Source organism: Heterocephalus glaber, unplaced genomic scaffold (assembly GCF_053883595.1).
Source record: "Heterocephalus glaber isolate CG9 unplaced genomic scaffold, H.glaber_assembly_v1.0 deba00000546, whole genome shotgun sequence".
Lineage (NCBI taxonomy): Eukaryota > Metazoa > Chordata > Mammalia > Rodentia > Bathyergidae > Heterocephalus > Heterocephalus glaber.
The window spans coordinates 11,831,913-11,904,001 of record NW_028258147.1 but is presented as its reverse complement, the minus strand read 5'-3'; the positions used below and the strand labels follow the sequence as shown (position 1 = coordinate 11,904,001).

At 35.4% G+C, this 72,089-nt stretch overlaps 2 protein-coding genes and 1 pseudogene across 2 annotated transcripts; 2 read left to right on the top strand and 1 right to left on the bottom strand.

Moving 5' to 3' along the window:
* The first annotated feature begins 4,397 nt into the window (after window positions 1-4,397).
* Window positions 4,398-16,858, top strand: Hyal4 (hyaluronidase 4). The gene is made up of 3 exons (XM_004856471.2): window positions 4,398-5,351; window positions 14,830-14,919; window positions 16,448-16,858. Exons 1-3 carry the CDS (start codon window positions 4,398-4,400, stop codon window positions 16,856-16,858), a joined length of 1,455 nt encoding a protein of 484 aa, XP_004856528.2.
* Window positions 16,859-38,886: 22,028 nt separating this feature from the next.
* Window positions 38,887-65,335, top strand: LOC101700218 (hyaluronidase PH-20). The gene is made up of 6 exons (XM_004856420.4): window positions 38,887-39,115; window positions 56,338-56,471; window positions 58,019-58,070; window positions 59,100-60,260; window positions 60,724-60,813; window positions 64,456-65,335. Exons 4-6 carry the CDS (start codon window positions 59,304-59,306, stop codon window positions 64,984-64,986), a joined length of 1,578 nt encoding a protein of 525 aa, XP_004856477.2. The 5' UTR covers window positions 38,887-39,115; window positions 56,338-56,471; window positions 58,019-58,070; window positions 59,100-59,303; the 3' UTR covers window positions 64,987-65,335.
* On the bottom strand, window positions 54,934-56,880 carry LOC101722933 (CMP-sialic acid transporter pseudogene; annotated as a pseudogene).
* Window positions 65,336-72,089: the final 6,754 nt, after the last annotated feature.

Genomic DNA, 72,089 nt, shown 5'->3' with positions numbered 1-72,089 from the left:
AGATTTTGTAATGTAGAAGACACATGTACAGAGTTGTTAGGAATGTATACACAATATTTTGTTTTGATAATGATATGTTTTACCTTGTGTCATTGTATCTAGGGTCATTTGGTTCTGTAGAATGGTTTTTAAAGTCATTTTTGTTTATTTATTTTTTGTCTCGTTTTGTTTTGGTACCAGAGATCAAACTCAGGACCTTGAGCTTGTGAGGCAGGCACAGTGCCACTGAGTTAAATCCCCAGCCCTATTTTTGAATTTAGTAATGAAATGTCTTTTGTAGTATCACTTAGAGCTTTCTGTATATAGTTAGTAAAAGTTTTAATATGTTCCATTTTAGTGTATTTTTTTGTTTTATTTTTGGAATAAAGATAGATAATCATACCAGTGAAAAACCGATTATGTCATTTTGATTTTGCAAGACTGAGAAGTTAGCTGGTTGATCTATGGTTTTAACTCAGCACAGTTGAATGTATGGATATCCTAATGTGTATTGTTTTATTTACCCAGGAGGTAACCAAGTCCATAAGTTTGTGCCAGATCCACTGTGTACCATGGGACTGGCCATTTTATTTTAGCTTTTGCCCTCTGGTTGGTAGCAACCAAGATAGTATTTTTTAACACAATAGTGTGATTATAGCCTTGAATATGAGTTTATCCCATATTTTGGGTGGCATTGTTTTATTTATTATGAGTAGGGTTTTTTTTCTTCAAAAAATGGGTGCTACTTGGCTGAGTTGCCCCATGGTAGATGTCGGCCAAATATGTTTATCTCAGATTTGAAAATACTTACCTGGTTATCTCTTATCATGTGAGTTTTAGGAGTTTAGGAGTTTTTAGAAGTTTTAGGAGTTCAGGATCTCAATATTTTTATATTTGAGTATTTTTGTGACTACAGAAAAAAAAATTTTTTTGGCTTTCATTTATTGACCATTGAGAGACATTAGACCTGGTAGCAAAGTTTAAGATAGATACCACACTTTGAGCTGTTTTATAAAATTTTGAATCTTTATTTAATCTCTCCCTATAGGAAGAAATTTTACCATGGTAGCCTAGATGTATTAGCATTGGGCAATTGTCTACAAACCTATCATGTATCCTTGTTAATGTTTTTGGCATATTGTTGGGCCTAGTTAAAGAAAACATTAGTTTTCTCATTGGAGAATAGTATAAGGGTTAAGAAAAAAATGAATTGTTTGACTTTGATTTTAGATTATTAGGGCTATAAGTTACAGGTGCAGCTGGGGATGATGCAGCATTTGAACCCCCTTTGATATATTTAGCATATTATATATATATATATATATATATATATGATTTGGGGTATTTAAAATAAGTTAAAGTGAGATTTGTGTTAATGAAAACTATATATCAAAGTTAGTTTAGGCTCTTTAGACATGGTGTTATTTTTGGCACCATGGACAGAGACTTTTTTTTAACCAGTTGTGTTATTTGGCAGAATGGGTCATGGTTTTTGTCTGACCACATGACTTTCCTTGAAAATATGGGGACATTTATGTATTTATATATTTATGTATTTATTTATTTTAGTGACCTAATTTTAAGCACAATGTACACTGGTTGACTCTCATCTTTTGGGGTTCAACAATCTTCCTGTACCGCAAGTTGGATGACTCGCTGGAGACATAGGATCCTTTAAAAAAGTCTTGAGTCTTTGTTGAGTTTGGAAGGGTAGGGCCAAAATATTGGCTGTCTTCTTAACCTGGTTACTGTTTTTTAGATTTGGTCTCTGAGCCTTAGTTGTTGAACTCCCAGGAGGTCATTTACAGTAGTATTGAACTCAGAGCAGTAGGTTTAACTATCATAATCTTATTTGGTTATTGAATGCTTTGAAATATATAGTATGGCCAGAGAAATGTTATTATTTTATCAATCATGATTATCTTAGAAATTAAATTTTCATACAATGTTCATAGATAACAAGACGTCTTACAAAGAAAATTTAAAATCAAGAGCAAACATAGCATCTTAGCTTAACTATTATGATGACATTATTATACTAGAACTGTTAGGTTATTATCTTTGAAATATACTTAAATTTTTATATTAGTGTAAAATACTCCTTTAATTGGTTATATTTATCTAATTATAAAATGTTAAATGACCCAAAGAAATTTTTACCTAAATTTGTTACTTTTTTTTAACAAGGTGCCTTTTTAAGTGGAATGTACTCATTTATGGAAGTACTTGATAGTTTACTAATGTCTAATCTTTAATCATTTTAATGAAACTATATCAAATCTATAATATTTAGGCACATCTAATTATCATAATACAATTATATAACAATAATATAAATATAAACCTGAAAAAGTTTATCATCATAAACAACTCTCATTTAGAGGTCATCAGTAGGATAAGATTTTTTGGAGGGAGTACAGGAGATTGAACTCAGGACCTTGCACTTGTAAGACAGGTGTGGTAGCACTTAGCTAAATCCCCAGGCTCCAGATAAGATGTTTTTAGAATTTTTACATCTAAGAAGGCTTGCACGCTTAGAAAATGCAAATGCATTTAATATACCATGAGTAGATTTTTTATGCCCAGAATTTCCCTCACTGTCTAGGTGTCTTAAATTACTTTTCTCGTTGCTGAGACAAAAACCGCAACAATCAAAGTTAAAGGGGAAAAGGTTTACTTAGCTCACAGTTTGTAGAGGTTTCAGTCCATAATCAGCTGGCTCCAAAGCAAGGTGGCACAAGAGAGGGGCAATAGTTTGTGGAAGCAGAAGACAGCAAAAGCAACAAGGGAAACTTAACAGCATCTTTCTGCCCCTTTTATTTTATCCATACAACTGGGATTAGGGTAGTGTCAAACCAATCAGTGTACTGGTTTAGTAATCACACACCCTTAGCCCCAGCATCACACACTTTAGACTCAGCCACCTCTGAAAAGGCCCCTATGATCACATGAGGCTTTACGGGGGACATCTAGACAAAAATGAAAATTACATACAACAAGCAATACAGATGATGGGGGTTTGCTAGAGGAAATACTCATCAGCCACAAATTCCATGGAAATATCCTCCATCAAATGGAGTACCCAGTTGTAAGCAACCAAAATAGAACTTAGCTTACGTGACCTGAAAATCTCTGTCCCACAAGGTCAATGTTGCTACTTAACGGTAGCACCATGGACATCAGGTTCTGATAGTCCTAGGGCCAGTTGCCCCTGGACAATGAAATTTCTGTCACTACTAGCAACACCACTTCTCAGCTTCTTCGAATCCCAAGATCCTCTTTCAAAGTTTATAGTAGAATGCATCTAATTGGGTTGGCCAAAGTCCATACTAGCACCCAATCTGCAAGAAAGTCTGGGAAAGCATTTGGACATGTTGGCTTATTTAGTGAATTATAGGCACTGCCTCCTAAATAGACACTTATAGTACAGAATTCACTACATAGGAAGCAAGTCAGTACCCTGGGCACTAGTAAAAGGACAAATGCCTATTGTAGATCGTACTATCACTGTGCTAGGGATAACCATTGTACATTTTCATTTTAATTTTGCAGAAGAGTGCAAATGTTGTTTGCCATTGAATGCTTTGATGAGATTGTTAAAAAATGATTAGTTTGTAGTTGTTTTTACAAACAGATGAATAAAAAAGAAACTAGACAAAATACTTGTTATCTTCTCCCTCTCTCATCATCTAAACTCCAACTAATAAACTCAGCTCACCTTGACTGTCATATCTTCTCTACAGTATTTTTTGCCACTCAGCATGTTCTCTTCCTAGTTACTTCCTACCTCTGGAAGAAATAATTGCTTTAATAAATTATTCTGTACTTCTTGTAATTATTAAAAGTTTACATTGCCTTATGTTTCAAGTAATGGGAAACCACCCTAGCCTCTTCTTCTCCTTAAGACACTGTATCTTTATTTGTAAAACACAAATGTAATTATAAGCCTCACACAGTTATTAGATTAAATGAGATACTATTTACAAAGCACATATGCATAATACCTGGGATTCCTGAGCTTTCCAAATTGATCATGAATGTTTTTTCACATTTGTTTCTTATTATAAGCTCCTTGAAGGTAAGGGTTATATCTTATTCATTTTTTTGTTCTAGTCATGGGGTCTGGGTTCTTCACAAATGTTTATTGAATTACATTGCTTGTTTCTGAACCAAAGCCTGGCCACCATACTTGCTTTTGTATCTCAACTTATAGATCTTTTTAAGACTTTAAAATAAAATGTACTTATTTATTTGTGGTACTGGGGATTAAAAAGCACTAAAATGTCCTTTCAAAATGTAAGTATATAATATCTATCCAATATTTAAGTCTTTTTTATTCAAAAAATCATTAATCATAAATCTCTCCACAGGTCTTCTGCAGTGCATTAAGACAGAAGACAGCATAAGTTTTTCTTATCATGAAACTATCACCAGAAGGGCAATTCAGGCTTTGTATTATTCAATCAATACATCTTACATCATGGCTGCTCATATTTCTTAATCTGAATTCTGTCTGTTCTCTAAAACCTGCCCAACTTCCGATGTATCAAAGGAAACCTTTTATAGCTGCTTGGAATACTCCAACAGATCAATGTCTGAAGAAATATAATGTAACACTGAATCTGCAAATGTTTCAGGTGACTGGAAGCACACTGTCGAAGGCCCGTGGGCAAAATGTCACTATATTTTATCCTAACAGATTGGGATATTATCCTTGGTATACATCACATGGTGTCCCCATTAATGGGGGTCTCCCTCAGAATATAAGCTTGGAAGTACATCTGAAAAAAGCTGGCCAAGACATTGACTATTACATACCTGCTAAAGATTTCAGTGGACTTGCTATTATAGACTGGGAATATTGGCGTCCACAGTGGACTCGGAACTGGAATGCAAAAGATGTTTACAGACGGAAGTCAAAAGAGTTGATTTCTGATATGCAATGCAATGTAAAATCTACTGATATTGAATATTTAGCCAAAGCAACCTTTGAAGAAAGTGCAAAAGAATTCATGATGAAAACCATCAAATTGGGAATTAAAAAGAGACCCAAGGGTCTTTGGGGTTATTATTTATATCCTGACTGCCACAATTATAATATGAATGAACCAAACTATACAGGTTCATGCCCAGAAGAGGCAGTATTGAAGAATAATGAGCTCTCTTGGCTCTGGAATAGTAGTGCAGCTTTATATCCTTCTATTGCTATTAAGAAATCCTTCAGAGACCATGAAACTGTTTTGCACTTCTCAAAATTTCGGGTGCAAGAATCTATGAGGATCTCTACTATGACATCTCATGAATATGCTCTGCCTGTGTTTGTCTACACAAGGCTAGGGTATAGAGATGATCCTTTATTTTTTCTCTCTCGGGTAAGAAGCCTCTTGCCCAATAGTAGGGTTTTTCTCTTTTATCTCTAAAAGAGGTATTTCTTTATTAATTATGCTCTTTGAAGAATACCTGACTAATGGGTTTTTAGACCATAATTCCTCTTTGACTATTAATCCACTTAGACTCTTCATTTATGCAAATTGAATTTTTATTATCTTATTTATTATAATTATTTAAAGAGATGTAATAAGGTAGTAAGGGGTTAAAGTGTGATACAAGAAACTACTACACTTCCTATCCTCTGACTTTGAGTGTATTTTCTTATGATTGGATCATTAGATGTTGTAGAAGATCACTAGAATGGTTTGTGCTAAATAGTTAGAAAATTGAGGAGACTATTTTAAACAGGAATAGTTTGCTCATACATGTGGACATAGAATGAAAGAGATTCCTGCTCTGGCCTCATTATATCAAAGAGGCTTCCTTTTGTGTTGTCTTATAAATGCATAACTTTGAGATATGATAGATAAGAAAGAAGGGAGGTATAACAATGAAGTGTAAATATACTTAACATTTACTCCCTGTATACTTAAGAAATGACAAAGATAGCAAATTTTATGTTTTTTATCATATTAAAATTTTTAGTTTTAAAAAAGATAAAGGATTTGCAAATCTGCAGAAAGTAGGTGAGTCTATAGATATTTAGATATCTGGATTATTGTTGCCTCTATGAGCACAAGTAATGAAAAGTCGACAATGTGGTGTGGTTTTCTAAATCATTGGTGAATGTTTCTGTAAGAATACATTAAAACTTACAGATAGAAATTTTATTCTGTTTATTCCTATTTAAATCACATATGTGGCCAAAGCACATAGATGAGAATAGCATTTATTTTTTTTATTTTTTAAATTATTACTTAAAATCTTTTGTTGGTACATTTTAAGTATACAACACATTTACATTTCTCATTGGGAACTTGTAGCTTTACATGATGCATCTTGATTCTTATTTTTTCCCAATTCCGAGCCCTCCCTGCACCCCCTCCACCCTTCCCTATTTACAAACTCTGTTTCCATTTTTTCCATTTCTCATCATTTTTCCTTTCCCTTCTTTCCTTCCCCCTGCCCTTCCCACTAACCCTACCCCTTTGGACCTTTTCTTCCAATTTTGCCTTATTGATTATTCATTCTAATAATTGGTACATTTTAGGTATACAATATAATAACATTCATCATTGGAAATTCGCACCTTTACATAAGCTCCCTTGGTTCTTATTCTTCACCCTTCCCCAGCTCTCTCTTCAACCCCTCAACCCCTCCCTATTTACAAAGATTTTGTTTCCATTTTTCCATTTCCTCATATTAATTCCATTCCCTTCTTTCCTTTCCCCTACCCCTCCCTCTTCCCCTTCCCCTTTGCTCCTTTTCTTCCTGTTTCACATTATCTATTATACCTTTTAGTCCTTATTTACACTTTCAGTTTCTCACACTAGAGAAACTACTCCGTATTTATACATGTGTGTCCTATTTATTTCACTTAAGAGTATCACCTCAATGTGCATCCATTTAGTTATGTCTCTAATTTCTCATTCCTTATGGCTGAGTAGTACTACATTTTATTTTTTAAAAACCACGTTTTCTTTATCCAGTCTCCAGTTGATGGGCATTTGGGCTGTTTCCAAGTTTTAGCTATCACAAATTGTGCTGCTATGAACGTGGGCACACATATATCACTGTGGTATGACTCTTTTAATTCTTTGGGGAAGATCCCCAGCAGGGGAATAGCTGGGTCAAATGGGACTTCCAGTCCTAGTTCTTTGAGGTATCTCCACACTGATTTCCACAGTGCTTGCACCAGTCGACACTCCCACCAGCAGTGGAGCAGGGTTCCTCTTTCCCCACAGACCTGCCAGCATTTGCTATTGGTTGATTTCATGATAGTAGCCATTCTTTTTGGAGTGAGGTGGAATCTCAACATTGTTTTCATTTGCATCTCTCAAATGATCAGTGATGATGAATATTTTTTCATGTATTTATTTGGTATTTCTACTTCTTTGTCTGAGAAATGTCTGTTCATTTTAGATGCCCATTTTTGGATTGAGTCTTTAAATTTGGGAGGTCTGATCTTTTTAAGTTCTTTATAGATTCGAGATAGTGGACTTTTGTCTGAGAAACAGCAGGTGAAGATTTTTTTCCCCACATTGCGGGTTGTCTCTTCACACTGCTGTGGTTTCTCTTGCTGTGCAGAAGCTTTTTAATAAGAAGAGATGCTACTTGTTGATTGTTTGTGCTAGTTCATGGGCAACTGAGGTTTTGTTCATAAAATGTTTTCTTACACCAATGTCTTCAAGAGCTCTACCTAACCTCTGTTCCAGATGGTTCAGCGTTTCTATTTTAATATTTAGATATTTAATCCATTTTGATTTTAGTTTAGTTCATGGCAAGAGATATAGGTCCAGTTTTAATCTTTGGCAAGTTGAAGCCCAATTTTTCCAGCACCATTTATTAAAGAGGCTATCTTTCCTCCAGTGAGGGTGTTTGGCTCCTCTATTAAAGATGAGATGGCTGAGTGTGTCTGGAATTGTTTCTGCATCTTCTAATCTGTTGCACTGGTCCTCAGGTCTGTTTCTTTGCTAGTGCCACGCTGTTTTATCACAGTAGCTTTGTAGTATAGTTGCAAGTTGGGGATTGTGATACCCCCCTGCCATGTCTCTGTTATCTAGAATTGCTTTTGCTATTCTGGGTCTCTTCTTGTTCCAAATTAATTTTTGGATTGTTTTCTCAAGGTCTGTGAAGTATGCTGGTGAAATTTCAATTAGGATTGCATTGAATCTATATAGCAGTTTTGGAAGTATGGCCATTTTCACTATATTGATCATTCCTACCCAGGAGCAAGGGATGTCTGTCCATTTTATGATATCATCTTCAATCTGTCTTTTCAGAGTGCTATAGTTTTCAGAGAAGAGATCTTTGATTTCTTTCATTAGGTTGATTCCTAGGTATTTCAGTTTTTTGAATGCTATTGTGAAAGGAATTATTTGCCCTATTTCTCTCTCAGTGAGTCTGTTATTCATGTAGAGGAAAGCTATTGATTTTTGTGTGTTGACCTTGTAACCAGCTACTTTACTGAATTTGATTATGAAGTCTAGAAGACTTTTGGTGGAGTTCTTGGGGTCTTCTATATAGAGTATCATGTCATCTACAAATAATGACAATTTGACTTCTTCATTTCCTACCTTTTTTCCTTCTATTTTTTTCTTTTGTCTAATTGCTATGGCTAATGTTTCCAAAACTATATTGAACAAGAGTGCTGATAGTTGACTTCCTTGTCTTGTTCCTGATTTTAGTGTGAAGGATTTCAGTTTTTGACCATTTAGTATGTTACTGGCTGTTGGTTTTTCATAGATGGCTTTTATCAGTTTGAGGAAGAGACGATCTATTCCAATTTTTTGTAGGGTTTTTATTATAAATGCACGTTGGATTTTGTCAAATGCTTTTTCTGTGTCTATGGAAATAATCATATGGTTTTTGTCATTGGCTCTATTGATATAGTGCATTACATTGATTGATTTGCATGTGTTGAACCATCCCTGAATCCCTGGGATGAATCCCACTTGGTCAGGGTGCATGATCTTCTTGATGATCTTCTGCATTCTGTTTGCCAATATCTTATGAAGGATTTTTACATCTATGTTCATTAGTGAGATTGGCCTATAGTTCTCTTTTTTGGTTGGGTCTTTCTCTGCTTTGGGGATCAAGGTGATGCTTGCTTCCAGGAATGAATTTGGGAGTATTGCTTCCCTTTCAATTTCATTGAAGAGTTTAAACAGTATTGGCAGTAGTTCCACTCTAAATGTCTTGTAGAATTCAGCAGTGAAGCCATCAGGGCCTGGGCTTTTCTTAGTTGATAAGTTTTTAATTACATTTTCAATTTCATTGTTTGATATTGGGTTGTTTAGAATTTTTAGGTCTTCCTCATTCAACTTTGGTAATTCATATGTATCAAGGAATCTGTCCATTTCCTCTGTGTTTTCCATCTTATTGGCATATAGGTTCTGGAAGTGGGTATTGATGATCCTCTGGATTTCTGCTGGGTCTGTTGTAATTTCACCCTTTGCATTCCTAATTGCATGGATTTGTGTCTTTTCTTTCCTTTTACTCACAAGGTTGGCTAAGGGTTTGTCAATTTTGTTGATTCTTTCGAAGAACCAACTCTTGGTTTCATTGATTTTTTGTATTGTTCTCTTAGTCTCCATTGCACTGATTTCTCCTCTGATCTTTATAATTTCCTCCCTTGTATGAGATTTGGATTTGTCCTGCTTTTCTTTTTCTAGAATCTTGAGGTTCAGCATCAGGTTGTTTAATTGGGCTCGTTCTGTTTTCTAATATGTGTATTCACTGCTCTGAATTTCCCTCATAAGACTGCTTTCATTGTATCCCATTGATTCCAATATGTTGTATTGTCATTGTTATTTAATTGAAGGAACTGTCTGATTTCTTCTTTAATTTGCTCTGTGACCCATTGGTTATTCAGAAGTGTGTTGTTCCATTCCAAGTGTTTCTGAAATTTTTCCAGTTTATTTTGGTATGGATCTCCAATTTCATCGCACTATGGTCTGGGGATGACTTCAATTCCTTTGCACTTACTTAAACATGTTCTATTAGCAAGTATGTGGTCTATTTTGGAGAATGACCAATGTGCAGCTGAGAAGAATGTGTATTCTGATTTTGGTGGGTGGAACACTCTGTAAACATTTGTTCAAGAGTTCGATTGAGTTCTAGTATTTCATTACTTATTTTTTGTCTACTTGATCTATCTATTTGTGACAGTGGGGTGTTGAGGTCCCCCACTACAATTGTATTAGTGCATATATGACTTTTCATTTCCAATAGTATTTGTTTTACTTAGTTGGTTACACTAGTGTTTGGAGCATAGATATTTATGTTTGTCATCTCTTCCTGTTGGATTGTTCCCTTTACAAGTATTTAGTGTCCTCTTTGTCTCTCTTAATCAGTGTTGGTTTGAAATCTACTTGATCTGACAAGAGGATAGCTAGTCCTGCTTTTTCTTGGGTTCCTGTTGCCTAGAGTATTGTTTTCCACCCTTTAACTTTCAGTCTATAAGTTTCATTTTTTAATTAAGTGTGTTTCTTTTTTGCAGCATATTGTTAGATTTTGCTTCTTGACCCATTCTGCCAGTCATTTACTTTTGATTGGTAAATTGAGACCATTAACATTGATCATTATAACTGAAACGTATTGACTTATCCTTGTCATGACTTTTTGTTTTTGTTGGGTTCTCCCCCTTTTCATTTAATTTCTTGTTGCACCAGATGGGTTCATTCTGCTTTGTTTCCTGCAATTGTGATCCTCATTGTCTGTTCCTAGGATATTGTCTAAAATTCTTTGGAGTGCTGGGTTGGTATTCATGAAGTTCCTAAGGTGCTCTTTGTCATGAAAGTATCTTATTTCTCCAACAATTTTGAAAGATAGTTTTGCAGGGTACATCAATCTGGGTTGGAGGCTGTTTTCTTTTAGGGCTTGAAATGTGTCGCTCCAAGCCCTTCTTGCCTTGATGGTTTGTGTTGAGAAGTCTGCTGTGATTCTGATGGGCTTTCCTTTGTATGTGATTTGTTTCTTTTCTCTAACTGCTTGTAGAACTTTGTTCTTCTGTTGTGTTTCTGGAATCTTAACAATTATATGCCTATGTGTAGAATTTTTTTTGATCAAGGCTATTTGGAGTCCTATATGCCTCACTTATCTGTATATCAAGCTCTTTTCCCCTGGTTGGGAAGTTTTCTGCCATTACTTCTGTGAAGAGATTTTTATGTCATCTGCACTCTCTCCTGTTTCTTCATTGACTCCAATCAGTCTTATGTTATTCTTCTTTGCATCATCTAGCAGCTGCTGGATTGATTTCTCACATTCCCTTATAATTTTGAAGCAATTTTTCTTTTCCTGGTCACTAATTGCAATCTTATCTTCTATATCTGAAATTCTGTCCTCACATTGGCTCATTCTGCTGTGTAGACTTTCAATGGAGTTTTTCATCTCCTGGAAATCTATTTGCATCTGTTTTATGGATTCCATTTGTTTCCTATGTTGGGATTCCATCATGTTCCTCAGCTTCTCTCTAGATTTATTAATCATGTCTTGCACTACTAGCACAATCTCTGCTGTTATCTGAGAAATTATTTCTGATTTCATTTTTTCCAGATCTTCTTTTTTTTGCCAGTTCAGTGAGTCCAAGTGGTTGAGTATCAGAGTGTTCCATCTCATTTCCCTTTGGGGTTCTTCTAGGTGATCTGGAAGTCTGGTTTTAAGACTTATTTACATATCTTCTCATTTCGATGGTGAGTGGGGGGGTGTTCTGTTGGAGCCCACGTGGCTCACCTCCTCTGAGCTGGGAGAGGTGGGACAGTGGCTCAGAAGCCCCTTTCTCTGGGCCAGGATCAGTGGGATGGTAGCTCAGAATCCCCTACCTCTGGGCCAGGTCCGTCCCAACGCCCTGGAAGCCCCTTCCTCTGGGCTGGGAGCGGCGGGACAGCAGAGAGTAATATTTAAAGTAGGTTAACTTTCAGCTAGATTTTCTCCACCTTTTCTACTGTATGTACTTAAACAGAAACTTCTAGGAGAAGTTGTGGATACCGTAACCTTCAGATTTAGATAATCTTGTGTTAACTTAATACATTGCGAAGACTGGAGATGAGTTCAGGTCTCGTATTTGTGCAATAGTGATGCTTTAAGATATTACTGGAAGCCAAGAATTTTATATATTTTAATATAGGCATTTCTTTTACAAGTTTCAACTTACCAGGCTATGTTAAAATACAAAAATGTTCTCAGTGTTGGACATACAAAGGAGGAGGCTTAGGGAACCCCAGGTATGGGCTTTGCTGTGACCAGTAGATATCTGTGGCACTTACAGGGAGAAATAGCACAAATACATGAAATGTGCCTTTGACACTATGCGTGACATGAGAAAAGAAAATTTTCATGTGTGCTGATGTTCATACTACCCAGAAAAATCAGCCATGAATAATGGAATTAATTGTGATAGAAGAGCAGTATTATCAGGAAGGTTTTAAAAGTTATATCAAAGCTTTTACAAAATAATTCTAACTCTGAAATGTAAAGTAAAATAGCATTTTTTGTGAAATTCCTTTTTTATGTTTTTATGTTTTCAAACAAGTTTAGTGATAATAAATTTACTTTTGCAAGAATCAATAAACTTTGAAGAGTTAAGTATTCATTCAAAAGATTAGTTTAGACTACTGGTGCATTCTGTCCATACTACAAATCTTGAGTAAACTTTCTTTAGTAGCAGTAGTCTCAGAAATACTTCTTTTCTCTCTCAGGAAAAAATGAAACACTTTTGTTCTCATCTCATTCTGTATCATTCCCTTTACTGAAAAGTAAGTGTTTTAGCTATCACTATATCGACCATTGTACTCTCCATCATAAAAATCTGCTCACAAAATTTCAGAAACCAAATATTTATTTGCACCAAACTCTAAATGACTACAGGTTCCAACTCTGACATTTTTAGTGTCTGCATTTTAGAATGCATACACATAGAGTTGAGATTAGAAAAAAGTTTTACCAGTGAGCAACAAATCTATTAATCCTCCTGGACCTCAAAATCTCAGTGTCTTAATATAAAAAATGGGACAATATCACCTACCCTATTTATCTAGCAGAAGTATTATGAAAATCAAATGAGAAAGAGTATATGAAAATTTTAAACACTACAGAAGTACATTGGTAAGGCTATTGCTTTTTGCTTGGTGTAAAAAGCTTAAATTCAATCATGAGATATGTAAGAATGGAATCTCAGGCAGCAGTCATAGCTTGGGGGAATGATTGGGAGGCAGTAACACTTCATTTCACATGGAAGATTGCCTAACCTACCTACATATAAATGTGACCTAACTATAACCTGATGCTGTGTTTTATAAAAATAATGGAAGGAGTTTCTTTGGCTATAGATTTTAAAATCTTTGTTACTGTAATTAATTAGTATTCCTTCTGGTTAACATACAAAGGGAGATGAGTAGTAGGGCTCCAACTCCCCCCAGTGGGCACCTCACTTACAGGTACTCTGGTGTCAGGGCTGAAACCCAAGGGTGGAGGATGACCCCTCTGGGTATTCCTACCCTTGACTTCTGAAAACTTGGCTTGAGACCTAGGGTCCTGAGCAGGAACAAAGCAGCCCTATGCAACACTGGGATCTGGGTGGTTCACGTTCACTACCTCTTCTGTTCCTTTACTTCTTTCATGTGACACCATCCATGTGGCTCCTGCTCTCCTAAAGGCAATTTTCTGTGACCTCAGTGTTAGGATCCTTGGTTTTCTGATTCCCAAAACACAGCTGCTCTGTAATTCATTAGGTACCCTGACAGTGTGAACTAATATGGTGAGAGATTTTCTTTAATAACTGCTATTCCTCCTTATCTCTAGTCAATATGTGCTTGAGAGCTTACCATTTTTAATCATTCCCAATATATTTTTTTTGATAAGGACTATATTAATTACCTTTCTGTCACTGGGGCAAAGTACTTGATATACATATATACAATGTGAAGGAGAAAAGTTTTATCTTGACTCATGGTTTCAGCCCATGGTTAGTAGGTTACAAGGTGCAAACATCATGGCAAAGGGCATGGTGGAGGAAAGCTGCTCACTTATGGTAGTCAAGAAGCAAATAGCAAGGGAAACTGCTAATGAGTTTATCCTAATAAACTAGGAAATAAACTATATATAGTCATTCCTTATGTTTCTACTACAATGACCTATATCCATGTTAACTTGTAAAAACTAAACAATAATTTTTAGGAGAGCAAAATCAAAGTTCCTCTTGCTAAAATCTTTTTTTCATCTATTTTAACCATATTGGGAAAAAATCCTGATGGTTTTGTTATTACTACATGAATCATAAATGAAACTCATTAAATCCCATACTTTGAAATTAAACATAGATTATTTCAGGGACCAAATACAAAGGTTGGACAAAATCACAGCCTGGAACCCTTTAACACTGTCCTCTTGCTTTGGAATAAAAATGAAAAAATCCCAACAAAGTCACTGCAGAGGTGCAGTTCCACATGGACATAAGTGGGGATGTAAAAGAAAACTGGCTAAGGGCATCGTATATGGAGAAGGAAAACCTTTGGCTTCTGTTTATGGATTATATGCATATAGTTTGTGGATGTATATCCTTCATCAACTTCAAATAACATTTTTCATAATAATTTACCAGCTAATTGTCTTCAAAATAAAATCTTGAATGGCAAAATGTGAATTTTTCTTTAAAAATATTTGAATGCTTTTGCATATGGAGTATAATTTTAAACATTAGTTTATTACATCTTTGTATTACTCTAAGAAAGTGGGAAATAATGTCTATGGAGTATATACATTTGATTCCAGCCCTATATAAGGAACTCAGCCTCTAATCCTAATCCCTATTCAGCTGTTTTAAATTCAAATGAATAATGAACTCTACTCTCTTCAATCTAGCAAGATCTAATTAATACCATAGGAGAAAGTGCTGCCTTGGGAGCTGCAGGCATTGTTATCTGGGGAGACATGAATTTAACTTCATCAGAGGTAAGTCAGTACCTTGAGGGTGTGTTTAATGTTTTTTTTTGTAGAGCTCATTTTAATCAAAGTTCTCATGACCATGGTGGTAAACCAGCTTTAGAATAAAAGTCCAAATCAGTGCCTGGTACATAAACTGGGCTCAGTAAATACTATTAACTTTTGTAAACATACAGTAGTATATAATCTTGATATTGACATTTGTTGGATATTTATTATGTGCTAAAAGTGTAGCTAAGAGATTCTTTGGATTTGTTCACTTACTGGTCATATGGCATACTGACTGTCATGGACATTGATAGATGAAGAGAAAAGACATGAAATCTAATCAGGGTAACAGCTAGTTAGGCTGGTTATGGCAATGACTACAGACAGTATGATGCTGGAGTTCCTGAATTGAACCACTACATGAAATGTGTGTATCCTATTTTAGGAAGTAGACACAGATGGTAAGTTTTTAATCATCATATTGAAATTGTTTTTTCTCTACAGATAAATCAGCTGAAAATTAATAGCATTTAAAATAAGATTTAAATGTCTCTTCAAATTTCTCCCAGCTGAGATACTATTTACTCCATGAAATCCTCCTAGTTTCCCCAAATTGCATTAATCATAATCTCTTATGTATTTCCAAATGTTGTTTGTTTATATCACTATACACTACCTTTTGCCTTGAATTATACTTGTATTCTCAACACTTTTGATGGAACTGAATTTTTTTCCCAAGCCCATGATGATCTGACAATACTCTTAGAATTTCACAAGCTCAATTTATTGCTGCAGGGACATTGTTCATGAAAATTTTTCTATCTAGTGAATAGTAGATAGAAACTAAGAGGTTTAATTTCTTACCTTCTAGTTGTAATATTTCCAACAGAGCCCCTGTGTGGCCTCAGCATGCAGTTGCATACACAAGCCAAGGTAGCCTCTGTTTAGAAGACAATAGAAACCACACACAGAAAAATTACCTAATCAGTCCTACAAGCTTGCTTGTGTTTGAGTTTATACATAAAAGTGTAGAACCCACAATAATTGATGTTGAAGCATAATTAACAGGAACATCCTGAAGTCTACCAATTGATGTTTTACAATAAGCAGCGAAATATGATGATTCACATTCTAACACAACCATGAGAGGCATCACAGTTCTGCAAGTTCTGCCCAAGAACAGTAATTATGGCATGATTTCTAATTTGTGTTTTTTCTTTTCCTTTTCACAACCATTAATTTTAGAGTTAGAAGAAGGGAGGAAAAGGGTGTAAATTGGCGGAAGGGGAGGTCTCCTGTCACTCTAGGGGCCACTTGAAAGTTCAGTTCTCTGTCCAACTATGACATGACTTCATCTCCTGTCCCTTGGACCTCTTTCATTTCTGATCTGAGACCCTGTGTTATAACACACATGAGCCTCTGAGTTCACCAACTAGAACCAAGCCACCAAGGTTTCAGTTAAGTCCAAAGTGCTGCCTCGTGGGTCCAAAAGCTTTAACCATGTCAGTTCTGGAAGCATGCTATAATCCGTTTCTTTTTACATTTCTAGGAGAACTGCACCAAGGTGAATCAGTTTTTGAGCTCTGATTTTGGGAGCTACATAGTCAACATGAGCACAGCAGCTGAGGTGTGCAGCCTTTATCTCTGCAGGAATAATGGGAGATGCATACGGAAGACATGGAATGCTTCAGATTACCTCTACTTGAATAATGAAAGCTACCACATAGAGATATCTGAGGATGGAGAATTTTCTGTGAAGGGCAATGTGACTGATGCAGACCTGGCCATGATGAAAGAAAAATTTTTCTGTCATTGTTACCAAGGATATGAAGGGGCTGACTGTCGAGAAATAAAAGAAGCTGATGGAAGTGCTGGACTTTCCTCCTGTTCTGGTTCACCAATGACACTATGTTTGCTATCTTTAGCAAGCTACCAAAACATTCAGGTGGGAGCTCATTAAGTTTAAAGGAAATTATGCAGCCTTTAAAGTAGACTGCTAGTGAGGAGATGAAATTTAAAACATTTTTTTCTCTTATGAGAGGTATTATAAGCAGATATTATGGATATTATTTAACATAAATAGCAACCTTTTACTTTACCATTCATTTGGTTAGAAATCAGACCCAGGAATACAAATTAGCATACTCCTTTTCCTTACTGAATATTTAAGTTGTATTTAAAATAAAGCTAATATATTTCAATCTTTTCATGAATGTACCTACACAAATGTGTACGTATAAACATTTTTATTAATTTCAAAGTCTGTTTTTCCAGATAGCAATTTATTCAAGGATAAGTTACTAAGTAATGATATGATTCAACCAAGTCACTTCAAGGCATGACCTGGTTAATTGGTTGAACAAAAGGAACAAATACAGAGTTTGCAATTCAGCCTCAGGTCTACCCTAAGCTTCTGCTTCCACCTGTACTCACTAAGTACAGAATCATTCCTGATGAGTATTCTCATGAGGGGGCAGGGACTGAGGAAAGGGGACCTGTTCCTTGCTTATAACAAAAGTATCTATTCAATATGCTGCCTCTTCACTTCACATGGCCCTTTCTCATACAGACCCTGGCCATCTGAATGTTTTACTTTGAGATAATAGTCTTATCTTTCTAGGCTGACAGTGCTTTAGATCTAAAAGCTGAAGCCATGTTAATAAAACTGCATTTGGTGACTTTTGCAAGCAAAAATTACTGTTGAAAAAAGCTTTAATAAATGATATCTCAGGAACCCAGAAGTGCTGCTGAAAAGGAGGCCTATAAGAAGTTATTTTTTTGCCCCTCCTTTTCCTCCTATATGCGCATTTTAGTAGAGTATTGAGAGTCACTTTGAATTTGATTTAAATAATGGTTTTACTATCTGGTTGTATTTCTCTAGAAGTGTTATTTATATTACCTATTTTGTCATCTGAAATTTGGCAACATAATTCTTACTGTAGTAAATTATTCTGAGGAGTAAATGCAATAAGACATCTCTTGTGTATGTGGGCTTTTAGTACATGTTGTTGATTCACAATAATCTCTTGATCACCAAAGAATGGAACAGCTCAGGATAAAACAGAGTCTTGGTCAATCTTGCCATGTTGTATTTATAATCATTTTTGCATTGTATTGTGCTCTTGAGAGACATGTTCAATGGATAGGATTGTCTTCCCCTGAAGACAATGTAATTGGAAGATAAATTCAATGTATGCTGTTGGCAAAGAAGGAAAGAAAGTTGATTCAACTTCCTCTGCCCCTTTTGTCTTTCTGTGAAATATTTGCAATGTAAGTGAATTCTGGGTCCCTGCCCGTCAGAAATTACTGACATTGTTGAGGTCTAATTTCTACAAACAAAACAAAAAAGCCTTTGTAATACTATGAAAGAGAGGTGTTATAAAAGATTTCCTTTTTAAATAATTAAACTTATTTTCTTATAAATAATGTTATCCATTTATAGAAAAAATTTTAAATAGAAAAAATAATAAAATTTCCTAAAACTGTAATATAAACTGATAAATATTGGTGTATTTCTAACATTTTTTCTAAGGACTTTTTTATATCATTGTAATAACATATGCATATTTTTGTATCCTGCAGTTTTCACTCGATTTAAGTAATTTTCATATTATTTTTAATAGCCACAGATGTCATTTAAAAGTCATTTTAAAGCCACATAATAGTTTATGAACTGGATGTACCATAATTTAAATTAAAAATTTCCTGTATTTTTTTAAATGTCAAAACTTACTATTTTCACTTCCTCAGAAAAGACTTTCCAGATCACCACCCCTCAATTCATTCATTCATTCATTGACCAATTTGTTCATTAGTCTATGTATTGAATATTACCTCTTATCAGGCACTGTCTAGACTTTATAATATATCCCTGAACAAAACAAATCCCCCTGCTTTTTTAGAACTTACATTTTAGAAAGACATTAAACACAGAAATAAACAATTTATATTATATGTTAGAAGGAGATAATACCTATGGGGAAGAAAATAACAGTAGAAAGCAGAATAGGAGTAGGTGGGATTTCCTGTACATTGAGCCTCATGGGGAAGAAGAGAGTTAACCTTGAAGATACTTGGGGGAGGCAAATGAGACACCTAGGTAGATGAGCTAGCTGGTATCAATTTGAGAGTGAGCCTGGTGTATTTAAGGAAGAGAAAAGGAGACACCAAGAATGGAATGTTTCCCTTCACCATCAATTTCCTTTGCTTATTCTTTGGCAGATGGCACTTATCACCGTGTGAGATAGAATATATTGTATGTCTACTTTCTGATTTCCATCACTAGAACATGAGCTAGGAAAATGAAGACTTCATTTTGTTCACTGCTAGAACACTAATTGCTGCAATTCCTGACACATAGTAGGTGTTTACAAAATGTTAGATGAGTGATTCAGAAACCTGAGTCAGTGGAACCTATAAATATAATTTTTAAATTTTTTACTTTGCATATTACCAGTGAGTTTTTGTACAGTCATTCTCAAAAATTACTCTTCTACTCTTATCCTAGCACAATAACCTAGGAAATGACATAGTCTAACACCCTTGTGAAGAGTTGAACCTTGGAAAGAATAAATCACTCAACAAACTCAAACAGCCAGTTTGTAAAACTACCTGATCTGGGATCCTGGTTGCCAGATTTTCTTTTTTTTTCCCCTCATATATTGATGGTAGAAATATAAAATGGGGGAGGGGTAGGGAAGGAGAAATAAAAAGAATTAAGATGTATTATATACATGTACACCCCTTGATGAATGTAATCATTATGTACTGCAAATATATGTACTAATAAAAAAAATAAAAAATGGTACAGGCATTATGGAAAATAGTTTTGTAGTTTCTCAAAAAGTTAAACATAGAATGATCCAACAATTCCATTCCTAAACATATATTTGAAAGAATTTTGAAAGCAGATATTTAAGCAAATATTGTACACAAATTCTCCTAATATTTATTATTCACAATAGTCACAAAATGTAAACAACCCAAATGTCTATTACTTGATGAATGAATGTGATATAAACAAAATGTGATATAATCCATACAAAGAAATATTATTTTCTCATAAAAAGTACTGATACATGCCACAACATGGATGAGCTTTGAAAGCTTTATGCTAAGTAAAAGTGGCCAGACAAAAAGATCACTTAGCATGTGACCACATGTATGTGGAACATCCAAAATGGTAAATTCATAGAGAAAGAAAGCAGACTAGAGGTGCCTGGGCTAAAGGAAGAAGTGGGGAGATGGAGAGTGATTATTTTTTCTGGAGTGGGGTTAAAGATGTCAAATGTTTTGGATACAGCATTGTACAGCATTGTGACTATACTAAAAGCCACTGAATTGCTCACATTCAAATAATGGTTAATTTTTATGGATTTTGAAAAATACATAGAAATATGTATATATAGAAACAGACGTGTATCCATCTCTATGTTGCAATGCAGGTCAATTTCTTCACCTTAAAAGTTCCCCGGGTACATCTCTTTTTTTTTTTAATTTTTAAAATAACTTTACTATCAAACACACACACATACAAAAAATTAAAACCATTCAAAGAAGAACAATGGAAGGGGAAAAAAAACTACCATAATATTCAAATACAGTAAAATTCAACCAAAACAAAGCTGAAAAGCACTTAAACATTTTTCCATATAACTTAAAAAAGTGTCTCAAGCACCAACAAGACACCAGAGGATGTGATTTGTTTCAGAAAGATCCCCAAACCAACACTAAACAAATAATGATCTGGAAAAAAGCTCCAGTTAGCAGACTCCTCATAATCCAAACTTCTCCCTAATTTAAATTTCGATATAGCCATATGACACCAATGGAAACACAATCCGAGATGGCAGATTTTCTTTTCATCCTAATTTTGTCTTACTTTTCTTGTAATGAAATCTAAAATATTAATTCTGGTTTTAACTGTGAATTTAATGAACTTTTGTTTATTTTAATATGGGCTGTTACTACTGGTTATGTTTAGCCCAAATCCAGACTTCCAGTTGCAGATTCTCTATCAATTTAATTTGTTTTGGCTCACTGCTCTGGGACAGGAAATCTACCTTCTAAACTGTTTCATGACTTGAGTTTCTTAAGATTATTCTAACTTCCCTTAATGAAAACAGTAAGATATTTACTCAGTCTCTAATTTTTTTGTGTTCTCTTTATAAAAAGGAGGTAATAATAATATCATATCTTTTTATAAAGATTTAATGATATAAAAAGGTAGCATAGCATAAAAACTGGCACCTAAAAATCTCCAACAGATGTTAGCTATTATTGTAAAGTGCTTTGACTATTAACTCATAAAAAATGTGATAGGGAATTTTAAAAATTTGAAGTAGAATTATTTACACATGACTCAGAGTAGTAATAGCACTTAATAGTGTCATGCCTGGCCTGAATGAGACCTTTGCAAAGCAAACAGGCCACTCTCAACAAGCAAAAAGCTATTCTCAGTAAACAAAATGGCCATAAAGAAAAATTAGGACAGAATATACAATCTTCTCAGAGCCAGGAAGTCCAGTGATTGCACCCTTGTGCTGACCATTCTTGGACCCCCAATCATAAACATTTCTTGGGATCATAGCTCCCTTTTCAAGCACTATATAAGCCTCATTCCCTTCCCTGTTAACTGCTGATACTTCTCTCTCAATGTTAGCCCATACACCCACAGATAAAATCTCACCCAGCTAGTTGCTGATATTTCTCTCTCAATTTCAGCCCATCCACATGCAGATATAATAAATTCAGCTCTTCCCAGCTAGCTGCTGAAATGTGCCCCTGATTACAGTTTCTGTTCACTGGAATAAACCTTCTTTTTTCTCAAAGCCTATCTCTGAGTAGCCTCGCGTGCCCTGTTTATAACAAATAGCACACAGAAGTATCCAGGCCTTGAAGCTTTTCTTTTGACTCCAAAGAAGAAACATCATGGTGGAAAGGTGTGGCTTAGTTCATAGTGGCAGGGAACAGAGCAGGGAAATAGTGACGGAGAGGAAGGTTCAAGGATCCAGACATAGATGCTAGCCCCGTACCTCTATAATCCATTAGACTCACCTAGAAATGTGCTCCACCAATCCCTGGGGTGGATCCAAGTGCCAATCCACGTTGATCCCCCCTAAACTGCTATGATATTTATTTAAAATAATTAAAATCAGGAGGCTGGAGGTTTAGCTGAGTAGTAAAGTGCTTGCTTACCACAAACAAGGCCCTGGTCTTGATCCCCACCATGGAAAAAAAAGCAAAGAATAATTTAAACAAAATATCTTCTGTTTACTGAAACATTATGTGGAAATAACCTAATGGTCCCACAACAGAAGAATGAAAAGAAAAAAGATGGTAAATGTATTACCTGTTGTATTGTTTGTATATACCTACTATAACAGTGTCACTTTCACTGAAGAGCATTTTAATTCTAATTTGTATGTGTATTCTTGCAATTTATAGAGTTGAGAAATCTATCCTATTTTCTTTACTACTAAATAAGGTAGAAAAATAGTGCAGAACAATGATAACAATAGTTTCTGGCCATAACTATGTCCTGAACAGTGGGCACATTTTCATATCTTTCCTTTTTTTTTTTTGGTACCAGAAATTGAATTCAGGGACTCATGCTTAACAGGCACATGCTGCACCACTGAGTTACATTCCTGGCCCTTCATTTCCATTGTTCATCATTTACTGACAGAAACTTCCTGAAGGTTGGAGACTGACTTGTTCACTCTTGAACATCAAGCCCAAGGTCAGACTAGGCTTTTTGTAAATGTTTGTTTAATAAAACCAAGAATAGTAATTCAATTCTTCTGATTAGACATCTACATAATATGGAGAACTATGATCAAATATATACATTGAACCACCCCCCAACATGAAGCTGGGTGTGTGTGTGGGGGGGCTGTGGCAAAAGGAGTGAGGCATATGAAAATGATCAAAGAATGTTATGTGGTAGTATAAATTTTCCAGAATGAAACTCATTAATCTGGATAACCATTATTCACTAATAAGAAATAAGTGAAAACAAACAAGTAAATAAAACTCATGAAAAGATATATCATCAAAAGTAAAACCAACCAACCAAGCAAACAAATAAACAAAATGTTCCTGTTCCTATCACCTATGATTGAATCAAATTCTCATGCTGATGTGTGTTTTTAAAAAGTTCTTCAATTGACTATAACATGAATTCTTAGGGGAAAATACATTAAAATAAATAAAAGAGGCCATTCCACTGCTCCCGGCCCAGAGGAAGGGGCTTCTGGGCTGCCATTTCACTGCTCCCGGCCCAGAGGAAGGGGCTTCTGGGCTGCCCTTCCACCACTTCCAGTTCAGAGGACATGAACAGGATCACCCCCACCCCACCCCACCCCCGTTGAAATGAGAAGACATGTAAACAAGTCTCAAAACCAAACTTCCAGATCACCTACAGCAACCCTAAAGGGAAATGAGATGTAACACTCTGATACTAAACCACCTGGACTCCTGGAACTGGCAATAAGAGAGGATCTGGAAAAAATGAAATCAGAAATAATTTGTCAGATAACAGCAGAGATTGTGCTAGTAGTGCAGGGCATGATTAATAAATGTAGAGAGGAGCTGAGGAACATGATGGAATCCCAACACAGTATTTCAGCACAGCTATTTGGTTCTCTTAGCTTTACCAGCCTTCCCAATTTTATGCAGACTTTACAAAAGACAGTGGGTTTACTTTCTTTCCAAAGAAATTCCAATGTGAACACTTGAAATAAACAGAAGGCAATTCTAGTGTCACCAGGTTTAAGAGTAAGACAGAAACAAGGTATAATAAGATATCCAAAATTATTTAGATCTCAAACTCTAGAAAGAAAAATAAAAGAAAATCATTTAGAAAACTGTTTTGGATATATCATCATTCTTAAAGACAGCCAGATATATTCTTGAAAAAAAGATAGAAATGAATATTTCTATTTAATCTGTGTTATTTTCCATTGTACCACAGCAGTTTTACAAACCTTGATGTGAGAAGAGTTAGCTTTTGCAAACTGGCAAACCTGGTTGTTACAAAAGTGGTTTGTTCAAGTTCACCTGATACCTTTCATAGACTGGTAGCTTTATGATTAACAATGGTTCTCTAAATATTCAATAGCAAGGTCTATATCATAAACAGTAATTATTTATATATAAAACATATAGTAGTATCTTTCAGAGTCATGCTGAATGTTCTGAAATCCAATGAAACCTACTCAAATAATCTGTAATCCTGATACTTTCTAACAATTTGGTCCTAAAGCTTCACATTTTAGAAACAAACAAAAAGTCTGTCACTGAAGGAATCTGCTGAATGTTCTGAACATCAGGAGAGGACATAACTGAGGAGATGGCTACACAAGAAACCCTGGGGCCTGCACATCACAGGGCCACTTTGGGAAGACTGCACAGTGAGTTCCACAAGCAGGGCCTCAAGGACACAGTGGCATCTTTCCAGAACTCTGTCACCTGTTCCCACCACCCAGGGGTGTTTTCAAAGTTGCACAAGTGCTTGGAATAACTCTGAAGCAATTTTCTTCAGAGTTTAAAAGTTTCAGAGTATAAGTGAAGCTTCCTAAAACAAGAAGCCTGGATTAACACCACAAATTGGGCTTGTTCCAAGACTCTTCTTATAGGAGAAAAAAGGGAAGAAATTTATTTTTAAAAATTGGAGAGTTATGAAAAATTCACATGCAGCTAACACGTGGAAATACCATACACACACACACACACACACACACACACACACACACACACACGCAAATCTGAAAAGCAATTTCATTTATGTCTAGGCCTGAGAAATTCCTTATCAAAAATAAAGATTCTATACCATAGAAAAGACAGCATTACAACATACTAATATTGAAATCTGTTGATGTAATTTAGTCCCTATTCTATTTTCTACCTACCATTTATACATCCTGCCTCCTACAAATTAAAAGGTGCTATTAGGAGGCTTAGAAAAAAAATTGGCTTCAAAGCTGGTTTAAAATAACTTTTTATTGCCCAGGATATTTTTTGTCTTTTGCTTTTTTTTTGTTTTTATGAGGGTTTTTGTATTTCTTTCTTTTTGGTACCAGGGATAGAACTCAGGTCCTTGTGCTTGCAAGGCAGGTGGCAGAACAACTGAGCTAAATCCCCAGCCCTAGAACATATTCTTAAACATTGGAAAATAAAATAAATAAATTAAATTTATTTATTTTTTTTTTGTGCTATGTCCTGCTCCTTCAATGACTCCAATCAATCTTAAGGTATTCTCTTTTGCATCATCTAGTAGCTGTTAGATTGATTTCTCATGGTCCCTTGCTATTTTTAAGAAATCTTTCTTTTTGTGTTTGTTAACTGCCATCCTATCTTCTATCTCTGAAATTCTGTATTTGCATTCATTTATTCTGTTGTGGAAACTTCCAATGGAATTTTTAATTTCTTGGATTTCTGCTTGAATGTGTTTTATGTTTTCCAATTCTTTACTGTGTTGGGTATTCATGGATTCTATTATTTTCCTCAGCTCTTCAATTTTTTTTATCTGTATCTGTTCTAGAATTATTAATATTTTTCATTATAGTCACTATCTCTGTTGTTAACTGAGAGATTTTTTCTGATTTCATTTTTTTTCCAGGGCCTCTTTCATTACCTCCCTTGTTACCTGTTCAGGGAGTCCAAGTGGCTGGCTTTCAGATTGTTCCATCTCTTTGCCCACTGGAATTGCTTTTGGTGATCCTGAAGTCTGGGTTTGCATCTTGTCTAGGTGTTTTCTCATTTCCATTTTGTTGTTGTAGTTAAATTTTTGGTTCAATTCCTGGCTTGATGTTTGTATATTGTTTATTTCGAGTATCTTTATTGCCAATATTTAGAACCTGTAGGGAATGACTACTTCTCTGAGGTGTCTTCCAGGAATAGCTGGTCTTTGGGTTTTGAGTCTGTAATGACCCTGAGACCTTCAGTCTCAGGATACCAGGAAGAGAAACTGACTAGAGCAATCATGTCACCTTAGCCAAAGTAATACAATCAGCATCAACAATACCATCAAATACAGCTTGGAAAAATGACAAACTGTGGTAGCTATTTGTCACCCTCTACCATGTGAGCTAGACTTAAGGTTATATTTCAAAATCCAGGACCCGCGCAAGGACCTGAGTTCAATCCCCGGTACAAAAAAAAAAATAATCTAGGACCATCCAGAAAAATGTTTGCAGTAAATAATCCCTTCTGTATAGTGAATTTACCTTCTGAGAATAAGGCTGGGAGGGGATAGAGAAATAGAATAAGAGGGAAAACAGGGCTGGGGGATGCAGGAAGATAATGGAAACTTTGGGAAACTGGTCAAGACAGGAAGTAAAGAGAAAAGGAAGCAACAAAAGGAAGTACAGAAGAAACTAACAGCAATAGGAGAACTAGAAACTGTATTCACACTCATAGAAATAAGAGCAACCAGGAAAAAAATGGGGAAAACAGAAATAAGAAAGCAGAGAACTGAAGAAGAGGAAGAGAAGAAGAGAAAAGCAAAGAGTAAAAGAATGAAAAAAAGAAAAGAAAGAAAAAAAGTCCCCTTCAAGGCATTTCTTTGCTGTCACTGGTCACAATGTGGGCAAGTCACTTATTCTCAGCAAGCCAGCTGTAATCCACTGAGATTCAGGCTTATTTCTGGTTTCAAGGCCAGAAGTGATCTCCCTGACCTCCTGTGGAATTAAACCCTTCATGGTTCTGCTGTAGGTTTGAGCAATCTCTCCCTTACAACAAGTCTGTGTTCTGGTAGAAGGTGCTGGTCCCAACCACTCCCACCTGCTGTAGTCCACTGGATTTTTATTGCAGTGGCTATCTTTGCTCTCCCAGTGGGCTTCAATCCTCTGTCACCGGCCTCTGAGAGGCCCTCTTTCTGGTGATCACCACTCTGCCATCTTCCTGAGTTCAGAATGGTGATCTTTCTGCTCTCTGTCATTGTCTGGATCTGGTCATTGCTCTTGCTGTCAGTCTCACTGCTGATGCCAGGCAGGTGGGTGGGCCCTGGGCAGCTGAAGAGTGATGCACAGCCTATGTTGGATTCTGAAGTCCTCAGGATCTTCTCTTTGTCCTCTTTTTGGGAAGTTATTACTAGTTCCTCTTGGTAGAAATACCTGTTGGCTATATTCGTAACAATCCTGCTGATCTTATTATTTGGCTTATATATTCTTAACTGTTTCTTTGAATTTGTCTCTTCCAGACTCAAAGCTACATGCCTACCCAAGATGACAATGTTTGGTGCCTATCAAGGGCCTTTAGATAGACCCTCTGTAGAGTAACTCTGACTGAGGATCACAACTATGACCCTCTTCAGCTGAAAGTAGCCAGAATGGTCTTTGCTCCTTGTCCCTCACAGCAGTTAGGGACATGTTTTTTTTGCGGGGGGGATATTATAGATAAGTAAGTTAGATATCTTCTGGGCAGTTAGACAGACAACATGGAGGATGATTGAGGAACCAATATGAAGGACAATGAGACACATTCACTGAGGGTCAGCATTGTAAAAAGAGAAACTCCTACACCATACACTTGTGTGTTTCCCCTAGGGGTGAATAGCAGTGATTGATATTCTAAATAGGTATCAATCACCTGGATGTAGGACCAAGATCTTAACCCACCCCTTCCAGGAAAGATTCCTGACCCAATCCTTTCTCAAAAATCCTTGTTTTTTCCTTGTATGCTTGCTATATGACTTGCTTCCCCATTGGATCCCTATTTAACCAATAGTATCTAAGTGACCGTACTTGTAATCTTTTTAGTTGGTCACAGTTTTGTCCCACCTCATGTCCACCTTGTGATTTCTTTTTGGACCAATATTACCTGAGCAACTATTCTTGTAGTCTTACTAGTTGACTATAGTTTTGTTCCAGTTTGAACCCATGTCACCTCGTGGCTTTGTCTCATACAACACCTTTGAGAAACAGGGTCAGTGGGCAACGCACTTTCCAGTCCCCTTTCTGTTTCACTTAGACAGAAGCCATCTTTTCTTGAATAATTTTTTTTTCTTCTCTTAACCTCTGTTGTTCCTAGAATTTATTCTTCAATTTTAGAGAACACAAACTCACATTTGGGATATCTAGCAGGTTTGGGAGTTGCATCAATTTTCCCTACATCAATATGTGAAAAATCATCCTTAAATAATCAATGAATGAAAGATACATCAGAAGAGAAATTGGAAAATAATTGATATGCAAAAAAATGAAGACACAACCAAATCTTATGAGATTCAGCTAAAATAGTGCTCTTAAGGAAATTTATAGCAAAAGTGCAGGAGCCCAGCTTGAAATCACACTGAGCAGATGTAAGATATTATTGATTTAGCTTATGAATTTTGCTATTGATTAAGATTATGAGCTACTCCAAGGCTTAAGTGTAAATTGCTATTTGACCTTTTAGCTGGTATAGGGAGATAGACTTCCCTATGCCAACGTCACAATTGAGGTCTCAATGATTGATGAGGTTGTGACGTCTCTATAGCAAGAAAACACTGTAGCTGAGGAATTATGACTTTGTGCAATCATTTTCTAAGATCAAATGTTAACTAGATAATGCAGGTGGCTCATTTGCTATGACCTGCAAGATAGCACAGGTGGCTTGTTAACTGTGACCTGGGCTTCACAAGTATACATAGTTACTTCCCTTTTTCCAAGCCTGGCTCATTAAGTGTATTACTTCTCTTATTCCCTACATCTGACTTCATGCCCCCTTGCTATGTTGTATAATTATAAATATTGACTAATCATTGCTCATGGTCTTAGCCAGGACAGAGCTAAGATCATGTAGTCTTTCCAGAAGAGAGCTAAAGATCAATTCCTGGTCTCCCAAGTAATAAACTTTATTCTTAATTTCTTGTTCTTTGTGTATTATTCTTTCATCCCCTGGTGTCTTCTCATCAAGTGATTGGGCATCTCCCAGTAACTGGTCAGGGTATCAACTCGTCAGAGTATCAACCTGAAAACTTGTTGGGCTACCAACACAACATATAAGTACTTATATTTAAAAAGATGTTGGGGCCAGGGATTTAGATGAGTGGTTCCGCTGCCTGCCTTGCAGGAGTAAGGAATTGAATTTGATCCCCGGTACCAAAAAAAAAAAAAAAAAAAAAAGATTGAATAATTACCCTTGCACCAAAAGATCATGAAAAAGGGAGAGTAAGCTAAATTCAAAATAAGAAGAATAAAGAATATAGTAAGGATTAGAGCAGAAATTAGTGAAATTGAGAATAGAAAAGTCCATAGAAAAATACCAATGAAACCAAAAGCTAATTCTTTGAAAAGAAAGAAATTGAGAAATCTTTAGATTGAAAAAGAAAAAAGAAGACTCATGTTATTAGAATTAAGAATAAAAAAGAAAATATTTTACTGATGTTACAGAAATAGAACTGAACAATATCATTATTTGTATGTCAATAAATTAGATAACATATAAAATGGATAAATTCTTAGAAATAAGCAAACTATTGAAATTGACTTAATAAATAGACAATTTCAATTTATAGTTAAGAGATTGAATTTGTATAAATAAGAACTAAAACAATAGTACCCATAAAATGAAGGCTTCACTGGAGAATTCTACCAAACATTTGAAAAATTAATACCATTTTTAAAGAAAATCTTCCAAAATAAAAAAGATAATCCTTTCTCAACTTATTGTATAGGACCAATATTACACTAATACCAAAACCAAAACAGGCATTGCAAAAAACACAACATATTTTATGAATATGAATGAAACAATTCTCAAAAAATATTAGCAAACTGCATTCACCAACATATAAAAAGAAATATGCAATATAACCAATAAACTTTATTCCAGGAATGCAAAATTGGTTTATCATCCCAAAATCAGCATAATATACCATGTCAATAGAATAAAGATAAAAAACTATATAAAATTTTCAATAAAAGTTGAAAAAACTATTTTGCATAATCTATGACTCTTTCATTATAAAAACACTCAACAAATTAGCAAAAGAATAGAATTTCCTCAATCTGACAAAGGGTGTCAAAAAAGCCAGAGCTCTCACATAATCTTGGTGAAAACCTAGGTATTTCGATGCTTTCCTCCCTCCTAAGATCAGGAAGGCAATGTGACATATACTTTTTTCAGTTCTAATGAACATCATACTGGAGGATCTAATCAGGGTAATTAGGCAAGAAAAATAAATGAAAGGCATCTAGGTGGCATCTAGATAGAAAAGGAAGAAGGAAGCTATTTGTTGGCAGATGGCATGTTATATTTTTGTGGAGGGGGTCAGTCCTGGGAATTGAATACAGGACCTTCCCACTGAACTACAGCCCCAGTCTTTCTTTTGTGTGTGTGTGACAGGGTCAGCTATGCAGTTCAGGCTGGCCTCGAACTATGTAGTCCAGGCTGGCCTCAAACTTGCAACGATCCTCCTTCCTCAGCCTCCTGATTTCTGGAATTACAGGTGTGTATCACCATGCCTGGCCAACTTCAGTTTTTAATTTTTTTTTTTTGAGACAGGGTCTCACTAAGTTGCTAAATTGATCAGGTTGATCTCAAACTTGCAATCTTCATGCTACATCCTCCCAGAATGCATGGATTACAGGCATGCACCACCACACTCAGTAGATGACATGATCTTAAAAATAGAAAATTCTCACATGTGTGTGCTATTTATACTGAATAGGTTCTCTGGTGTGAGAAACTGAAAGTGTAAATAAGGATCAAAATGTATAATAGATAATGTGAAATAGGAAGAAAAGGTCCAAAGGGGATGGGGAAGTGGGAGGGGTAGGGGAAAGGAAAGAAAGGAAAGGAATAAATATGAGAAAAGGGAAAAATGGAAACAAAGTCTTTGAAAAAAAATTCTCTGGATTTCAAGATGTTGAAATGATTAGTACAGCATGATTTCAAAATATAAGAGCCATATATATATAAAGATGAATTGTGCTTTTTAAACTTTCAGTGAACCATTTGAAAATGAAATTAAGAAATCAATTCATCTTATGTAAATATCAAAAAAATACTGATGAGTAAATTAAAAAAAAATAAACCTTATATAATGAAAGCCATAAAACATTGTTGGAAGGAATTAAACAAAGAAATAAATGGGAAAACATTCCATGTTCATGTTTCAGAAGATTTAACATTATTAAGGTAACATTACTTTACAAACTGACCCCAAGATTTTTATCAGAATATCAGATAGATCATTTGTGGAAATTGACAAACTGATTCTAAAATTCATGTACATTTACAAAGCCACAGTAAGCTATCATGTCACCCCAGAAAGAATGGGTATTTCAAGAAATCCAAAATAATGAATGTGAGCAAGGATGTGGAGGAAAGGGAATCCTTCCACACTAATGGTGGAAATGCAAATTAGGATAGTCATTATAGAAAATAGTGTGGAGTTTCTTTAAAAAAAGTTAAAAACAGAACTACTGTATGATTCAGCAATTTCACTTCTGATATATATATATACACATATATGTATATATATGTGTATATATATATATCAAATTAAGTCAGTATGTCTATGAGACATCCACACTCCCATGTTTGTAGCAATACTATTCACAACTGTCAAGAAATAAAAACAACCTGTCTCCATCAGCTGATGAATGGATAAAGAAAATGTGGTACATAAATACAATGGAATACTAGTCAGCCTTCCAGACTCCTCCCTTGACTCTCTCTTCCTAGACTGCATCCTGTGAGAGGCTGTGCCCTACCATGCCCCTATCCTGTGCCATTCTGCCTTGGAGCCAGCTGACTATGGCCTGAAACATAAGCCAAAAGAAAATTTCCCCTTTAATTTATGAGGGTTTGGTATTTTCTCCTGGGGTCCCCATCCATGTATTGAGGATTTAAAAAAATTTTTTTTATCCTTCTCCTTTTTCTTTGAGAGACAGGACTCTGTGGAAGTGGGCTGGCTCTTGATTATACCAAAGACATCATAAATACCAATAACAAATTAGTTTTGTTAAAGTTTAATTTCAATAAGTTCATCATGTCACTTACATTCCAGATGAAATAAAAGCTCTATCTTATTGTTAAAAAACTTCACAATTTGATTCCAATTTATTCTTCCACCTTGTCTTTTATTACTCAAATGTTGTACTATTGTTTTTCACAGTGCTGTAGTTTTCAAGGTAGCAGTCTTTTAATTCCTTCATTAGATTGATATAGTGGCACAATTTGTAATAGCTAAAACTTAGAAACAGTCCAATTCCCCACCAACTAGAGACTGGATAAAGATGTGGTTTTTTAAATAAAATGGAGTATTAGTCAGCCATAAGGAATGAGAAACTAGAGACATTTGTAGCTAAATGGATGCACGTCAAGGCCATAATCTTAAGTGAAATAAATAGGAGACACATGTGTAAATGCCAATAGTTTCTGTGATGTGAGAAAAGAAAGTGTAAATAAGGATTAAAATGTATAATAGATAATGTGAAACAAGAAGAAAAGGTTTAAAGGGGAAGGGGAAGTGGGAGGAGTAAGGGAAAGGAAAGAAGGAAAAGGAAAAAATATGAGAAAAGGAAAAAATGGAAACAAAGTCTTTGTAAATAGGGAGGGGTGGAGGGGGTGAAGGGAGGGCAGGGGAATGGGGAAAAATAAGAATCAAGATGCATCATGTAAAGGTACAAATTCCCAATGATGAATGTCATCATATTGTATACCTAATATGTACCAATAAGCTTAGTGAATAAAAAAAGTTGCACTATTTTCCTGACTCCTAGTAAACTATTTCCTATGACTGTACCTCCCCACACCCAAAATTACTTCTACTTCTGTCCATTTAAATCATATTTGATAACATTTTTTGCTATGAAACTATTCTTTACTGTTTGATTTGTATACCATGTCTCTAATATGTAATTTTATTTCATGTATCATTTACTTTTATTTTATGTATCTTAAATCTAATTTTACCTTGTTCCATACTTATTTTTATATATCTCAAACAAACCAGCAACACCCTAAGTGGAGGAAGAATGTCACTCCTCTTGATTGTCCCAAGAACACTACAGGAGTTGCACTTACCCAGTGCTCTAATATATATTTGTTCAGTGAGCGAAAGCTAAACGAATTAATTTGATACATATTGTTTCTTTCTTTCTTTCTTTCTTTTTTTTTTTTGGTACCTGGGATTGAACTCGGGTCCTTGCGCCTGTGCAGCAGGCGGCGAAACCAGAGCTAAATCCCCGGCCCTGATACATACTGTTAAGGCATTACTTTACATGGACTATACTCAGTACCATGAAGATTATGAAGATTAATATAAGATTTCATTTTAGCTGAGCATGGTGGTGCATACCTCTAATCCAGGCAATCTGGGAAGCTGAAGCAGGAAGATGGCAATTTTGAGCCCAATTTGGGCAACTTAGTGAGACCCTGTCTCAAAATATAAAACAAAAATAGGGGTCGGATGTAGCTTAGTACCAAGGCCCTGGGTCGAATCCCCAGTAATTAAAAAAAAAATCTCTATCTATCTATCTATCTATCTATCTATCTATCTATAACCTACAGTCAAGTAAAAAGGCATAGTGATAATTCAAAGTAGATTATGAAGAATTTCATAAAAATAATACAAGGAAAATCCTATGTATGTAGAGGTGAGAGTGTGATTAAGTGGAAACAAACAATTTAATTTTAGAAATGGATTTATGGGAAATTGAAGGGAAAATCCATGGTAAATCATGCAGTTGCTTGTATCTGAACGTTTATATGATAGTATTTTTTATTATTCAGGTTAAATCATCCTGTTGTATGATAAGTCATTTTAGTTTTTCTATATATTTGACATTCCCACAAGAAGGATAGCAGTACAGCTTCATGACAATTACACACAGAAGTCATTGAATACTACTGTATGACAACTCAAATGTTAGAACATAGACCTAACAATATTATGCTACATAATCATATTTTTGCATAAATTATATAATTTTATGTTTATAATTTTAAAAATATTTTATGCCATACTTTTGCCAATATGTTCATGCTCAAATATATACATATACTTTACATTAATTTTATATTTGTCAGTTTGTCTTTCATGGCAAGGTCCATGTCTAATCTATTGTCTGTATTTTCATAGTATCCAGTAGAGAAAGAGCCAGTGTTTTCTAGATTTTTGTTGAATTCAAGTGAACTGGTGAGTATTGGGACTATTAGTATGATTTTCTCTGTGGTGCCACTGCTTAACAAATTCTGACTTCTCAGAAAGTACTACAGTAAAGGCTTAATATGGACCTTGAAGTGTGCAACAGAAATGAAACCAGGGGATATTTGGTAGTAATCACCACAAGATGTGAGCTAATAAGTTAGCCATAGGGCTTGCATTTGATTTATATTTTTTTAAACTTTCGGGGTCATCATTTCATTGTGATTACACTATCTTAGAAATCATTCTTCACCATTTCTGAAATCACCTCCATGAGAAGGTCTAGTAAAAGCCACATAAACATATGTAAGCTTCAGTTTAGAAAAACAGCACCCAGAAAGTCATTGATATAAGCTACTTTTCCTATTAAATGGACATCACTCATTGGGCACTTGGGGAGTAACCTGTTTTATGTTTCTGGTAGAAGCTTGCCTTGCCATGGAAAATTATTGTTCCTAGTTGCCTTTGTACCAAGCCAGATAGACTACATGTACCTTCATAGAATATTCTAGAAACCCACAGCCTGTGCAAACCATCTCCTGAAATTTGAGACAACATGTAGTAATCTGAGTTTTCAGGTTATAATTTCCCTTACAAGATACAAATTTTACTTCACAAGAATATTAAGAAAGGCATTTCTTTAGTTGACCATATATGTCTCCAAAAAGAAAATATTTTGAGATGCTAATGAAAGTCATTATCAGACTATTCCAAAATTACCAGAAATAGGGATAGGATATGAGTTATTAATTATGGCATAAGAATAAATCCTGTGTTCCTTAACTAATAGTGAGTGCTCCATTTTCAGTCCCTTACTTCTTTTCAGAGGCCTCCAAGATCTACAAATACATTTATTTACTTAGCCTTCTACTTATTAAAAATCGACTTTTTCAACACTTGGGCACTGTCATGCAGAAAGAGAAGGAAATATTATATATGACTAATCATTAGTGACTAGGTTAGGGTAGACTAAATGGTGGTGACTGTTACCTAGTTTAACAATTAATCACAGATGATAAGAGAAGATTTTCATACTCAAATTAAATTCTAGATGTGAACCAGCCTATTCTTTATTTACTGAACTCTTGCTCCACCATTGTCAGGGAACGTTCTCAGTGCCCACAGGCTCCTCTAAAGTCCCTCTTATTGCTTATTGTGTATCCATTTCAAACAGTGAGCTTCTTCTTCTCCTTCCCTCCTGCCTTTTTTCTGTGATTTTGCCTCCCATAGGCTGTAATTGGATCCTCTATCTCATCCTAGGGTGTGCTATGGGAAAAATTGACCAAAATCCCATTTACTGTCCAAACATTTCTGATATATTTATGTATATGAACAAAATATCTACATAACTATATATGTTATATATAAAGGAGCTTGTTTTTTGCATAGAAATAATGCACACAATGAAGCATTACTCTGCCATAAAGACAGATAAATGAGTCATTTGTAGGAAAATGGATGCACCTTGAGTCCACTATGTTAAGTGAAATAAATCACAAACACAAGTTTATGTGGTTTCTCTTATATGAAACTACTAAAATATAAGTGAAGAGCAAAATAAAAGATAATTGGAAGTAAGGAGATAGATCTTTTCCAAATAGCAAAGGGATCAAGAGATGAAGGGAGGGGGAAAGGAAGGGAAAGGTAATGAAAAAAGAAATTAAGATGTATTATGTACATGTACTGACTCCCCACAAGGATGTAAGCAATATGTACTACAAACATGTGGGAATAAAAATGATTAAGAGTACTATAGGCAGTCAAAATACAAACTGGAAAAATACACTTGGGGCACTGACAAAATGTTTCTTTCCCCAACACGTAGAGTCCACAAGCAAATCAACTGAAAATTACCCAAACTTAATATGGGATGAGAACATGAACAGAAAATAATAGCAAATAAAATATGAATGCCTCAACTTCTCTCAAGATAAAAAAAGTTAAGGTTACAATGACGAGATATTATTTTATTTTACATTTCTTAGATTAGTGAAGACTTTCGAAAGTATTATGATTCAATGTTAGTTTGAAAGTTGGAAATAAGTACTGTTAATTTTGGAAGAAGCACTGACAGGATATAATCTTTTAATTTAAGAGTGGTATGTACATGCCTGTAATTCCAGATATTCAGAAAGCTGAAGCAGGAAGATCCCGATTTTGAAGTCATCCTGGGCAACTTAATAATACTTTGTAATATATACATATATGATGCAAATATGCAACCAAATTAATGCAATGCACACAAAAGCTTGAGTCAATCTGATTCACTGATGGAGCCATGATTCATGAAGTCTTCCTCATGAAACTTCCCTCTCCAGAGCACAGTGTGGCAATGCTCACCGTTACTAAGACACAGCACCATCATTAGCTCCAGCTCCACTGCTGTAAGAATTTACAGAGTAGTTCATTTCCATCACTAATTCCTTAAAGGCTCACATTCTTAGATTAATTTTTTACAAAGATTTCTGAGGAAAGCTTTAATGCTAGTAGGTCTATGTACTACTAAATGATCTTGGGCTTTTAGTGCATGTTACTATTTTATAGAAGACTGTGGGGCAAGAGAAAATATTATTAATAACAGAAAAAAGTTACTATGTGCCAGGTGTAAGGGAGGAAGAATAACTTCCCTCTACTCTCTTAAATTCTGTGGCTGGAGCCTATGAATAGAACTGACAAAAAACAGACTGAGAAGAGAAAAGCATATAAATTGTATTTAGTATTTTTATATACACAGTCTTAAAAGCCTTCAGAGGAAATTGAAGACCCCAAAAAGCAATTAGTACCAAGACCTTATACACTTTTTAAATGAAAAATAATAAATTGTAGGAAAGTGACAACTTGAAGGAAAAAAAGTTTAAGCTTTCAAGGGCAGTAATTTGTGTGGGAAATAACTAAGAGACAGATGGGGAAACTAATAGAAGACAATAGCTATGATTCTATGGATGTGTTTCAGTATCAACTCCCAGTATCCACTGATACGAATACTATCCTCTTCTGAATATGTGGAGGGCCCTCTGTACATGAAGAATGTTAGGTCTTGGGAGAGGTGAGAGAACTCTCCCTGCATCTGCTGTTTCTCAATCATCTTTAACTTACAATAACCAAAATGCCAAAGTGGCATATTTTATTGTGGTGTATTGTGAATCTCCTTCATTTTCTCTGTCTGAAACTTCACCATAAGTTTCTCATAATAAAACCTGGATTAGTGGCTATGGAGAGAATAAGCACGTCTTTGCCTTTGTGGTCAGACATCTGCAAAGGGAGAGAAGAATATATATATTAAAAAGATAATAAATTCACATAGAAGAATAAATCTAAGCATATGTCCCCATATTCTATTACCTTTCATCTCTGCAAATAGTTCAATCCAATAAAATGGTAGAGTCTCATTTATCTGAGAGACAGTATTAATTATTTCTGGTCAAAGGTATAAATTAGATGCTTTGTTCCATGTGATTCCCATAGAATCAGCACTTTTCATCAGTGAGTTCACAAGTTCTCCCTGTTGGGAAGTCATGTATCCAGGAAGTGATAGTTTTAGAGTACAATAGAGGTGAATATATTAACTTCTGATTGGAGTGGTTCTAACATTTTCAGCTTGGTCTTGAACTCTCGAAATTACTTTTTCCAAGTCAAAATTTCCAAAACTTGGGAATAAGGTCCTCAGCACTGAAAAGAATTGGCAAAGCAATACTTAAGTATGTTTTCTATGTAGTCTTATCTGATACGTTCAACGTGGCATGACTTTATCAATGAAAGAGCCTGAGAAGATAATTTAGTAAGTATCTAAGATGAACAGTCTGGTGGTGACCAAAGGATCTAGGTATCTGAGTCCCCACTGCCTTGACCATTTAGGTAGCCATTCTTCATAAATCTTGTAGGCTCATGAGATATAAAAACCAGTATTGTTCGAAGTAAGAGAGAAACCTCCATTTCCTTAGGTTCAGCAAGACAAACAAACTGTGTCATTGGTGATGTTGGCATTTGCACACCTCCATTTTCCATGTGTCCTTGTCTGGAAAAATAGCTCATGTTGTGAAATATTTGATATAGGGGGATATCTGAACAACTGGAAGGGTTGCTTTTATTATCTGACCAAGTTACTCTCAACATTTCATCTACCAATGTAAACACATTTTAATTAGATATCCTAATCAGAGAAGCAGTTGAGGTACCCATGTCAATACTGAGGGATCTGTGAACCAGCCAAAGTATGTGGAGATTTGTACCATAAAAGTACCATTTGTACCATAAAAGCTTGTACCATAAAAGACAGTGCTAGAAACATTTATGATCTCTTTGAAGGGTTTTAGGTACTATGTGAGGAATCAAATCACAGGATTTAATTGCAATATTGTCATGGTTAATTAACAAGGAAGGATCCAGTATCATGCCTGTATTCAGTACAAAGGAAGGAAGAAACAGTCCTTGAACTTTCATACAGGTTTTTCCTTACCCAGGGATCTCAACAGAAGGAAAGATAGAGGGATATTGTATTTCTGGTCATGTATACTGCACCATCTCATTCACCCATCTTCCACAGTGGGTCTATCATCTACTAACATTGGCAGGAATGGAAAAGGGTTCAGGCTTTTTTATACAAGCTGATATTGACATACCTAGCAATATTGGTTGGTTAACACACCAAGGTTTGAAAAACTGGTGTAAAGGAATGCCAAATTTGTTCCTGACTTGTTAAGAAAACTGTAACTGTGATGGAAATGAGACAAGTTTGAAAGAGAGCTCTACTGTGGAGGAACAGAGGCAGAGTAGGATATTGATAGAAGTAATTTCTACTCAGTTTTTCAATAAATAGGGGGAAAGGACAAGGTCTTTTTGAAAGATGGAAGCAAAGTTTAGTGATCTGTGATCTTGGCAAAAGCTGCCTGCTTTGTGATGTCATCTGCTTCTAGAAGCTTGGGATTTGCTCTGAGATCCTTACAATGAGGATGCTTGTAGGGTTCCCCTGTGAGTATGTAGCTTGACATGGCTCACATGAATCTAGAAGAATTTTGTTTTAAATTTTGATGGTGTTGTGTATGGTTAGCAGTACATCATAAAGTCTTTCCCAACAAGGTAACAGTATACACTTTGTTCTAAAATTCTTAATGTATATTTGATTGCTTAGTTGAAGGAGATGGCAAGGTTTGTCAGTCAGTGAAGGACATACCTCTTGTACTTGATGATGTCCCCCAAACTAATCCTTATGCATAGCAAATCATAGCATCAAATGTTTTTTAAATTAACTTTATTGGTACATTTTAGGCATACATTATGATCACATTCATCATTGAGAATTTGTACCTGTGTATGATATGTCTTAGTTCTTTTTTTTTTTCCATTCCCTTTTCATCCCTTCCACCCTTCCACCCCTCCCCAAAGGTTCAAAGAGGAAGGGGAAGTAGGGGGTGGGGAAAAGGAAAGAAGGGAAAGAAAAATATATGAGAAAAGAAGGAAAAAGTGGAAACAGAGCATCAAATTTTTACATAAGCCACTATAATGTCCACCTTTCCAGGAAGGTTTAGAGATGCTAGCTGGTAGAGGATCACAAAGACTCTTTCAAAAGGTTTTAATTTATGTCTCCTAGTTGGAGGAGTTTATATTTTATAATGGCCAAAGGTAAAATATTTAGATATTTAAGTTCAGTTTCTTGGCAAATTTTTCTCCTAAAATCTTTTTTATGTTTAGATTTTTATATTCTACCTGTCCTGATGATTAAAGGATGGTATAAGGTATGAAATTTTTAAAAAATTGCTCAGCAGTTTTTCTGAGCAAGTGGTTTATTTCTGTTGAAAAATGACTTTCTTAGTTTGATTCAATCCATAAGAGAATGCCAAAATGAGCCATAATCTCAGTTATTAATTTCTTTGTCTCTGTCATGGTGTTAATACATCTAAATAGCATTTATTCCACCCACTAAACATACAGATAACAACCAAAGAATTAGAGTATCCCTAAGTCTGAAGGTAAAGCTATGGAGTCTATATGGATCTTAAGGGCAGAGTGCCCCATATGGTATTCCCTTGTTGTAGTCAGGGTTTTGGCAAGGGAATACATTTAATACAGGACACATAATTTATAGGATTATTTTATGATATTTACCTAAAAAGGTAAATACAAAGGAGTGCAAGAGATTAGCACCACACTAGAGGTCCAAAGAATCCAGCCATGGGCCTGGATTCCACAACAATGTCCCACACAAGTTCAGCTACAGGCTTAGAGTGCCAGCCAATGTCCCCCAGGAGTTCACCCAGTGGCCTAGAGCCCACAGCAATGTCTCATTCTTGTCTATATTGAAGATCTTCAGCCAAAAGGCCCAAAGGCCAATAGTGGAAGCCAGAAAACCTATGCCGGTGGGATGAAGAATTTGTGCCCTCAAGCTGAGGGATCTGTACTAGAGCCAGGAAGTGATGCTGACAGTGAATATCTGATCTCCCCTGATGAAACAGCAGCCATTCCCAGGGACAGTGTGGCCCGAGGTCTTCCTCTGATATAAACAGACAAGGTTGCATCAGGAAAATCATCCGCAGCAAGCTTCTCCGAGAAAATCAGCAGCCCATGATCTTTCTCTCAAGTAGTAATCCACCTCATCCCTCAAGTATGTAGATTACCCACAGAAACCTGGTAAAATTTACAAGTAGTGCCTTGGTAAATAATTTTCTCAGAAATTTTGTGAATGTTAGGGAAGAACCAATTTTCTTTTAGTCCCTTAACTCTCCCCTAATTAAATGTATGTCTCATATGATGGGAGATAATGCAAGCCAAAAGATCAAAAGAAAGCAGACTACAGGAATTATGTTTGGTACAATGTATAAAGGATCAGGTAAGTGCTTGGCACACTTACATATTTACTTTTTCCTGATTGCCTGATTGTCAATAATATCAGTCAAGAATAAAAGCAAGTTTATAAATTGACTGGAGAAAGAATAGAAAGGGGATCTATTTTCAACTGCATATTTAGCAGCCGCTTCAATCCCCCCTGCCCCTCACATTATCAGTCTCCTTGTATGGGCTGATTAGTGAACAAATAGCAATTTTAGTAGGAGGGTAAAAAGTCAGTGATAGAGTTACATTTATGTGTCCACTGGCAATAAAACTATTGGGAGATACTAAGTCTACAAGTTTCCAGATAGCATCCTCAGTGTGGCAGGCTCCAAAGGCATATCTGGAGTAGTGAGAATAGGGGCAGTTTTCCCTCCAGCCAGTGTTTAGCTCCACTAAAAGCTTAGATTCACTGCACTGGTCCCTACAGACAGAAATGTGGGAGGCTGATGAGGTTAAGAGTTCTTATCTTTTGCTGTATGTGTCATGTGTTCCTAAGATCTCAGTTGTACCTTTTGGAGTAAGCAGAGTGACCCCAAACCTGTTATCCTATTCTTACTGCCAGAAATGAAAAAGAAAATTAATCTTTCTTCACTCTTTGAAATTCTGTAGCTTGGGCTTATGAATTAGTTAGTTGACAGGAGGAAAGCAAACAAACTTTATGTAGTATTTTCACATGTACTCAAGGCTCCTTCTTTTTTTTTTTTTTTTTTAACAAAAGTGGATACCCAAAGAGTCAATTAGGATCAAGTTTTTATACACTTCTTTTTTAAACAAAGTAATAAATTACAGAAAAACAACATGACAAAGGGGAAAGAATTAAGCTTCTAGAAGAATTAATTTGTGGGAAAGCAATAAGAGATAATATGGAAGAAACTAATGGAAGATAAGGGCTATTTTAATAGGTTTTTTGCACTGACTGTTTTCAGCATCAGCTCTTAGCCTTCAGTTGAAGAATGTTCTCTTCATAGTACAGGGAAGGTACCCTCTACATGAAGAATATTATGTTTTGGGAGGAGGTCAGAGAGCCCTTCCTGTATCTGGTGTTTCTCCATTATCTTTAGTTCAAAATAACTAATATACCACGATGGTATATTTTAGGGTGTACTCTCTGAACTCCTTTACAGGTATTGGGCTAAATGTTTTATTATTACATTTTCACAATAGACCTGTGTAGTAGTTGCTTTTATTACCTACGTTTTATGGTTAGAACAAGCAAAAAGACCTTAAATTACTATGAAGTTGAATAGTTTGGACAATGTCAAATTGTTCCTAAAAGAAGATTTAGCCAGATTCTATACCTGTTGGTCCTAATGTAGAAAAGTAAATCACCTAGTCCACTAGTTTGGACATTTACAGATGTTACTGAAGGAATCCCCACACAGAAAAGATTCTTTTCTAGGTGTTGAAGAGATTAAAGAGATAGAGTAATTTGTCTAAGGCTAGTTAATTAGGAAGTAGCTACTTTTGGGATTCAAAACTCAGGTGTGTCAGACTCCAAAGTTTTAAGTGTATCAAAGTGTTTTGTTCCATTCTACAGTAAAAATATATGTTTTACATTGTTAGTACATATGCATACAAATATATAACTATCATACTATGATATATAAAATTTGATTTTCATTCACAATTCCTGGCTATAATTCCTTCCCAAGATAAGCCATGGAGACTAGAATTTCTCTTCCCTGGGGGATAGGCTTTTCTTGACCTAGTTATATCACCTTGATCAGATTGTAGATCATACAACCCTCCTTTCTATCGATATGTCCTGTCCCATTATTTAAAGAAAGGTTGAGCAGAGAGATCAGGATAAATGCTGAAGTGGACAGATCTTGTCAGGTGAGTGTTTTTACCATTCTTATCGGCATTTGATCATACCCTATTTGTTTAATCACATGTTGACATAGTTGGCCATGCTTCAATTACGGCTATGTAATGAAATTTCCATAAAAACCTGGAAGGATAAAGTCCAGAGAGTTTCTAGGTGGCTGAATTTGGAAGTTCCTGGAAGGTGACATCTGAAGAGAGGTTTCCATACCTCACCCCAGCCATCTTTTTATCTTAACCTTTTGTAATGCCCATTGTGATGAACTGGTAGATGTGTTTCTTTGAGTTCTATGGCCTGCTTAGGTAAATTAATTAAATTCAAGGAGGAAGTTGTGGAAATCTCAATTTATATACAGTTAGTCCAAAGCACAGGTAAATCAACCTGTGACCTGTATCTACAATCTGAAATAGAAAGACAGTCATGAGGACTAAGTCTGCAACCTGTGGAACTTGCTGCTGTCTCCCAACCTATGAGATCCGATGCTGTCAGAATTAGACGGGATTTGAGAACACCCCGCTGATGCCACTGAGAATTAATTGGTTGCTTGCACGTGGAGAGATATCCCCACACCTTTTGAGTTATAAAAGTCTTCTTCATTACTGGGTAGGACGTGAAAAGAGAGGGCAAAACAGATACAGTATTTTGTTTGTTTTCCTAATACTCAAAAGCTGATAGAAAAAGATAATAAAATAATACTCTTATTACATGCCGTGGTACTCTTGTGTTTGCTATACTAATTCTAGCATACACTGTTATAGTCTATTTTGCTCATTTAAAAAAATTTTGTTACACCAATTAAATTGATTTGTAGCTGGTAGGTCACTAGAAAGTTGTGACCTTAAATTTGAAAAAGTTTGTGAGATGTAGGCTTACCATCACTTTCTTAGATTATCACATTTACAATTACCCTTCATTTTGTCAAAAATGCATAGGACAGCTGAAGTAATATTTTGGGAATGCTCCAATATGTTGGGTATTCTCTGGCAAAAAAGTTAGGTTTTGCTCAGAGGTGGTCTCAATGTGGTCCAGATGACTACCTCCCACCCCCAAGGGATGACTTTGCTCTTCTTTCCCTTCAGCACAAGATCATTTCATACTTGTTACAACTGTCTTTTCTACAGTTTCTACAGTCTTGAGTAAATGCAAATGAGCCATAATATGCAATATTTAATAATATTAGTATAGGAAATTGCATTGTTCTTTATATCCATTTTTATAATAAAATATTTTCTAATTATTTTTTCACACATTATCACAGCATTACCAGGAGTTAGGTAGATCTTTCTGTTACTAATACAATTTGAAAGAGTTAAATGGTATTTAATGATTGAATAATCTGGATCTTCTAGCTGTTGCATAATAGAGCTAAGATAGAAATAAAGTCTCAGCTCTCTTACTTTTCTGGACCTGGTCTCCTTCATATTTCTTTAGACATTTATGTTGTTTCTTTCCATGACCCTGGGCAGATGGAAGACTTAGTTGAAAAAGAAAGAAAAAGTAAAATAATTTAAAGTAAATATCAAACTAGAAGAAAAAAGTCATTGTAAAGATTGACATCAGTAAATGTCTCTAGTGCTGCTTCATGGCACAAACATTCCAATCTTGTATAATGTTGTACCATTAGCTAGAGAGAATGGCAGCAGTCGGGACAGTTTTGAGATAATAACATTATATTAGAATAAATGATTTAACGGTTTTTTAAGTCCCTTCAAATTGCAACTACTAAGATAAATCTTCATGTTGACATAATAATGTAAAATCAAAAGTAGCTATTGCTTGCTAAGGATGATAATAGTTAACTTTCAACTCTAAATCTCGTTCATTTTTAAAACAATGATCTGTATGCTCATGTCACCCCAAAATTCCTGTGTTGAAACTTAATCTGCACTGTGATAACATTAAGAGGGTGGTGTCTTTGGGAGAAGTGATTAAGTCATGAGGTCAGAGCATAAAGTTATGAATGAGATTAGTGCCCTTAGGTAAAAGATGCTAGAGCTGGAGGGAACTTGTTTGCCCCTTTCATCACATAAGGTTACTATTGCAGTCTTTGAGGAAGAGGACCTCAATCAAACCTCAAATCAGCCTTCACACTGATCTTGGAATTCCCAGCTTCTAGAAGTTGAGATAAATTTTTGTTGTTTCTAGGTTAATCAGTCTATGATGTTTTATAGTAACAGTACAAATAACTTAAGGAATGATAAACTGGAACCTGGGATAGTAGCATTTTGGGAGGTTGAGGCTGCAGAATTGGAAGTTTGAGCCTAGCCTGGGCAATTTAGCAACTTAATGAGATCCTGTCTCAAAGTAAAAAAGAGCCAACAGGCTGAGAATGTAGCTTGGTGCAAAGGCCCTAGGTTCAATTGCTAATAATAAAGGGCAATGAAGGGCAAACTGGATTTCATCTAATAGATGAACTTGTCCTTTGGTAGGAGATCAAAAGCAATCCAGTGAAACTGGAGAAGAAAGAAAAATTATCTGGTCACATGTTAATTGATGGATAGTCTTGTTTACCCATTCAGTTAAGAAACTATGGGGCTCCTACTATCTGTCAGGCACATTCCTTATTGTTGGGAACACAAGAATGAGCCTACAGACCAGTAAGGCAGATGTATATATTTTAAACTTGAACCTGAAGTGTGAGTGGTGGTTAAGAAGATAAGTAGAACTTTTGTGAGAGAGTTGATATACTTAAAGTACTCTTGGTGGTAATCAGAGATAAATACTTCCATAGACAGATCTAATTGGAAAACCTGGGCAGTAAGAGCAGTTATTCAGAGTTATATCTCTGGGCTCAGAATACAAAGTAAAATAAATTTAGGGAAAGGAGATTTACCCATGAGGTTCAAGGCAGGATCCCAGTGGCAGAGACACTCGTTTATCCATCAGAACCTTTAGCTATGAAAATTTTCCACTTGTAAGAAAATGGACTTTCATATAGATAGTGATAGATTTGAGGTTTTATGTTTCTTTAGATCCTGATTAAAACACTGGGATAGACTTAGTCTCCACACACTCCTTAGAATTAGAGAAAGAGATGGATATGGTGGGAAGACATTTGGATCCTTGAGAATTCAACCATTGTTTTGCATTCACAAAATGTTCATTCTTTTTTATTTATTTATTTATTTATTAAATTCTTTTATTGGTACATTGTAGGTATACAACACAATTACATTTCTCATTGGGAATTGTACCTTTACATAATGCATCTTGGCTCTTATTTTTTCCCCATTCCTATCCCTCCCTTCACCCCCTCCACCCTTCCCTATTTACAAAGACTTTATTTCCATTTTTTCCATTTCTCATCATTTTTCCTTTCCCTTCTTTCCTTTCCCCTGCCCCTCCCACTACCCCTACCACTTTGGACCTTTTCTTCCTATTTTACATTATCAATTATTCATTCTAATCATTGGTACATTTTAGGTATACAATATAATGACATTCATCATTGGAAATTTGCACCTTTACATAGTCTCTCTCACTTCTTATTTTTCACCCTTGCCCAGACCTCCTTTCATCCCCTCCATTCCTTCCTATTTACAAAGATTCTGTTCCTATTTTTCCATTTTCTCATATTAATCCCATTCCCTTCTATCCTTTCCCCCAGCCCTCCCACTTCCTTCCCCTTTGCCCCTTTTCTTCCTAGTTCACATTACCTATTATACATTTAGTCCTTATTTACACTTTCAGTTTCTCACACCAGAGAAACTATTTGGTATTTATTCATGTGTGTCCTATTTATTTCACTTAAGAGTATCGCCTCAATGTGCATCCACTTAGCTATAAATGTCTGTAATTTCTTATTTTATATGGCTGAGTAGTACTCCATTGTATTAAAAAAACCACATTATCTTTATCCAGTCTCCAATTGATGGGCATTTGGGCTGTTTACAAGTTTTAGCTATTACAAACTGTGCTGCTATGAACATGGGTGCACATATATCACTGTGGTATGATTCTTTTAATTCTTTGGGGAAGATCCCCAGCAGTGGAATAGCGGGGTCAAATGGGACTTCCAGTCCTAGTTCTGTGAGGTATCTCCATACTGATTTCCACAGTGCTTGCACCAGTCTACACTCCCACCAGCAATGGAGCAGGGTTCCTCTTTCCCCACAGCCCCACCAGCATTTGTTATTGGTTGATTTCATGATAGCAGCCATTCTTTCTGGAGTGAAGTGGAATCTCAGCATTGTTTTCATTTGCATCTCTCGAATGACCAGTGATGTTGAACATTTTTTCATGTATTTATTTGGTATTTCTAATTCTTCGTCTGAGAAATGTCTGCTCATTTCAGATGCCTATTTTCAGATTGGGACTTTAAATTTGGGAGGTCTGATCTTTTTAAGTTCTTTATAGATTCGAGATAGTAGACCTTTGTCTGAGGAAGAGCAGGTGAAGATTTTTTCCCACAATGTGGGTTGTCTCTTCACACTGCTGGTGCTTTCTCTTGCTGTGCAGAAGCCTTTTCATAAGAAGAGATCCCACTTGTTGATTGTTTGTGCTAGTTCACGGGCAACTGAAGTTTTGTTCATAAAATCTTTTCCTACACTGATGCCTTCAAGGGTTCTACTTAACCTCTGTTCCAACTGGATCAGAGTTTCTATTTTAATATTTAGATCTTTAATTCATTTTGATTTTAATTTAGTGTATGGTGAGAGATACAGGTCTAGTTTTAATCTTTGGCATGTTGAAGCCCAATTTTTCCAGCACCATTTATTAAAGAGGCTATCTTTCCTTCAGTGAGGGTGTTTGGCTCCTTTGTCGAAGATGAGATGGCTGAGTGTGTCTGGCGTTGTTTCTGCATCTTCTAATCTGTTCCACTGGTCCTCAGGTCTGTTTCTTTGCCAGTACCATGCTGTTTTTATCACAGTAACTTTGTACTATAGTTGCAGGTTGGGGATTGTGATACCTCCTGCCATGTCTCTGTTACCTAGAATTGCTTTTACTATTCTGGGTCTCTTCTTGTTCCAAATGAATTTTTGGATTGTTTTCTCGAGGTCTATGAAGTATGCTGCTGGGATCTCAATTGGAATTGCATTAAATCTATATACCAGTTTTGGAAGTATGGCCATTTTCACTATATTAATCCTTCCTACCCAGGAGCAGGGGATGTCTGTCCATTTTCTGATATCATCTTCAATCTGTCTTTTCAGAGTGCCATAGTTTTCAGAGAAGAGGTCTTTGATTTCTTTCATTAGGATGATACCTAGGTATTTCATTTTTTTGGGTGCTATTGTGAAAGGAATTATTTGCCCTATTTCTCTCTCAGTGAGTCTGTCATTGGTGTAGAGGAAAGCTTTTAATTTTTGTGTGTTGACCTTGTAACCAGCTACTTGACTGAATTTGGTCATTAAGTCTAGAAGACTTTTGGTGGAGTTCTTGGGGTCTTCTATATAGAGTATCATGTCATCTGCAAATAATGACAGTTTGACTTCTTCATTTCCTATCTTTATTCCTTTTATTTCTTTCTCTTGTCTAATTGCTGTGGCTAATGTTTCCAGAACTATATTGAACAAGAGTGGCGATAGTGGACATCCTTGTCTTGTTCCTGATTTTAGTGTGAAGGATTTCAGTTTTTGACCGTTTAGTATGATATTGGCTGTTGGTTTTTCATAGATGGCTTCTATCAGTTTGAGGTAGAGACCATCTATTCCAATTTTTTGTAGGGTTTTTATCATAAATACATGTTGGATTTTGTCAAATGCTTTTTCTGCATCTATGGAGATAGTCATATGATTTTTGTCCTTGGCTCTATTGATATAGTGCATTACATTGATTGATCTTCATATACTGAACCATCCCTGCATCCCTGGGATGAATCCCACTTGATCAGGGTGTGTGATCTTCTTGCTCATCTTCTGCATTCTGTTTGCCATTATCTTAGTAAGGGTTTTTGCACCTATATTCATTAGTGAGATTGGCCTCTAGTTCTCTTTTTCAGTTGCATCTTTCTCTGCTTTGGGGATCAAGGTGATGCTTGCTTCCAGGAATGAATTCGGGAGTATTGCTTCCCTTTCAATTTCATTGAAGAGTTTAAACAGTAGTGGCAGCAGTTCCTCTCTAAATGTCTTGTAGAATTCAGCAGTAAAGCCATCAGGGCCTGGGCTTTTCTTAGTTGATAAGTTTTTAATTACATTTTCAATTTCATTGGTTGATATTGGGTTGTTCAGAATTTTTAGGTCTTCTTCGTTCAACTTTGGTAATTCATATGTATCTAGGAATCTGTCCATTTCTTCTGTGTTGTCCATCTTATTGGTGTATAGGTTCTGGAAGTAGGTATTGATGATCCTCTGGATTTCTGCTGGGTCTGTTGTCATTTCACCCTTTTCATTCCTAATTGCATGGATTTGGGCTTTTTCTTTCCTTTTTCTGACAAGGTTGGCTAAAGGTTTGTCAATTTTGTTGATTCTTTAGAAGAACCAACTCTTGGCTTCATTAATTTTTTGTATCATTCTCTTAGTCTCCATTGCATTGATTTCTCCTCTGATCTTTATAATTTCCTCCCTTGTATGTGCTTTGGAGTTGTCCTGCTCTTCTCTTTCTAGAAGCTTGAGGTTCAGCATGAGGTTGTTTAATTGGGCTCATTCTGTTTTCCTAATATGTGTATTCACTGCTATGAATTTCTCTCTTAAGACCGCTTTCATTGTGTCCCATAGATTCCGATATGTTGTATTGTCTTTGTCATTTAATTGAAGGAACTGTCTGATTTCTTGTTTAATTTCCTCTGTGACTCGTTGGTTATTCAGAAGTGTGTTGTTCAATTTCCATGTGTTAATGAAATTTTTTGAGTTTCTTTTGCTATGGATCTCCAATTTCATCGCACTATGGTCTTATAATATACAGGGGATAATTTCAATTCCTTTGCACTTACTTAAACATGTTCTATGTGTGAGTATGTGGTCTATTTTTGAGAATGACCCATGTGCAGCTGAGAAGAATGTGTATTGTGATTTTGTGGGGTGGAAGACTCTGTAAACATCTGTTAAGTTCATTTGTTCAAGAGTTCGATTGAGTTCTAGTATTTCATTACTTATTTTTAGTCTAGTTGATCTATCTATTTGTGACAGTGGGGTGTTGAGGTCCCCCACTACAATTGTATTAGTGCATATATGACTTTTCATGTCCATTAGTATTTGTTTTATATATTTGGGTGCACTAATGTTTGGTGCATAGATATTTATGATTGTCATCTCTTCCTCTTGGAGTCTTCCCTTTCCAAGGATGTAGTGTCCTTTTTCATCTCTCTTAATCAGTGTTGGTTTGAAATCTACTTGATCTGCAAAGAGGATAGCTACTCCTACTTTTTTTCGGGTTCCTGTTGCATGCAGTATTGTTTTCCACCCTTTAACTTTCAGTCTGAGTTTCCTTTTGAATTAACTGTGTTTCTTGTATGCAGCATATTGTTGGATTTTGCTTCTTGACCCATTCTGCCAATCTATTTCTTTTGATTGGTGAATTGAGACCATTAACATTGATGGTTATAACTGAAATGTATTGACTTGTCCTTGCCATGGCTTTTTCTTTTTGTTGGGTTCTCCCCCTTTACATTTAATTTCTTGTCATGCCAGATGGGTTCATTCTGCTTTGCTTCCTGGGGTTGTGATCCTCAATGTCTGTTCCTAGGATATTGTGTAAAATTCTTTGGAGTGCTGGGTTGGTATTCACGAAGTTCCTAAGGTGCTCTTTGTCATGAAAGTATCTTATTTCTTCATCACTTTTGAAAGATAGTTTTGCAGGGTACATCAATCTGGGTTGGAGGCTGTTTTCTTTTAGGGCTTGGAATATGTCACTCCAAGCTCTTCTTGCCTTGATGATTTGTGTTGAGAAGTCTGCTGTGATTCTGATGGTCTTTCCTTTGTATGTGATTTGTTTCTTTTCTCTGACTGCTTGGAGAACTTTGTTCTGTTGTGTTTCTGGAATCTTAACAATTATATGCCTATGTGTAGATTTTTTTTGATCAAGGCTATTTGGAATCCTATATGCCTCATTTATCTGTATGTCAAGCTCTTTTCCCCTGCTTGGGAAGTTTTCTGCCATTATTTCTGTGAAGAGATTTTTTATGTCATCTGCACTCTCCTGTTTCTTCATTGACTCCAATCAGTCTTATGTTATTCTTCTTTGCATCATCTAGCAGCTGCTGGATTGATTTCTCACATTCCCTTATAATTTTGAAGCAATTTTTCTTTTCCTGGTCACTGATTGCAATCTTATCTTCTATATCTGAAATTCTGTCCTCACATTAGCTCATTCTGCTGTGTAGACTTTCAGTGGACTTTTTCATGTCATCTAAATCTATTTGCATCTGTTTTATGGATTCCATTTGCTTCCTATGATGTTGGGATTCCATCATGTTCCTGAGCTCCTCTCTAGATTTATTAATCATGTTTTGCACTAGGGGCACAATTTCTCCTGTTATTTGAGAAATTATTTCTGATTTCATTTTTTCCAGATCCCCTTTTGTTGCCATTTCAGTGGGCCTAGGTGGTTGAGTATCAGAGTGTTCCATCTCATTTCCCTTTGGGGTTGCTGTAGGTGATCTGGAAGTCTGGTTTTGAGACTTATTTACGTGTTTTCTCATTTTGACTGAGGCAGGGGGCTGTTAGGGCCTGCATGGATTACCTCCTCTGAGCTGGGAGTGGTGGGACGGGCCGAGAGCAGTGGTAGGGATGGTGACCCAAAAGCCCTATCCTGTGGGCTGGGAGCAGCAGGAGGGATGGTGGCTGGGAAGCCCCTTCCTCTGGACCAGGAGCAGTGGGATGGTGGCTCTGAAGCCTCTACCTCTGGGCCGGGAGTGGTAGGAGGGATGCTGGCCCAGAAGCCCCTTCCTCTGGGCCAGGAGCAGTGGGACAGAAGGTGGCCCAAAAGCCCTTTCCTCTGGGCTGGGAGCAGCGGGAGGAATGGTGACTGGGAAGCCCCTTTCTCTGGACTCAGTACCTTGGTCTGGTGGTCTGGTGTCCTCTGCGTCTTTTTAGTGTGGAACCAGGTGGCTGCCTGTCTGCAGTGGGGTGATTCGGTGTCTTTTTTAGGGTTGATCCATCATGCAGTTTTAAAACCAATGTATAAATATTTTTATAACATATCAAAATAATTTGCTTAAAACTTCAATTGTAAATTATTATGTTTAATAAGACTATGACTTTCTAGCTCCTTAGGTAATTTTCTAATTATACCAGCACACAACAGCTTAAACCTAAAGCATAAATTGAACATATGTGAATTATGTCCTATTTTCCATCACAGCAATTAAGTAAAATTTGAAAGCTGCTTTTGAGGAATTTTGTTATTTATTTGACAGTTCTTTTTTTCCTTTTCTCTCTTCCTTTTCAGCTTAAGGAAAAGGAGTAGGATTGAGAAAACTAATATTTCCATATAACATATAAATTATGACTTATCATTTTGAAAATATGAACTCATTAATTTTCTAAGGAGAAATTACTTTTATTTTTATAGTATGTGTTGTACTTTCTTGAAAACAGTGACTTAAATTGCAATCTTCATCTGTGTTATGCTACAGAAATCTGGCATTAACTTAAGAAAATGCTTAGTAATCAAAAGAGTTGCAATAGACATTTGTTTTTCAAATGCTAATAAAAATGTACAGCACCCTTATGTTTATTTACTATTCTTGCTATTCTTCTCTGCCACAGGCAATTGAATTTGCTAGGATTAGAATATCAAAATACACACAAGTACACTCACCAAGCACGTGCATGAAGTTTTCCCTACCCCATCACAAAGAAGCACTGCACAAGAGTGAGTTTTGGGACTGGTATTTAGCTCAGTAGTTCCACTGCCTGCCTCACAAGCACAAGGTCCAGAGTTTGATCCCCAGTACCAAAAAAGAAAAAAGTGAGTCTTTCTCTGATTGACTGGGCAAAAGCCTGCCTTTTCTCGCTCCTTAGGTTAATTACTGCACAGCTAATAGATTAGAGTAACTTCTGACCTACACACCTCTAGAGAAAAGCTTTTTAATTTTAACTTCTTAAGTAAGTTGTCTATTTTTCTTTCTACTACATAGCCTAGCAGGGAACACCACATATATTTTTGTGAAAAAGGATTAGAGGTTCTGTAAGATGTCACATTTTTTAAGGCTAGCTCCTTAGTTTTGTGAGTAGTTTTTTTCTGGTATTTAATTATGCCTGGTGGTAGCATGATTATGTTAACTTACCATCCTTGCTAATCTCTGCTGCAGGCACTTGAATTTGCTGGGATTAGAACACTAAATAAACACAGATTAAAGATGAGCAATTTCTTTAGCTTTGAGCATCTCCACCTGATCAAAACATATTTTAGGTGACACACAGAAAGTCAAGTGAAAGGTAGAAGGAAGCAAAGAATAAAGGAAAAAGAGGAAAAGAAAGTTAATGGAATGCCATTTCCAATTATATTAACTTTTCTTATTGAATTTATATCTATATCTGGTCAAATTATTTATAAAATATCATAATTTAAGAAGAAATTTTCTAGACAGTCTTCCCAAAATGCTCCTTTGTTCCCCTGAAAACACACAAAAATTTTTAAGAGAAGAAATTTGCACATTTTCTACTTTTGCTTTTGTGCCAATGTGTCAAGATTTGTTCAAAATTCTGAGTTTGTATATCTTGTAATTTGTAACTGGAGGAAGATGTTAACCCTTCTTTTGAAATGATAAACTAAGTAGTTTGTACTAAGTGGGATCTGTATCACAAGGACAATAAACCTAGGACCTGCTGTTCTAGGAGTTTTGTTATTTTTCATTTTAAAGAATGATTCCTACAGTATTTATGGAGATAATTTATATACATTCTTTAGCTTCAGGATCTTGAGCCTTCCTAATTTAGGAGATATTTACTCAATATTATAACAATACTTTCATCATATGCTTGTTCTGGGACTGGCCCGTAATGGAGACCAAGCAGGGGCCCTTGTGAATGACTTCCAATGCCTTGAGACTTTTTCCTTCGCCCCTCCCCCACGTAGTAGTAAAGTTGTGCTCTGCTTTCACAAGTTATAATCTTGCTTTTATTTATATTTGCTCATATTTCTGAAAATTTTCCCATTATGTTATATTAAAAATATTCAATGATTTAAACTAGCATATTGTATCTGAATTCAGTCCTTACTTCCATTAAAGGAATAGACGTGTAGATGAGGACTATCAAAAGGACAGATTCTGGAGTAGTGGCTTGACTGACTTCTTTACCTGTTCATTATGATTCTCTAGAGAGAAAGTACTTATTATGGAAATATAGCATTAGTTATGAAAAGAAGAGTAAAGAATTAAAACAAGAAATGGGACTCCTTGTTGTTTGTTTGTTTTTCTATCCCAACTTGCTTCTTCTTACCTCAAAAGTCCCCAACTTCTCATAACATCATGTTGTACACCTTAAATATACACAATAAAATTTATTTGAAAAAAAAATCCTATCACTGCTCCTCTTCCAAAAAAAAAAATAAAGATAAAACAAGAACACTTTGTGCAGGCATCTTGATGAATAAGAGTAGGGAGGTTTATGGTCCTCTTTTCCCAGATGAAGGCAAGGAGATGAGTTTTAAATCTGTTCTGGCAAACTATTTTTTTTTTAGAGAACCCAACAACTATACTTTATTTTAAAAAGTATAAAAGTGACATTTTAGAAATTTTTTTGAAGACAAGTATATCTAACAGCAAAGAAATATGAATGGGACAATGACTGGCACAAATACAACACTAAAGGAGTACTCAGTCACCGCCAGAAATCATTGCCTGAGTTACAAAATAGATTCCATTTGAGAAGTCACACATTCAGTTTGTTTCTGAACTAGCCTGTCTTGTTTATGTCTTATTGTAAGAGCAGGTCTTTACTGCTACTGAGACAAAATGTTGTATGTGAATGAACTAGAGGACAAGGAGGGGTCTCTTCCCCTGATACCTGAATGACAGAACAGTTAGTACAGAAATGGCTTTGGCACTTTAACCTTTAAATAGTGTTCCATACCTTATCACTTGATTTCATAGCTTCATATGACATTTTAATACCATATCATTGTCATACTTCTTATATACATTATATATACACTGTAATAAATTCCTTCATTCTCAAACAATACAGCTTGTTCCTCAACAGGTCTACAGTCATCTCTGTATTAGCAATTCGCTTTCTTCTAGGTTCTTAGGCCATACCGTTAACTTGTTGTTGTTATTTAAGCTACCTTCCAGGACTGATTTAAGGCTCTAGTTTAATCCAAGCTGTTTAGTCATTGTAGGAATCTTTTGAGGCTCAGATCACACACCAATGATTCTCTCTTTTGAAGCTCTTTTTCCTTGTTGCATGGATGTAGTGTCTTGTCTGGATAATCCATAGAGATATATGGAAACACACACAAGAGCAAAGGTGAGTGTTATCTGTAATCCAGACAGTACCACTGAAGCAATGGTAGAAAGGACAATGGCTGCTGCTGCAGAAAAACCTTTCATGATGTTGTCTGTGTACTTGACCACAATGGAAGTATACAGGCCTCCCACACTTGCAAGAAAGATGACAAACCAGACATAGTGTGTGTAACCATAGAAAAATCCTTTTTCTTTAATTTCAGCTCCATCTGACAAGCAGGCACCAACCAATGTTACAGTGATTCCCGACAGACACATTTGAATGTTTCTCACCCAAAAGGCAGTCTCTAAACTTTTTAAGACTCTTTCAAAATATACTGCTGCAAATCCTGAGCACAAAACAGCAATAGCTATAGTATCAAAACCCAATAGTGGATTCTGTTCCACCACAGCTTTTGTAGCTTGAGCTGGTTTCTGCTGTACAAGTGTGACTCCAGCACACAGCATAAAAACTGAAATTCATTGTAATTTGCTGTGTCTAGTTTAACATTAAAATAGTACATAAAGCAGTACAGGGAATCTTCAATTGGTAGGTCACCTCTTGGAGTAGCCATGGCGTTCGCACAGCCCTACATGGAACTTGGCAAGCTATTTTTGAAGATTAAATTTTATTTTGTACCCACTTCTTATTTGAGAAACTGCTTCATAATTGGACGCAAAAAGGTTAGAAGACCAAAAATACATTATGAGTGCTCAGGAGACATGAATATACCTTTATATAGATCTGAATATTCTTTAATTCTTTAAGCATGAGTTTACATGTTCTTGTATAACTCAATTTATAGTGTGAATTTTTATTTTTTATGACAGTGGTTTAGAAAAATATTCTTACATGTTGTTTCTCTATCCTTATAACTGGTTCTGGTATCTGCCTAAATCCCATGTTATAAATATGGTATTTAAGCATTTCTTATCACTGAGTATTGACATTACCTTTTATATTTTCTTATTGAAGTTAACTTTTATATTATCTAATTTCATAGATTTGTAATCATAGTGGTGACCACTACATATGGAAGTGTCTACATATAACCATATAATTTTTATTACAAAATAATTTCTGGGTTCCTCAGACAAGGGATTCCTGGTACAAAGGATTTAACAATCATGTGTCCCAGTGATAAAATTCTATTACAACAAGTATAAGAGGTTAATCTAAATAGGATTTTAAGTGAACTCAGCTCTGAAGCTTTTAAATTTATTTTGAAAGAAACAACAATTGAAAGAAATGCAATTGACTTGTCAGAGCTTTAAGAAGGCATTAAAACTGGACTGTTTCTCGATCTCGCCTTGCAGGTACTGAAGACAAGTGAGGTGGCTCGACTTGGAGAGCAGACTTCAGGGTCCAGGAACATTAGGACTCAGCTGGAGCGCTTTAAGGAACAATTATCCACACCATGGACAAGGATATTGGGAGGCAACTTTAACAGGTATAAATTGAGTGTAGATCTGAGGAACACAGGTTGAGTATCCCTTATCTGAAAGGCATGGGGCCAGAAATCTCTCAGATTTCAGACTTTTTGTTAAGTTTTGGAATATTTGTACATGTGTCAATAGGTATCTTGGGGATGGTCACCAACAAAGATGAAATTCATTTATGATTCATAAGTGCTTGGTACAAATAGCCTGGGGCTGATTTCATATAATATTTTAAAATAATTTCGTGCATGAAACAAAATTTCATGGCATGGTTTCAAGTGGATACAAAATACTTTCAGATTTTGGAGCATTTTTAATGACATTGTGAATGCAAACATCTAGGTTTGTCCCATTTCTGCTCCCTGAAGCTTTTCCAAGAGATTTAAAGAGATACTGCCAGGCATGGTGGCTTATACTCATGATCTCAACACTTAACAGGCTGAGGCAGAAAAGGCACAAGTTTGAGCCTAGCCTGGGCAATTTGGCAACTTGGCAATCTAGTAAGACCCTGTCTTAGAATTTAAAGTAAAGATGGAGGGGGCAGTTGCTCAGTGGGAAAGCCTTGGGTTCAGCCCCCAGTGCAGGGTGGCGGGGAGTCAATTTTCTTTTTTAAAAAAATTACTTGTATTGGTACACTTTGGATATACATAATGATCACATTCATCAGAGGGAATTTGTACTTGTACATAATATATCTTCATTCCTTTTTTTCCCCATTTCCCTTCCCTACCTTCAACCTTTCTTCCCCTCCTTATTTACAAAAGCTTTGTTTGCATTTTTTCCCTTCCATCTCCTTCCTTTTACCTTTCTTCCCTTCCCTTTCCTGGCTTCCTTGTTACCCTTCCATTTGAATATTTTTTTTCCTACTTCCCAGTATATGTTATTCATTTGGGTCCTTATTAATGCTTTTGGTTTCTCACATAAGAGAAACAATGTGATACTTAAGCATGTGTGTCTTATTTATTTCACTTAAAAGTATGGTCTCGAGGTGGATCCTTTTACCTAAAAATGTCTCAAGTTTAATTTTCAAAAATAGTAGTGTCCATCTGGGGGGAGGGATCTTATAAATAGGCATATTTTGCCTTAAAAAGCCATGTTTTTCTTATATGATTATGTATAATTTAAATTTGAATGTTTTCTTCTTCTTCTTTTTTTTTTTTGTTTGTACTGGGGATCAAACTCAGGACCTTGCGCTTGCAAAGGAGGTGGTGGAACCACTGAGCTAAATCCCCAGGCCTTAAATTTGAATGTTAATTTCATTAAGCTTAGAATATTTCCCTGAGATCTAGGGAAAGCTAATCCTTTATTACATTTTCTTCTCCAACTCCCTGACATATTCTCAGTGGTGTTGGTAGTTAATATCTGAAAGAAATTACTTTCCTCTTAATATTGCTTTAGATGAAGATGACTCAGGTCCTAAATAAGGATGTTTATAAGAATTTAAACTATGGAATCTTTAGCTTCTTTACCTTGTTCTAAACATGAAAGAAAAAATCCATTATCTTTAAAACATGAGACTAAAAAAGGGTTCTTAAAATTCATTTTATTTTCATTTCAGTGTTCTCTGTAGAGTATTCTTCAGCAATGGAATGAATGGATAATTTGCTATGGTAAGGACAACATTCCTGAGAAGAGTGATATGATTCTCTTGTACCTTCACACAGCTGTATATTACTACAATCTAATTAAAAAAAAGACTTTAGTCTCCATTTAAAACTACAACATTTACTTCTTAAAAATTTAAATATGTCTTCCAGTGGTTAATTTTTACAAACTAAGTGTTGAATAATAGATACTTCAATTTCTTGTCTTTGATCCAAACCATTTTACTGTTCCACAAAATTTTCTGTAACACTTCACTTTGTGTCAATTAGAATGACAACAAAATCTCAGTTACCAAATACTCCTAAAAAGCCAAAATTCATTTCTGGCTTTTATTAAATGATGCTAGAACTAATTCTTTTAGTAGAAGATATAAAGTAGTAAAATATTCTTATTAACTTTAAATATAAGAGTACATTATTGTAAGAGCTTGATTGAATAATGTTCCAAAGGGGACTTGAAGCTGTCATTTGGTAGTAGTTTTTGGTTGATTCAATAGTTTCAAGCAAACTTTTGACTTATTTTTAACTCTGGCAAAAGTGACTTTTCTCTTACTGTCTTCTATAATGTGTGTGTGTGTGTGTGTGTGTGTGTGTGTGTGTGAGAGAGAGAGAGAGGAATAAACAATTATGAAAACAAAATCTTACAATTCTTTTTAAGATTTGGCAGATCACTATAAAATGGTCTTTCAATAACCAACAAACAATAATGAGAAGTTCAACCTGAAATTTATTTTCACTCATTAAACTTTTTCTAGGCATTGTTTGGTATCTCTGCACATCTGGGAAGGCAAAAGGAAAAACAGTCACATTCACCTCACTGCAAGTTCAGTAATAATTTAGAAAGTTGAGATAATATTAACTATGATATTATCTGTATTATACACAAGAGAAAACACCTTTATTGATTTAAACAATAGTAGCTATTCTACCTTCTAAAATTGAGTTAAACTCACTGAACGTAAAGTTCAGAACTTGGTAATGCTTTCAACCTTGAGTACAGTAATGTAGCATAACAGTATATTCTTTTCTTTTCAGCTTCAGATGGTGCAACTTCCAAAACATTCCTGAAATTTGAAACAAGAAGAATAATATTTCAGTGTAACAGAGTTGTTATACCTTTTTATTCACCAAAGTGGTCTCATTGTACTGCACTTCTTTTGCATTCATATTGTGCAACAAATATTTGAAAAACCAGTGTATAAGAAGAAAAGGTGTTTTTCATAGCCAAAACTCTTTCTAATGGAAGTACTAATTTTCAAACATGTCTTCTTTGGAAGTTTCATTGAGTGCAATGGAGCACTGCAGACAGTGTTAATTTTCCTTCTAATTCCATGTTGCCTGACTGTAGATAGAAGGGCACCTCCGTTATTTCCAAATGTGCCTTTGCTCTGGGTCTGGAATGCCCCAACTGAATTGTGTGCGAGGGTATCTAATCAACCACTAAATATGAGCCTCTTCTCGATAGTAGGAACCCCCCGACAAAATATCACAGGGCAAAGTATTACACTGTTTTATGTTGATAGGCTTGGCTATTATCCTTACATATATCATCACACAGGTGCAATTAAATATGGAGGACTCCCCCAGGCTATGAATTTACAAACTCATTTGGACAAAGCTAAGCAAGACATCTTATTTTACATGCCCACAGACAAGGTGGGCTTGGCTGTCATCGACTGGGAAGAGTGGAGGCCCACCTGGGCAAGAAACTGGAAACCTAAGGATATTTACAAAAATAAGTCTATTGAGTTGGTTATGAAACAAAATCCACAATTTAATCTTACATACGCCAGTGCCTTAGCCAAAACAGAGTTTGAAAGGACAGGAAGAGATTTCATGCTAGAAACTTTAAAATTGGGAAAATCACTTCGGCCAAATTCCTTATGGGGTTATTACCTTTTTCCTGATTGCTACAACACTCATTATAGTAAACCCAATTACAATGGGCATTGCCCTGATATAGAAAAGAAAAGAAATGATGATCTCCACTGGTTGTGGAATGAAAGCACTGCCCTTTTTCCATCTATTTATTTGAACTCCCACTTAAAGTCATCTCCAAATGCTGCACTCTATGTCCGTAGTCGTTTACACGAGTCCATTAGGATTTCGAAAGCTCCTAATGCTAAAAATCCACTTCCAATTTTTGTATATATCCGCCTGGTTTTCACTGATGACACTACCACATTCCTTGCTGTGGTAAGTAAATCAAAGTAAGACAACTATGAAATAATGTCCATAAATAATGCTTAATGCAATTTAATATCATTTTGAAGGGAGTGAAATTTAGCTATTAATATCATTTAGGAAAATGCACACAAGTAGTTCTGTGTCATATGAAGTCAAAATAAGAATATTTTTAATCTCTAATGTTGCCATGTAATCTTTTAGCAACTACAAAGAATTAGGTAATATATATAATGCACTAGGTCCATTTCTTTTTTTCTTTCATTGCCTTGTCTTTTTTCTGAAGCAGTAATAAAAACAATAATAGTTTCAATATTTTTATAGTAAGGAAAGGGGCTATTTAAAAGATAGAAATAGTGGAGAAATATTTAAACTTTTATTGCTGGATCAAATGCTTATTAGCTTTGGTATTATTGTCCTATGTATAAGACTTTCATTTTATTCCTGTGTGCTAACTTTCTATCATATTTGCCAGGATGATCTTGTGAATACAATTGGCGAAACTGCTTCTCTAGGTGTCTCTGGAATGATAGTATGGGGAAGTCTTAGTTTAGCACGAAGTATGGTAAGTTCAACTGGTAGTTTTTGAGGATTTTTTTGTTGTTAAATAAGGAAATAAGTACTATGCTTGGTACATAGTACTAGGTGTTGAATGAATAATGGCTGAATCAAAATACCTTGCATTTGTTTGTTTGGGTTGTAAGGCAGAAAAGATTGTACTTATTTTCCACTAAGAAGTCTGAAATTCAGTGAGATTAACTGAAATTGTCTGAGCTACATGACTTATCAGTAGCAAAGACTATCTGCAATCTTCATTTTCTGAAATGATTTTTGAAGTCAAAGGATCAATCTCTCTTTATTTTCATTCTTATTTAACTCTCCATATCAAGTCTTGTCCTTCCTTCACTTCTTCAATCCTCTTGAATCAATGGAGGAGTAAAGTTATATAAAGACACTGCTTGATTGGAGCTCAACTTTATTTTCTGTGGTGGTTGTGGAAATATTAGTGACAAATATCTTATGGAAAATGTCACGGCCGAGGGGAGCTATCTTAGGACTTGTAAAGAATAATCTTTATTCTCTACTACTGGGAAAGACATTTTGAAAAAAGGTTATATGTGTCTTTTGTCCTTTAGAAAAAATAGCAAGATTCTTAATTTGAAAGTGCTTAAAACAGTCACATTTGTGAAATTCTTTCTAGGTACTCACATTCTCTTCTGCCAATTTTGTATAATCATATTGTCTCTGGCTCGATAGCCAGTAAAGAAAGAATTAACAGAAATAATAAGTTCAGAGAAAATTATATGATTTTTGGTAAGATTGTTTGTATTTAAAAATTATCTTAAATTTACAATTCTCATAAGTGTATTCCCAATTTTTATTGGTTGTTTTTCCAAAGTGAACCATGGATCACTTTTCAAGTTCTGATTCATTGAGAACTTGAAAAACCGGCTTTGCAGGTTTTTCTGCAGTTAGTGGAACAAGTATTAAGTGAGCCATTTCCTTCCACTCTTTTTATTAAATCTGGTAACGTGATAGAGCCAGTTCTGCTGAAACCAACTTGTGAGACTTGATTGTTAAATATTCAAGAATTTTATGAGCCAGTTGTCAAACATAGCTATTATTAAAAGTTTAATTATTGGGCTGGGGATTTAGCTCAGTGGTTCCACCACCTGCCTCGCAAGTGCAAGGACCCGAGTTCAATCGCTGGTACCAAAAAAAAAAAAGTTTAAATATCAAAACATACAACAAAATACATGATGTTAAAAACGAAGGTAATACATACTTAAAATATATCAATTACTTTATTTCACTTTGTTATATGTGTTTTGAGGTTATATCTATTGTTATCTTTATAAATAGAAACACTATGTAATGGTTGATATCTGACATCATATTACCATACTGTATATTGATGATGTACTTAATTCTCAATTCTTCATTCAGTAGTGTCATATTGATAACATCAAATTGGCCATAGCAGTAGTATTTAGATCATAATATATAATGCTACAAAGCAGGCTATATCAATGAGATAGACACTTTTAGATCCTTCCATATACTATATCTTATGTAGGCTAATGATTCTTAATCATTCTCATCATTTTAATCTTTCTTTTTTGGCTAATGCTGTAACTGGGGATTTGAGGAAGCAACTATAATGTCACCTGAACTTGGTAAAATTCTCGTCTTGGTACTGGGAATACAATATTGAAGAATACTGACAAAGACAATGAAGTCTTACAACTTATGAGTGCTCAGAAAAATATACAAATAAGGGAAATATTTGATGTGATAATTACTATACAAAGAATTAATGTAGATGTGAATTGATAAGAAAATATTGTGTCTGAGAGGGCACTGTCTAGTTAAAGCACCATCCTAATGACAAGATGGAGTGAACCATGTTAAAAATTGGAGGAAAGAACATTCCCAGCCAAGGGTAGAGTACTGTGGTTTAAAATGAACCTGCTGTACTAGTGAAATAACTACTATGTTCAAGCAGAGAGGGCTGTCCAAGAGGTAGGAAGGATTATACAGTATAAGATTGGTATATGTAAGTCAAGAGAAGTTGAATTTTATTCCAAATTCAATGCAAAAGCACTGAAGGTTAAGAAGACAGATTGTATTTTAGTTTTCTATTGCTTCCATAAAAGCAACAACAAACCCAGTGACTTAAGCAATATATGTAAATATTTTTATATAAATATGTTATTTATATATATTTATATAATTCTCTAGGTGAAGAGTCCAACATGCATGTCACTGAGCTAAATTTAAGGTTGTCAGTAGCGTGCAGTTCTTCCTAAGAGAGGTTCTTCACTTGCTAATTTGAGTTTTTGGCAGATTAGTTCCTTGTGTTTGCAGCAATGAGCTCTCAATTATCTCACTGGTTGTTGGTCAAAGGCCACTTCTATCTTCTGGAGGATCCTACATTCTTTAGCTTCTGGCCCTTTTCTTCTGTCTTCAAAATCAACAGCTGTGGCTAAAGTTCCTTTTACACTTTGAATCTCTCCTTCCTCTTCATCTCATCTTTCTAACCCAACTGGAAAAGTTTCTGGACTTTGAAGGATGCATGTAATTAGAATAAGGCCTCCCAGATCATTCATGATAATCTTCCCTTCTCATGTAGATGTCCTCAATCATATTTACAAACTTCCTTTTGCCATGCAAGCTAATAGAATCATAGCTACCAGTAGGCAAAGGTATAGACATCTTCGGGAGGCCAGTATTATGGCATCACCTCAGGGAAGGTAAAAAGAAATAGATTACAAGGAGAGCTGCTAAGATTCCTTGACTTGCCTGCCACACCTTCCTTGGGCCTGCAGAGAGACTAGCACATCCCGACAACTCAGTTGAACTGTTTGTTGGTCACAAAAGAATACAACTGCCCTCAATGTTTTTAAAGGCAGTGTCCATGTTTCAGAACATACTAATCTCAGAGTGAATCATTTCAATTATTCATTTAGCATACTTAGCCAAATTTGTAAATAAGCTTTCATTATTCACATATAATTTGATTATATTTAACATTTATTATATACTCAGTTAAACCCTTGAATGTTAAGCCATCAACTTAGAATTCTTTTCAATCTTATTTAAGCTTGTCTGACATATGTAATTCTTATTATGTTTATTTAAAATTTATTGAGTGTTTACAGAAGTTATGCTAGGCTCTGTATTAAAAACATTTTTATATACATTGTATCTTTTCTTCTTTTCTGTCTATGAGGTAGGTTCCAAAATTATCCTTATTGTACAAGTGATGACATGGAACCATAACCAAGTTAATTGATTTACTAAGGTCACTCAGGAAACATATTTAGAAGGCTTGAGCGGTCCTCAAATTCACAGAGCTCATCATTAATGAAACCAGGAAATCAATCAGGGCAAATAGACCCTAGAAGTCATATTCTAATAGCTGAAACATTCTATTCCCTTGATTAATTTATAAATAATTGAGGAAGATCAGGCTAGGACATGTTAAGTATCAACTTATATATTATCCGGTGGCATTAAATGAGATGTGAAATAATGTTAGAAAAAAACAGAATAATTTTGCTTATTAATGTAAAAAAGATGAAATATTTCATATCTTTTGGCATGTCTGTTTTGTTCATCCTTAAAAAATTGCTTATTTCAGTAAGTTATGTAACACATTTATGACTTGATAAATGTTCAAAATGAACATATTATAATTTTACAGCAATCTTGCCTGGAACTAGAAAATTACTTAAAGACTACACTGGATCCTTACATAATCAATGTCACTCTAGCAGCCAAAATGTGCAGCCAAGTGCTTTGCCAGGACCAAGGAATTTGCACAAGGAAAGACTGGGATTCAAGTACCTATCTTCACCTAAACCCAACAAGTTTTGATATCAAACTTGGGCAAAATGAGAAGTTTATAATACATGGAAAACCCACGCTTGAAGACTTGCAGGAATTTTCCAAAAATTTTCATTGTAGCTGTTATGCCAACTTGAATTGTAAGGATAGACTTGATATACAAAATGTCCGTGCTATTAATGTGTGTACTGTTGATAGTGTCTGTATAGATACCTCTTTGGACTTTCCATCCAGTGATGATGAGGAGCCTCCCAGCACAGAAGAGACAACAACTGAAGATGAATACAGTTTCTGGTACATCACATCATCAGCTACACTGTTTCCACATGCTCTTCCAAAACATTTCAGTTGGTGCCTCTTAATTGTCTCCATATTTTTACAGCACTGAAAATATTTACTATAGGCTCATGGCAACTCAAAAATACAAAGTTGAATATCATGTTAGAAAAAATTCTATTAATAATCAAGATTCTTTGAATTTTTAAAGCAAAATATACATTTTTCTATCAAAGATTAATTATGAGGTCTATAATACTTGGAAGATTACTTTTCTTTTGAGAAGAGTAAAGATTTGAATAAAGCCAAGTTACTGCAAATGAATGTCTGTATTGGTAGTTTGTGTTTAAAAATTAACATGTTAAGGTGCAAACTTTTGTTTTTTAAAATACAATATCCCTTGGGCCAGGGTTTTAGCTCAGTGGTTCGCTGCCTGCCTCGCAAGCGTGAGGACCGGAGTTCGATCCCTGGTACCAAAAAATTAAAATTAAAAAAAAAAAAATCCCAAGTATATCAATCTGTGTCACAGAACTGTAGTTTTTAGATATTTCATCTTGGAAACATGTTCTATGAAAAAGGAACCTTAAAAAATGATTACTCTTATTTTTGTACATGATTTAATATATTTTCAAAACTCACATTTATAAAGTACTCTAATTTTCTTTTTACTCTTGATTGTCAAGTTTAATATTATGTACCTAAAGTGCTTAATTTTACATAAAAATACATTCACTTGACCATTCACATCCTTCACATGCAGTAATGGCAAAACTTTTAGAGATTGAATGCCCAAACTGCAACCCAAAACCCACATATTTATCACAAAGTGCCAACACTACAATTAAACCTGAGTATCTGATGTTTGGCTGCTTGAAGTGACCTGGCTCATGTGCCCACAGAGGGCTCTGCATGCCCACTGTGGCATGCCATAGGTTCACCACCATTTATATAGGATGTTGAGTGCTTATTCTTTGTCATCATTGGTACTTAGTGTCACAGATTCAAGATGAAGTGGCATGCTTCTTGCCGCTAGTGAATTTGTTGTATGGAGACAGAAATTAAATGTGGAAAATTGCAATATAGTGTGTTGTAATGCTATGATAACTTTAGAATGTTCTGACATTCAAAAAAAAGTTGGGGGTGTCAGAGCTTCCAGAAATAGATGACATGTGAGTTGCCTGAAAGATTTTAGATACTATGAGATGGAAGGAATTTCCAAAAGATGGACCATTGAATGTGGTATTTAGAGTGATGTAGAGTGGGGATTGTGCAATTATGATGCTTTCTAATCTTGGACCTGCCCTGTTTTTCTGTTCCTAAACATTACATATGTATATATGACATAAATATATATTACACAGACATACATTATATACATATATACAGAGCAAAAAGAGAGAGAGAGGAGATAGAGAGAGAGAGAATAAAAGAGGCAGAGAGACAGAGAGAGAGAACCTAAAAATGTATACAGCAGTTTGTCATACTAATAAATGTCTGGAAGCTAACAGCCACAACTTTGAGCATTTTGTAATTATAGAGGCCAAAAGTAACTTGTATTAATCTCATGATGTCTCAATAAATTTAGTGTTAAAATATTTGTACAAGTTTTTCTTTTCCTTATGTATACACTTTTTTTGTCAGACTCATCATGTGTAAATATCAGGAGGATAGGTATTTGGCCTGTTTTTCTAATACACTGTGTTGAATAGTATCTCGACTTAGCAGGTGCCAAATAAGTATTTATTGAACAAATAAAAACTAATAAGAACTCAGAAAAAGGTTTTAAACATGAGAATAGTCATGGCCACTTTACACTACTTGAGAACTCTGGGATAAATGCTGTCTTTTCTCTCTGCTGTGCTTTTCATTCTCCACTCCAATTATAATTTGGCTATCAAACTTATGTTTTAATAAATCAATTTTAAAAGGACCTGAAGAAGAACTAGACATAGACTAGTTTACTTAGAATACATTATTGATGATCAGAGTAAGCAGTTGTCTGGATTTCCAAAGAATGAAGGCAGCAAGGCAAATTCAAAAGGGAATAGATTTCAAATTGAACAATTTTAAGAGAAAATTCCAGTTCCCAACATTTATTAGCTATATAGGGCTGTGAAAGTTAACTTGGCTTAGATTTCATTTTAATAAAATCCCAATAAGACCTACTTTTTAGATTCGTGAAAGATTGAATTTAATATAATACTATATATATCAAAAATCCTTGGTCTAAGAAATGACTTCAATCTCTGTGGAGAAAAGGGGTTGGATACATTTTATTATGAATCTGAAGATGCTTGGATTGCTGCCATTGAGTGAAATTGTCAAAATAGCATGTTTCTGTAATGGTAGTTTTGGTTGTGGTCCTAGTATCAAAATAGAGCACCAAATGGAAATACAGACTTGGCAGGAATATTTTATATAAAATATAAATTTGTTTATGATTAGGTTTGATGAATCAAAATATATTTCCACTTGAATCAATTATTTTTACCAGGTAGTAGGCTAGTATCTGAATTACAGAGAATTACATAGGGTTCCAGCTCTTCAAGAATTTGCATACTGATGGGATTTATAGTACCTTATAAATGAAAACTGTTCATATAATGTGGTGTAAACATACAGTGTAAAAACTGTAGAGCTCTAAGAATGCAAGCCTACTCAGTTAATTAATAGAGTACTAACGGAACAGTAATTGGCTTCAAAATTATTTAGTTGAATACAGACTATATATCTAAATGACCATATATCTTACAAAACCTATGTCCTCAACAGACTTATTAGAGAAGATACCTGTTTTTATTGCACAATTGTTTTTTGAAGACAAATTGAATAGAGAATAATGCTAACCATCGTGCATGTGTAGATATATTTAATTTTGTTAGATGAAAGATTACCAAAAAATGATTAAATGATATTTATTAAGTAGTAATAAAGATACAACAGGTGAGTTTTAAAAAATGCCTCAGGCACTTCAAGAAACTTCCAGGAAGATGGCAATGTGGTAAACAGCCTCTCCTAGATTTAGTGTCCAGAAAGTGGAATATAGATGCGAAGACGAGAAGAAGGGAAATGGGTCCCTGGGACCTATCTAGGATCTGAAGAAGGAGTTGAAAGCCATGGGAGAGAGTGAAGAGACTTCAATAGAGAAGGAGAAGGTGGCAAGTGGTGCTCTCTCCCTGAGCCTCAACTCAGTGCATGAGAAGGGTGACTAAAATCTGCAGACTCATGAAGATTCCTGGTGACCCAAGAGGATCCTACAGAGAATCACACCAGTAGAACAGATCAGTGGATGCAGTGGATTTCAGTGGGTGGCTGTATTTGATGCTATTGTCATTGATGATTATACTACTTTAGCAACGGTGACATAGTTGTTCTACTTGTTTGTTCTTCCTGGTATGCCAAGACTGAGACTACCTAAGGGTCATAAACAAAACTATGAGCCAATGTCAAAGAACCAGGGTCTAGGCCAAATAGGCAGCAACCTCTCACCCAGAATAAATAGAAGAGATTAGGACCTTGCAACAGACTCAAAACCCAAAAGCCAGCTAAATCTGGAAGATGTCTTTGAGAAATAGTCATTTTCTAATGGTTCTTAAGACTAGCAATAAAGTTACTTGCCATAAGAAATTTATAAGCATCAACCCAGAAATTAACAATAATAAATAGAAATAATAATAAATAGAAAATGAGCAGACACTTAAGCAAGATGCAACCCCAAACTTGCAACTCACCAAGGGACACTGAGGTGGAACAAATCGAAACCCACCCACTTGGAGACTCTCTGGTGGTAACAGTGGAAGTAAGAAATCAGATGAATGAAGCTCTAGAAAAAAATCAAAGCAGAAATAGTTTGTCAGATAACTACAGAGATGGTGACCATAATGAAAAACATGGTTAGTGACTCTAGAGCAGATACAGAAAAAAATAAAGCAGCTTAAGAAAATGATGAAAACCATGAATACCCAACACAGGAAAGAAAACAGATTCAAACAGATTTCCAGGAGATTAAAAATTCCATTGAAAGTATATATAGCAGAATGAGCCAATATGAGGATAGAATATCAGATATGGAAGACAGGATTGTGGTTAGTGACCATGGAAAGAAAGATTTCTTGAATATAGCAAAAGACTATGCAAAATCAATCCAACAGCTCATAGATGATGCAAAGAAGAATACCATAAGATTGATTAGAGTCAGTGAAAAAGCAGGAGATGGCACAAATGACATAAAAAAACAGTTCACAGAAATAATGGCAGAATCCTTACCAAGAATGGAAAAAGATGCTTGTGCAGATAAGTGAGGCATATAGAATTCCAATTACCCATAAGAAAAAAATACATCAAGACATAATAATCAAGGTTCCAGAAATTCAATACAACAGAATATTAAAAGTTGTAAGAGAAAAGAAACAAATCACCTATAAAGGAAAGGCCATCAGAATCACAACAGCCTTCTTAACATAAACCTTCAAGTCAAGGAAAGTATAGTGTAAAGTATTTCAAGTTCTAAAATAAAAAAATCACCAACCCAGATTGATGTACCCTGCAAGTCTCTTTCAAAATCGATGGAGAGTGCTTGCTTTGGCAGCACATATACAAAATCGATGGAGAAATAAGACACTTCATGACAAAAAGCACCTGAAAAAATTCCTGACCACCAAATTAGCACTCCAAAATGTTCTCGAAGACATTCTAGAAAAAGATAATGAACTCCATGAACCCAAACAGAATGAATCCACCAGGCAAAGTAAGCAATTAAACAGAGGAGAAAAAAGGGAACCAAGAACAGGAAAATAACATGACAAGGATAGGTAAGTACATATCAGTTATAACCATCAGTGTAAATGGTCTCAATTCACCAATCAAAAGAAATAGACTGGCAGAAAGGATCAAGAAGCAAGATTCAACAGTATGCATACAAGAAACACATTTGATTCAAAAAGAAATTCACAACCTGAAAGTCAGAGGATAGAAAATAACACTCCATGTGACAGAAAACCAGGAAAAAGCAGAGGTAGCTATTCTACTTGCAGACAAAATGGATTTCAAGCCAAGACTGATTAAGAGAGACAAATAAGGTCACTACATCCTTGTAAAGGGAACAATTCAAGGGGAAAAGATAACAATCATAAACATGTATGCACCAAATACCAGTGTATTTAACTACATAAAATAAATGTTAATGGACATGAGAAATCAAATAAGCACTAATACAATTATAATGGGGGACCTCAATACCCCACTGTCACAAATAGACAGATCAACTAGACAAAAAATCAACAAAGTAATATCATAACTGAACCAAACTTTTGAACAAATGGACTTAGTAGATGTCTACATAGTATTCCAACCCACAACATAAGAATACACATACTTCTCAGCTGCACATCAGACATTCTCCAAAATAGACCACATACTAGCTCGTTGAATATGCTTAAGTAAAGCATGCAAAGGAATTGAAATTATCCTATGCATATTATCAGACCACAGTGCAATAAAATTGTAAATCAATGACAAAAGAAACCAAAGAACTTCATAAATACATGGAAATTAAATAATACTCTCCTGAAAAACCAATGGGTTAGAGATGAAATTAAAAAAGAAATTAGACAGTTTCTAAAATTAAATGATAATGCCAATACAACATACTGGAACTTAGGAGATGCAATAAAAACAGTCCTACAAGGAAAGTTATAGTGGTGAACCCCCATATCAGAAAGCAGGGCAAGTTCAAACAACCTAACTTCAAGTTGAACTTCAAGCTTCTGGAAAAAGAAAAGCAGGACAAGCCTAAAGCTCATATGAAGGAAGAAATTATAAAGCTCAGAACAGAAATGAATGCAACGGAGACTAAGAAAACAATACAAAGAATCAATGAATCAAAGAGTTGATACTTTGAAAAATCAAATAACATTAACAAATTTAGCCAAATTTATCAAAAAAAAGAAAGACTCAAATCTATGCAATTAGGTGTGAAAAGGGTGAAATCACAACAGATTCTGAAGAAATCCAGGAGATCATCAACACTTATTTTGAAAACCTTTCTTCTAATAGGATGTAAAATACAGAAGAAATGGACATATTCCTAGATACATATGGATTACCATAGCTGAATCAAAAAGATCTAAATAATCTAAATAAACCAGTATCAGTCAGTGAAATTGAAGATGTAATTTTAAAATTACCAACAAAGAAAAGCCCAGGCCCTGATGGATTCACTGCTGAATTCTACAAGAAATTTAGAGAAGACCTTATTCCAATACTTCTCAAAAACTAATGAAATTGAAAGAGAAGCAATTCTGCCAACTTCTTTCCTGGAAGCAAGTATTACCCTGATATCAAAACCAGAGAAGCATCCAATCAAAAAAGAGAATCACAGGCCCATCTCCCTCATGAACATAGATGCAAAAATCCTCAATAAGATACTGGCAAACAGAATGTAGGAAATCATTAAGATTATACAACCTGACCCACTAGGATTCATCCCAGGGATTCAGGAATGGTTCAACATACACAAATCAATAAATACATCATATTAACAGAGTCAAGGGCAAAAGCCCACATAATCATCTCAATAGCTGCAGAAAAAGCAGTTGATGAAATCCAACATCCATTCATGATAAAAACCCTGCAGAAAATTGGAGTAAATTGTCTTTATCTCAATCTGATAAAAGCCATCTATGACAAACCAATAGCCAACATCATACTAAATGGAAAAATACTGATAGCTTGCATTCTAAAATCAGGAACAAGAAAAGGATGTCCACTGTCACCACTCCTATTCAATACAGTTCTGGAAACATTGGCCAGAGAAATTAGACAAAAGAAAGAAATAAAAGAATTAAGTATAAGAAAGAAAGAAGTTAAATTAACATTATTTGCTGATGACATGACACTCTACATTGAAGAGCCCAAAACTCCACCAAAAGATTTCTAGATTTAATAACTAAATTCAGTAGCCTACCTGGATAGCCTACCTCAACACTCTAAAATTCAATACCATTCCTATACACAAATAACAAACTCACTGAGAGAGAAATTAGGGAAACATCACCTTTCACAATAGCATCCCCAAAAGTAAAATGACAGTACTCTGACCAAATGTGATGAAAAAGGATGTCAGAAAATGGAAAGACATCCCTTGTTTTCAGATAGAAAGAACCAATATGGTGAAAATGGCCATACTTCCAAAATTGTTATACACATTTAAAGCAA

What these genes read in the sequence shown, in the direction of transcription:
- Hyal4 (XM_004856471.2), top strand. Translation starts at nt 4,398, where the DNA reads ATGAAACTATCACCAGAAGGGCAATTCAGGCTTTGTATTATTCAATCA. An exon ending in CTTTATTTTTTCTCTCTCGG is followed by an intron (nt 5,352 to 14,829) that starts GTAAGAAGCCTC and finishes TCTTCAATCTAG; the next exon opens with CAAGATCTAATTAATACCAT. An exon ending in TGAATTTAACTTCATCAGAG is followed by an intron (nt 14,920 to 16,447) that starts GTAAGTCAGTAC and finishes TTACATTTCTAG; the next exon opens with GAGAACTGCACCAAGGTGAA.
- LOC101700218 (XM_004856420.4), top strand. Translation starts at nt 59,304, where the DNA reads ATGGAAGTACTAATTTTCAAACATGTCTTCTTTGGAAGTTTCATTGAG. An exon ending in CTACCACATTCCTTGCTGTG is followed by an intron (nt 60,261 to 60,723) that starts GTAAGTAAATCA and finishes CATATTTGCCAG; the next exon opens with GATGATCTTGTGAATACAAT. An exon ending in TTAGTTTAGCACGAAGTATG is followed by an intron (nt 60,814 to 64,455) that starts GTAAGTTCAACT and finishes ATAATTTTACAG; the next exon opens with CAATCTTGCCTGGAACTAGA.